Below are 70,643 nucleotides of genomic sequence, written 5' to 3'. Positions count from 1 at the left end.
TAACTAAACTTGAGCATCAAGCCTCTCGAATGAAACATACAAAAGACTTTAGCACACCAATTGGTTCAGCTTGTCGTGGCCATAATCGGGAGAGTGGCATAAGCTCCCGAACAGCTTGTGACAACCCTATCCTAGAGATCCTCCAAGATGATACACTACAAAAAAACCGGATTTTTGCCACGAAAATTTGCCAACGAAAAAATTTTCGTCGCAAATTTGCGACAAATTTTCCAACGAAAAGTAAAATTCGTTGGAAATTTCCAACGAAACACCTTTCGTCGCAAAATTCGTTGGAAATTTCCAACAAAAAATCTTTCGTCGCAAAATTCGTTGGTAATTACCAACGAAAAATTTTTCGTTGGAAATTTCCAACGAATTTTGCGACGAATTCAAAAAAACCCGGTATTAGTCGGCATTTTTTATATTCGTTGGAAAATTCGTTGGAAATTTAGCCACGAGTTTAGCCACGAGTTTGTAATTTTCCAACGAAGTTTGTAATTCAAAAATTTTGTAATTTTTCCAACGAATTTAGCCACGAGTTTTCCAATGAAAAATTTTTCGTCGCAAACTTCGTTGGAAATTTCCAACGAATTTTGCGACGAATTTCAATTTTCCGGGGAATTTTTTCGGTGTGTACTATTTTCGTTGGAAAATTCGTTGGAAATTTCCAACGAATTTTCCAACGAATTCAAAAAAATCGGTCTTGTTCGGCATTTTTATATTCGTTGGAAAATTCGTTGAAATTTCAACAATTTTCCAACGAATTTCAATTTGCCGGGAATTTTTTTCGGTGTGTACTATTTTCGTTGGAAATTTCCAACAAATTTTTTTCGTTGGAAATTTCCAACGAATTTACGACGAATTCAAAAAAAATCGGTCTTGTTCGGCATTTTTTATATTCGTTGGAAAATTCGTTGGAAATTTCCAACGAATTTTCCAACGAATTTCAATTTTCCGGGGAATTTTTTCAGTGTGTATTATTTTCGTTGGAAAATTCGTTGGAAATTTCCAACCAATTTTTTTTCGTTGGAAATTTCCAACAAATTTTCCAACGAATTCAAAAAAAATCGATCTTGTTCGGCATTTTTTATATTCGTTGGAAAATTCGTTGGAAATTTCCAACGAATTTTAATTTTCCGGGGAATTTTTTCAGTGTGTACTATTTTCGTTGGAAAATTCGTTAGAAATTTCCAACGAATTTTTCAACGAAAATTATACGCACTGAAAAATTAGTAATATTAGCGGGATTTTGAATTTGAATCTCGTGACAGAGACTCTCTCTCTCCTCTCTCTTCTATCGTCGCGTCCCTCACCTTCTTCACCACACAAGTACACACGCGAGAGACGGAGAGAAGCGAAGCGAAGAGCGAGAGAAGCGGCCCGGGGAAGATGGCGACCACTCGCGCAGGGCATCCTCCACGAAGCTCCTCCCGGTCCATGAACTCCTCCAACGCTGCGTCGCCGGCGACCACCGCTCCGCCCTCCTCTAGGTCGTCGGCATTGTCCCCGCCCTCGCCGCCCCCGATGACCTCTGGCCCAACCATGGCTTCTTCCTCCACCTCTCCGACTCCCTCCACTCCACCTACGTCTCCCTCTCCGACCGCGACGCCGACCTCATCCTCTCCAACCACCTCCAGCTCGGCCACTTCGTCCACCTCGACCGCCTCCTCCTTGCCCCCGACTCCCCCGTCCCTCGCACCTCCGGCCTCCGCCCCCTCCCCCTCCCCGGCCGCCACCCCTTCCTCGGCTCCCCCGAGCCCCTCGTCGCCCGCCTCTCCCCCTCCTTTTCTCGACCGTCTCCTCGTCGCCAGTTCGCGACGAGGCTGGGCCTCGCCGGCGACGAGCTCGGCCCTCGCTGGCGACGAGGCTGGCCCTCACCGGCCATGGCGAGGGCGATTTTTCGAAAAAAAAAAAAATTTCGTTGGAAAAAAAATTTCCACGATTTTTCGACCAAAAAAAAAATTGTAATTTTTCCAACGAAAAATTTTTCGTTGGAAAAAAAATTTCCACGATTTTTCGACCAAAAAAAAAATTATAATTTTTCCAACGAAAAATTTTTCGTTGGAAAAAAAATTTCCACGATTTTCGACCAAAAAAAAAAATTTTGTAATTTTTCCAACGAATTTACCCACAAGTTTTCCAACGAAATAAAATTCATTGCAAATTTCCAACGAAAATTGCAATTTTTCGTTGGAAAAATTTCCGACGACCTATTACCAACAAATTTTTTGTCGTTGGAAAATTCGTTGGAAATTCGTTTTCCAACGAATTTTTCCAAACTTTTCGTTGGAAATTTTGTCGGAAAAAATCAGTTTTTTTGTAGTGATATTTTTCCCATCCCTAAATCCTAGCACAAACTCCATTCCCACAATCCAGTTGTGTCAACCCTTGTTGACACCTAAATTTTCACCATCAAGACTTCACATTTCATGAGTAGACTAAGGTGATTTTGATTAATTAAGTGTGGCAAAGAGATAATATGGCCGCCATTCAAGGGTAGAGAAACAATTTCATCACTCATTCAGCACATGTGCAATTGAAAGAAGGGAAAAGCCACAAAAAATCTCAAATTATGTTCTCCGTGACACATTTACCTTATTTTTTTTGTGACACAAAAAATCCCAAACCGGTACTTGGATAACACATTTACTCTCCGTCAAGTTTTCGTTAATGGGCACTATAAAAAAATCTACCTACATGGACGACGAAATGCAAATGATGTTGACATGGTGCCCGCGTGACTTAAGTGAAATAAAAACGATTTCATTTTGGTTGGAAAATCATCTGACAGAACTTTAACATAAGGTAAATGTGTTATTCGGATACAAGTTTAGAGTTTTTGATGTCGCAAGAAATTTTTTTTGGTAGATGTGTTACAATGAACATAGTATAGAGTTTTTGATGTCGCAAATAAAAGTTCAGGATAAGTGTATCACAGTAGATATAGTTTGGAGTTTTTAGTGGCTTTTTCCTTTAAAAAAATCAATAATCTCAATAGATATTTGGCCAATCATTTCCAAGATAGGGGCCTATGAATTTGACTTATAATATGGAAAAAGGAAAAGTCGAATTGTGCACGTGGGATTTGGAAAAAAGAGGGAATATGCTTATTTCTTAGAGAAAATACCACCAAATATCCCAAACTATGCCACTTGTGACAAATTTACCTTGAACTTTTTTTGGTGACACGAAAAATCTCAAATTATGCTACTTGTGATACATTTACCTCACAATACTTTGACCAAAGGGCATTTTTGTCTTTTTCTTTTCTATTTTTTTCCTTTCTTCTCTCTTCCCTTTGCCGGCCATGGCGGAGGGAAGCCGACGAGGGCAGTCCTCGCCGACGTTGGGGTTGGGCGAGGGCTGCCCTCGTCGGATCTGGTGAGGGCGACCCTCGCCGGAGTTCGACTCAGGCAAGGGTCGCCCGACTCAGCCGAGGGCTACCCTCGCCGGCGTCGGGCGGCCCTCGCCGGCGTCGGGCGGCCCTCGCCGGCTTCCCTTCGCCATGGCTGGCGGAGGGAAAAGAGAAGAAAGGAAAAAAAAAACAGAAAAAGGAAAAAGATGAAAATGCCCTTAGATCAAAGTATTGTGGGGTAAATGTATCATAAGTGGCATAGTTTTGAGTTTTTCGTGTTCCAAAAAAAAGTTCAGGTTAAATTTGTCACAAGTGGTATAGTTTGAGATTTTTCGTGTCACAAAAAAAAGTTCATGGTAAATTTATCACAAGTGACATAGTTTTGGGTTTTTTTATGGTATTCTCCCTATTCCTTAATATGAGGCGATAATCCCAAAAAAGGAAAGGGAATCATCCTTTCTTCCTCCACCGGCGTCACTTGTGTGGCTGTGCCTCGTCCGTCCATCTGCTCTGTGTCATAATGTTTTGTTATATATTTTGGTCATGCCCTAGGAAATTCATTAGGAGTGTGCAAAACGAACCGCCCAAATCAGGAACTGCCGGACCGAATCGAACTGGCTAGTTTGGTCCGGTTCGAAGGAGTGTCGGTCCGATTCTCAGTTCCTAAAAGTAGAACTAGTGTCTGGGCAGTCCGGTTCCCGGTTCCAAAGAGAACTGGATCAGACCGGACTAGACGAACTACATATACAATTTTTTTTTATTTTTTCACAAAAATTAGTAATATGTGAACTAAACCCTAAGTGAAGCATGCTTTTTTATTTGTCTTTTCAATTTGAGGATCATTACATATATATCACTTAATTCAACATGAAAAGATGGCATCAAGTAGTGAAAAAAAAAGTGACTAGTTCCATTGGATCGGACCGAAACTGGGCGGTCCGGTCTAGTTCTTGGTTCTAGGACCAACCGGTTCGATCCTCGGTTCCTAATTTTGGAAACCGATCCTTCCGGTCCGGTTTCTAGTTCCACTTTCGGACCGGGAACCAATCACCCCCGATATTCACGACTCCCTTAGAATGACCACGCAGCATGCACTACATATTTCATGCATGAGGAGTCGGACGTTTAAGCCAAAAGTTCGGACCCTCAATCATCATATTGTTCATGCATTACATATAGTTATATCTGATGTAGCTAGCAAGGATCACCTAGAGGGGGGTGAATAGGTGATCTAAAACAATTTTTAGTAATTTATGCGGAAACAAAATAAATCACAGAAGAGTCTGAATAAAATTCAGATTCAAGACAGATTATATAGATCGTGCTCTTGATGTGCGAGAATGTAAAGTAAGAGATAAGGGATAGAGAATCGCACACAAGTTTATAGTGGTTCGACTTATAGCAAGCCTACGTCCACTCTCCCACGCTTACGACCCTCTTGTTTGGATTTCACTATGTAATCAAAAGGAGTTACAACTTCTGAGTGTTTACACTCTTGTGTATGATAGGACTCTCTATCTCACACAATCACTCTTACAAAGTGTTCCTCAAGATCTTAATATTTGGCTCAGAATGACAAGAGAAAAATGATTGGATTAAGCTCAGACTTTGGACTTGTTGATTCTTGATTCTGTACTACCTTCTGCTGCTCGTTGATCTCCTTAAATACTCCTCTGCTTCCAAACTAGCCGTTGGACAGCTTTCGGAGGATCATCTTCCAATCTTTACCTTGACAGATTTGTATAGTAAGGATTGAGTAGCCGTTGGTTGGCGATTCCGAATCCCGCCGATTCCGGTCGCCCATACAATCGAATCTTGGTTTCCATAAGTAGAACTTTGTCCGTTGTAATGCATTCTTGTCATGATGTTTGATTGTCAATCGGTTTGATTCGATTGAGACAATCGAGAACATTCCTTCCGTGAAATCCATGCCGGATCACTAGCTTGTTGTGTTACGTTACAATTGCAACGTGCAAGATATTCTCGCGTGCGCATCGAAGAACTCCCTGCGTCTCGCGTCGAAGAATTTCTGCGTCGACGAATTTCTTCGTCTGAATAATTTCTTCGTCTGCATCTGCATCTGAATAACTTCTGCATCTGCATCTGAATAACTTCTGCTTCTGAATCTCAGAACTGCGATTATGTGGGTCTTCAGAAATATACTTGACAGATTGTAAAGTCTGAATAACTTTCTTCTGAGCTTCCAGAATATACAGACCTGGAATAGTTCAGAATAAGTATCAGATTTACAATAACATAGAAGGTTTTGTCAACTTCAAAATTAATAGGAGTTTTCCTCAACAATCTCCCCCTTTTTGATGGTGACAAAACTTTCTTTGCAGATTGAATTATTTTAAACATATTAAGCTCAATAAACACAGATTGAAATAGCAAACTCTGTTGATATCTGTGTCTTTCTTCCTTTGAGAATAACCTGTAAATCTGCAATATGATTTCTCCCCCTTTTTGTCATCAACAAAAAGAATAGTAATAGATAGAATAATGCATTGATATTAAGTAATCAATCAGTCTAACAATAAGTATGAGAAATATTACAGACCAATTGAAAAAAAAAAAATTAGAGAGAAATGTTGAAAAACAGGCTATTTTTTAGGAGTACGAATCAGTTGAAAATTTTCCAATATTGAGACAGCCTCCTCAATCTTCGAACTGCATTGACCTATGGCTTTATCCATGCTGGATGAGCACATAGCAATGGCTCCTTCTAATTCCGCTTTGTCTGCTGCTGCTTGAAGTTGTTGAGCCTTGGTGTTTTCCTCAACAATTTTCTGTAGGTTCTGCAAATTTTGCTCTAGAGCAGCCTGCTTGTCCTTTATCTCGAGCAGAATCGAAAGGATGTTCTGATTTTCAGAATGCTGACCTTGGTCATTAGCTTTTTTCGGATCGATTGTACCTCGGCAATGATTCTGGTGGAATCTCCCCCAAGCAATGTGATTGTTCTTCAAGAACATGCTCTTCATGAATTGGTTACTCAAACATTTGGAACCCGGTTCAGGAACATGTTCTGTTCCGCAGTGTGACCCGATTCAAAGTGTCTTTTCGCTTCATCATTTTCATCATGCGTAAGAGTTTTTCTTTTCTTTTCGTACACCTTGATTGGGGTTGGAGAATCAGTTTGCTTGCTTGCTGAACTAGTTCTTTTCCTTTGCTCCTTTTCTTTCTGAACTTTCTTGCCAACAGATTTGGCCTCTGACTGTTGAGCCTCTTTCCTTTTTACTATGTCCCTGTCAAGATAGCCCAAATGAGCTTGATCTCTGATTTCGAAAGGTCAGTTTTTGAGGCATCCTTTGGCTTTAAACAGTTGATGATGATCTTATGCAGGATCACCGATCGTCTTGATAAGTCAGAATAGGAGAGATGTCTTTTTGATCCTTGAGCAAAATTTGGATTTTCAGAAACTAGCTGAGAAGCCTCTTCAAGACTTACTGCCAATGGTGTAAAAGTGGAGTGTGTGGCTCCAATTATCCTTGCCAACTCATGCGCCTTTAAATCAAATGAACCGATTTCTTTTCAGATGGAGTTGAAGCTTCTCCAACTTTTTCTTTGCCCTTTCTGGAAGAAGTTTCTTGTGGAGTAGTGCTGGTTGGAACTTGCCCTGATTTAGTGCAGTATTCAGAATAGATTTTCGCAAGGTGAGTTTCAGAGCGAAGATTGTTGTCTTTCAGACAAGCACGAAGAGCTGACTCAGAGGCATTATTCCTTTTCAGCCTTTGATAATTCTCCCACACACGTTTAATGTTTATGAACCGAAAATAAGTTTTACCAGACGATTTCGGTGGAGACGAACGCTGAGGGGTTGACGCTTCAGAAGGGTTGACATGATGATCGGATTCTGAGTCTGAAACTTCTAAAAATTCCGCATGCGGTAGATTTTGAGTCTTGATTAAGAATACGAGAAGATCTTCCGTGGGCCACCATCTTGACCGGCATTATGATCACCTTTGAAGACGAAAGTTTCGATCTTTTGGAAGAAGAAGAGGAGAGTCTCTGTATATCGGAAGGTTTTTGAGAGAAAAAGATCGTACTGATAGGGTTTGGAAAAAGAGAAGGACGGGCTTAAAAAGGAAGTTGATAACCTTTTGGAAGGAGAAAAGTACTTTTAGAAATTAAGAGATATCCCAAAACAAGTAGGAAGAAAATATTCTCTCTAAAACTTAACCAAACATATAAATAAATTAGGCAGATTTTAGCAGATAAAGTAGAATGCATACCTGATTTGCTTCCAAGTATAACGAATTATACAAGTATCCTGCCAAAAATGTCAATTTTATACCCGCCAAAATTTGAATAAGGAACGTACCTGTTTTCGTGAGTCTGAAAAATGTTCAGACTGAGAATACTTGAGTCTGAACAATTTCCTGTCTATCAAAACACTTCAAGAAAATGGATAAGTAATGCACAGTTTTTCTCTGATGAATTCAAATGAAGATTTATCAAGAGGTTTTGTAAATATATCAGCTAATTGATTCTTAGAATCAATAAATTGAATATTTACATCACCATTTTGAACATGATCTCGAATAAAGTGATGCTTGATTTCAATATGCTTAGCACGAGAATGAAGAATTGGGTTCTTTGTCAAATTGATTGCACTTGTGTTGTCACATTTGATTGCAACACTTGATTCTTCAATATCAAAGTCTTGTAATTGCTTCGCTTCATCCACGAATCATGCACAAAGAACTTCCCAATGCTACATATTCTGCTTCTGCTGTAGAAAGTGCAACTGTACTCTGCTTCTTTGAGTACCAAGATACCAACATATTCCCAAACAGTTGACATGTACCGGAAGTACTTTTCCTGTCCACTTTACATCCAGCTAAATCAGCATCAGAATATCCAGTAAGAGTAAAATCTGAATCTTTGGAATACCAAAGACCTAACATTGGATATGTTCCAATGTATTTGATTATTCTTTTTACTGCAGAGAAATGAGATTCCCTTGGGTCTGATTGAAATCTTGCACACATACAGACACTAAAAAGAATGTCAGGTCTAGATGCAGTTAGATATAATAAAGAGCCTATCATGCTTCTATATACCTTCTGATCAACCTTTTTACCATTTTCATCTTTGTCCAGTTTGGATGAATGAGACATGGGAATGTCTGTCTTCTTGCAATTCTGTAATCCAAATTTCTTGATAATCTCCTTTGCATACTTCTCTTGGCAAATGAATGTACCATCTTTGGTTTGTTTCACTTGAAGGCCAAGAAAGAATGATAATTCTCCCATCATACTCATCTCGAATTCATTCTGCATATTCTTTGAGAATTCCTTGCATAGCAATTCGTTAGAAGATCCAAAGATTATATCATCAACATAAATTTGAACAATTAAGAAATCCTTACCCTTTTTCTTAACAAATAAAGTTGTATCAACTTTACCTTTGGTAAAACCATTTTGCAGAAGGAAGTTACTTAACCTTTCATACCAAGCTCTTGGTGCTTGTTTCAGACCGTAAAGAGCCTTCTTGAGTCTGTAGACATGATCACTCTTTCTTGGTTCTTCGAAACCAGGTGGTTGTTCCACATATACTTCTTCTTTGATATATCCATTCAGAAAGGCACTTTTCACGTCCATCTGAAATAATTTAAAGTTATGGAAACAAGCATAAGCTAGTAGTAGCCGAATGGCTTCTAACCTTGCAACTGGTGCATATGTTTCATCATAGTCTATGCCTTCTTCTTGAGAATAGCCTTTTGCAACCAGTCTTGCTTTGTTTCTTGTAACTTTCCCTTTGTCATCCAGTTTGTTTCTGAATACCCATTTTGTTCCAATTACTGGATGATTTTTGGGTCTTGGCACAAGCTCCCATACTTTATTGATTATGAACTGCTGAAGTTCCTCCTGCATAGCATCGATCCAGCTTTCATCTGATAAAGCTTCACCAACTTCTTTTGGCTCTATTTCTGATATCAAAGCCAAGTTGCTGATGTTCTCTTTGTGTTTGGATCTTGTCTTGATACCATCTTCTATTTCTCCAATAACGAGGTTCTTCGGATGACTGGATTTATGTTTCCAATTTTTGTCATATTTTTCCTTCTGAAATTCTGCAGACTCTGAACTTTCTGTTTGAGTCTGTATTATATCTTCTTTGCCTTCTGATGCTTCTGATGATTCTTGAATATTGGGAGATGGTTCAGATTCATCTCTGTGAGTCTGAATGTTTTCTTCAAACCTCACATTCATTGATTCTTCAACATACTGAGAGTTCTTGTTGTAGACTCTGTATGCTTTACTTGAAGTTGAGTATCCAAGGAAAAATCCTTCATCTGCTTTCTCATCAAACTTTCCAGTGCGGTCATTTGGATTTTTCAGGATATAGCATTTACAACCAAACACTCTAAAATATGAAATGTTGGGCTTTCTACCTTTGTAAAGCTCATAGGGGGTTTTCTCAAGAATGGGTCCGAGAAAAGCTCACAATGATATAGCATCTTTGTAAAACGCATCCGCCTTAAATAAAAAGGAATTTTGCTTTCAATCAGCAAAGTTCTTGCCATTTCTTGCAAAGAGCGATTTTTCCTTTCCACAACACCATTTTGTTCTGGTGTGTAAGGAGTAGAAAAATTGTGTTGAAAGCCATTTTCCTCACAAAAATCTGAAAAACTTTGATTTTCAAATTCTCCCCCATGATCAGTTTTAATGCAGGAAATGGAATAGCCCATTTCATTCTGAACTCTTTTTGCAAATTTTGAAAAATATGAAAATGCTTCATTTTTATGAGCAAGAAAGAACACCCAAGTAAATCTTGTGAAGTCATCAACAATGACTAAACAATATTTCTTACCACCAATACTTTGTGTTCTGGTTGGTCCAAATAGGTCCATATGAAGAAGCTGCAAAGCACGATCAGTGGAAACATGATGTATAGACTTGAAAGAACTTCTTACTTGTTTTCCTAGAGTGCAGGCATTGCATAACTCTGTTTTCTTGTATTTCAAATCGGTAGACCTCGAACCGCTTTCTTGTTTGAGATCTTTGAGATTTGTTTCATACTGATATGCCCCGTCTTCTATGCCATAGATCTTCATCCTCTTTGATTGAGATCAAGCAATGAGTGGATTTTGGATTGACATCTAGAAGATAGATATTGCCATGTCTTCTCCCTGTAAATGTTTGAGAAGAATCTTTGCTTGTCCCTGAGCATGTATCTTCTTGAAAGTTGATTCTGAAACCTGTGTCACATAGTTGGCTTATGCTTATCAAGTTGTAGTTGAGTCCTTTTACCAACGAGACATCATTGATTGTAAGTCCTCCAATTTCAACTGTTCCTTTGCCAACGATTTTTCCTTTGGTATTTCCTCCAAAGGATACTTTTCCACCATTCAGATTGTGTAGATCAACGAATATACTTGGATCTCCTGTCATATGTCTAGAGCATCCACCTGTCTAGGTACCACTTCCTTTTTCTTTTGTGGTAACTCGCAAAGAACACACATCTCAAGTTTTCTTTGGTACCCAAATTTGTTTGGGTCCTTGAACATTAGTATAGGTCGTCTTAACAAAATCTCTTCTAACGTGTCTCCGGACCTTAGGACATTCATTCTCAAAATGTTGTGGATCTCCACATTTTGAGCACTTGAGTGCACTTCGACCAACAGGTTTTACAAAATTCCTTTTGAAATGATTTTTATAAGCTTGTCGAGGAGGTCTTTGTTTTAATCTCTCCTTGACCTTTGGAAAATCAATCAAGCTATCACTTTCCTTCACAAATCCGAGACTGATTTGTTGTAGTAAGGAATTTGGATAGAAAGGATATGCTTCAAGGTTTCGATCCCTTTGAAAATTTGGAAGTAATTTACAAACTTGCTTTTTCAAAACTGCATTTTCTTTGGAAAGAAAATCTCGACTTTCCTTGACTTGATGAAATTCTTTTTGAAGGAAATCGATTTTTTCTTTTTGTGAAACATCCTGTTGCCTCGGTGATGAATTTTCCTTTTTCAAAGAAGAGATGCATTTAAGAGCGATCTTGAATTCAAAGCATAATTCATCAATGTAATTTGATACCTCAATAGGCATGTCGAATGTTTTACCTCAATTTCCACTTTGGGATCGGAATGTCAGATCGAGTCAGTCCGACTTAGCCATTAGACAAAATCTTCATCACTTGTCTTCACATTCTGTGTCACTCCGTTTTGCTTTTAAGGCCTTCTTTGCTTTCTCAAACTTGGTCTTTTTTTTTTGAAGTGGACAATTTGGCTTGAAATGTCCACGTTTCTTACGATGAAAGCATATAACATCCTTCGATCTTTACGTCTCATCGAAAGATTTCTTCTTTTCAAAAGGCTTCTTTCCCACGAGGTTTCTTCCTTTGATCTTCATTTTCTTATACTTCTTTATAAATAGAGCTAGTTCTTCATCATCAACGTCTTCATCTTGAGAATCGCATCGGAATCAATGTTAGTCTTCAACGCAATTGATTTATTACCTTTGGATTCAATCTCCTCATTTCGTTTCTCGATCTCATATGATTGAAGAGTTCCAATTAACTCATTCACCGATAGAGGCTTGATCCTTTGTGTCTCTCGAAGAGATGTTTTGATGTTGTCCCACCGATTTGTCGATCCTCCTCGAAGTTTGTTGACTTTCGGTGCATCCGGGCCCGGTTGTCCTTGATAAGCAAGACCGTTTACTATATCGGTAAACCTGTCATATAAATCAGCAATTGATTCTCCAGGGCTTCATTTTGAAAGATTCATATTGACCAAGCGAGAAGATTAATTTGAGTTTCCTTGGCTCGATCGTTCCTTCATAAGTAATAAGAAGAGTATCCCGATTTCCTTAGCTGATTCACAAGCACAATTTTTTATATTCAATAGGTGATAAGGCACAATAAAGAGAATAAATAGCTTTGGAGTCTAAGGTTTCTCTTTTGGATATCTCAGTTTGAGATAATGGAGGATCTGCTGCTTTGCTTGCATCTGCCTTTTCTTTTGAATCAGAAAACTTTGGATTGACACCTCTGATGATGACATCCCATTGCATGTGGTCAATTGACTTTATGAATGCCTTCATCTTATTCTTCCGGACACTATATTCCTTGCCATCGAAATATGGTGGTCATTTGTTGCTCTGTCCTTCAATGAGCCACGGAGCACCATAGCTAGCCATATAGATCGTTAGCTCGAAGTAAAACACTTCAATAACCGAGCAACCCGCTCTGATACCAATTGATGTAGCTAGCAAGGATCACCTAGAGGGGGGTGAATAGGTGATCTAAAACAATTTTTAGTAATTTATGCGGAAACAAAATAAATCACGAAGAGTCTAATAAAATTCGATTCAAGACAGATTATATAGACTGTGCTCTTGATGTGCGAGAATGTAAAGTAAGAGATAAGGGATAGAGAATCTGCACACAAGTTTATAGTGGTTCGGCTTATAGCAAGCCTACGTCCACTCTCCCACGCTTACGACCTCTTGGTGGATTTCACTATGTAATCAAAAGGAGTTACAACTTCGAGTGTTTACACTCTTGTGTATGATAGGACTCTCTATCTCACACAATCACTCTTACAAAGTGTTCCTCAAGATCTTAATATTTGGCTCGGAATGACAAGAGAAAAATGATTGGATTAAGCTCGGACTTTGGACTTGTTGATTCTTGATTACGTACTACCTTCACGCTCGTTGATCTCCTTAAATACTCCTCTGCTTCCAAACTAGCCGTTGGACGGCTTTCGAGGATCATCTTCCAATCTTTACCTTGGACAGATTTGTATAGTAAGGATTGAGTAGCCGTTGGTTGACAAGTCGAATCCCGCCGATTCCGGTCGCCCATACAATCGAATCTTGGTTTCCATAAGTAGAACTTTGTCCGTTGTAATGCATTCTTGTCATGATGTTTGATTGTCAATCGAGTTTGATTCAGATTGAGACAATCGTAACATTCCTTCAGTGAAATCCATGCCGGATCACTAGCTGTTGTGTTACGTTACGGGTGCACGTGCATCGGAAGAACTCCTGCGTCAACGTCGAAGAATTTCTGCGTCGACGAATTTCTTCGTCTGAATAATTTCTTCGTGCATCTGCATCCCGAATAACCTCGCTTACGAATCTCGTAAGCTGCGATTATGTGGGTCTTGAAATATACTTGACAGATTGTAAAGTCCGAATAACTTTCTTCCGAGCTTCCGGAATATACAGACACGGAATAGTTCGAATAAGTATCGATTTACAATAACATAGAAGGTTTTGTCAACTTCAAAATTAATAGGAGTTTTCCTCAGCAATATCAAGAATGCACCTTAGCAGTCTTCGTTGCTCTTGCATGTTCTTGGCATTTCTTGATCGTTATTACATGTTTTGAAGCATTCTTGGATATTCACGATAGTGCTTTGCATAATAGGAATTATCCAAATAATTTTCATTGCATCTAGGTTAGAAATAATAATCAAGATTGCATTTTCTTAAAATTGTTAGTAGTAATCATGTAGCACCTTAGTTTAACCACAATAGATTAAGTTTTTGCATATCTAGGATTTGATGCATGACATATCCTTAGGGTTAGTTTCATTCATGCGTGTTAATGAGATTAAGCAAAACTTAAAAAAAAAAGGAATTAGAATCATATATAGATTGTATTTAATTATAAGATTAACTCATGTCTAATTCTATTTGATAAAATAATGTTCGTGTCATTTAGTAATGTATGTTGCACGTCATTTAGGAGGTGATATGTATTTATAATCTAATTTTTATTTTTTGTGAATTGTGTTACACATAGGTTGCACCTCGAGCATATTCATGTTTAATTCAACCCCATATAGAATAGTATTCATAACACTTGTCATTTAGTAATTCAATTAATACATGCATATATAGTTTCGGCCATGAAGCATTTTAAGAGATAATTTTGAATTCATTATGTTAGTCATGAATGTAGCATTACAAGATTAATTCATGTCATTTAGTACGCATGTCATTTATTGATTTAAATTTTGCATGCATCAATCTTGTTCACGTAGTTTTAATTTCGAGTTGATTATATTAATTAAATGAAGGAAAAACCAAAAGCATTAGATTAAGGTGCATGTCAGTTAGTTTTTCATTGTAGCATAAGTAAGTCATAGTTTGATGGTCCATGCATAATCATGCATAGCCATTCTATTTTAGACATCGTATGTAAGTAATGCCATTACATAGGGGTAGTATGGTTCTGAGGTAGAACACAAAACTTGAGAACTGGACCGGTAGGAACCTGTCCGGTTCAAAATTTTAAGTTCCAAGGTATGTAGGGTAGGTTTTAGGTTTCAAAAAATTAGGAACTTGTTTCAACGAGTAAGTTCTAGGTGAAACCTGTAGGGAATCTAGAACCGTTCACCCCTGCCATTATGGCATTGCATCTTTATCTTTTCATTCGTAGTCCACAGAGCCTTGAGGCTTTGCTCCAGCTTGCTTGTTGTATTTTAGGTTCTTCACTTGTTCCTTGTAATTTAGTTACTGTTTTGATTACCGAGTGTTTTCTTTATTGTTCACGCACCATGCATGGTCACTTCATGTGTTAGAGGTTTAGGGATAATACAATTTGATGAAGATTGCATGCAAAATGTTTTCATAAAGAGAAAAGTTACTGAAAGAGCATTAGAGTAATTAAATGTAATCAAATCCGCATATTCAGAATATCTAGTATGCACAATTAGATGGTCTCCCGAATCGTACTTGGGTTTCTAATTGGCCCGTAATTGGTTAGTGGTAGCTCCAAAGTTAACCAAATTGCATTATTGAATTGATTAATCAAGTTGCGATCGATAGGGCTTAGGATGGCCCGTGCTAGGCGAAAGCATTCTTTCGAGAGAGGGATCACCCACCCGCTTAGTAATTCATTTGCTTTCTCTTGGTGGTTCACCTTAGGAGGGGACAAACTTTATGTACCCCTCGCACTCTATGCCGACGCCACGAAATTCTGTTTTTCAGCCCAATGGGTATGGAAGAAATCAGACGGTGACATTTTGGCCCAACCAATTCCACAACGTCCTCCTTACAGACTATTCTGTCACTTCCTTGCATTCTTCAACCATCATCCCCACTTGACTGGGACTTAAATGAATGATAAACACTTGCCCAAGAGAGCATGCCACTCCACTCCATCTTTTGCTTCCCTCGATCAAAGCTGTCCATAAGTCTCCGGTCATTTGTACTCTCTCTAACAAGTATGACACTCTTAATCAACAGAACGCCCTTTTCTTTCGCGTTCTATGATTTTCTTGGTCTCAACAAATCAACGGAGGTTTTCTCTTTTGGTTGAAAATGTTGCGGTGGATCTTCTAATAACATCTGTCCATGGGAAACCTCCAAGACTTGGTTGACGACAAGCTCATGCAACGCTTGATGGGTTAGAACACCGGACTAGCCTTTTCTTAATAGATCGTTCCTAACGACCGTATGGCAAATCACATTATTACTTATCATACATCACCTAATTTAGTTGGGATCCTCTAGTCTTTCAAATAGGACATATAAATCATTTAAGCACAATAACTGATTTCAGCTTGTCGTGGCCAGCATTAGAAGAGCAACATTAGCTCCAGACTAGTTTACGTATGGGAGTTCAACCCTACCTTCAGAGATCTTCCAAGAGAATAATCATCCTATCCCCAAATTCCTAACACAAACACCTTGGTGGGTCAAGACTTCCCTGGCGGAGGATAAACCTGCACGGCGCCTAATGAGTCGGAATATCAGGCCAACCTTACCTCAAAAGATTATTAACAAGAATAGTATGGCGAATCGCATCATCATCACAAACTGTATTGCGCCCATTTAGGTTGTGTATCTACTTTTCGAGTGAGACATATAGATCATTTCAGCATAACAACTTATTTTAGTCTTACGTGGCCAGGATTAGGAGGCGGCATCAATTTCAGACCAACTTGCACGTGGAAGGCCAACCCACTTTGAGAGATCCTTTAAGATGATAATCATCCCATTTTCGAATTACTAACACAAATATCACTACACCACTCGCACAATATAGCTGTATCAACCCTTTCTCGTTTCACACGCTTCATCGCGATGCCACGAAACTGCACTTTTCAACCGACGTGACATGTACTCCATTCAATGCTTAAAAGAAAAAGGGAAATCCAATCGAAAGGGATTCATGTCCACTTTTGACAAACGATTTGAATTAATTTGAAGAACATGGCATCGTGCCTTATGGAATGCCCTTTAAAAGAGGAAAATTAGAGCATACGCCACCAATGTGAATAAAATTTTAAGCAAGCAATGTTGTCTACCCTTAATTTGAGGATAAGTGAGAGAGTGAGTTGTTAAAACTCTCAAATAAATGATAAATAAAATTGTTCGCGTAGCATTTTTTTGTTACTCTATGGTATAATTTCTATAAAAAATGAAATTTACCCTCTTAATGAATGGGTGACCCAAGATTATACGACAAAAGCTATATCAACTGCTTTTCCATTGGCAACAAAGCTTCCGAGCAATAACTTGTGATGATTTTGCTAATATCAATTAGGACAAATACTACTGACCAATTTAGTCCTCTCAATAGATAATTCTTAAGAACAGTACGGTGAATCACATTATCATCACTGACTGAACAACTCGCCATTTAGCCCGTGAATCTAGTCTCTTTAGTAAGATATAGATCACTACTCTACAATAATTGATTAATGCCTACCATGGCCATCCTCAGAGAGCCACATTAACTTCTGACCAATTTTTGTATAGGAGGCTAGCCCACTTTTAGAGATCGTCCAAGATGATAGATCCTACCCTTAGGTTTCTGGCACAAATACCCTAGTGGCACTCCACGATCCAGATACTTCAACCCTTTCCCGTTTCTCACGCTTCACCTAATGCTACGTAATCCCACTTTCCAACTCCCGTCGGTATGCCGTATGCGAGATATTGAACTGTGGCATGTACTCCATTCAATACTTAAAACTAAAGGAAAATCCAATTGAAAGGGGTGCAATTCCACTTTTGACAGGGGATTTGAATAAAAACTGAAATGCCTGGGATTGTGCCTATGGAATGCCTATCATTAAAAGAAAAATTAGAGCATACGTCGCCAGTGTAAAAACATATTTTACACGAGTTATCCTGTTCGCCCTTAATTCCAGGATTGTGAAAGAGTAGGGTGGTTAAAACTCTCAAATCAATAGTGAATAAGATTGCTCGTGGATATCTATTTACTGACAGTATAATTTCTTGAAAAAAAATCACAATTTGCCCTCTTAACTGATAGGTGATCTGAGGTCATACGACAAAACATACTTCAACTATTTTTCCATCTGCAATGATGGCTTTCTAGCAACAATTTCTGATGATTTTGCTAATACTAATTTGGAACTAGATAGGTAAACGTGAAGAAACGGGAGGATAAAAGCGAAACGAATCCCAAATTTCATGGGACAAACTGCAATTGATATATAAAGGCAAAAGTACACCACAAGTGCCATAACTTGTGTACGGCGATCACTTTGGTGCCATAACTTTTTTTTGGATCACTTTGGTGCCAAGTCGGAGGAAAAGAGATCACTTTGGTGCCAATTTGGCCGGAAATCCGACGTGGCATTTTTTATTCATTTTTTACGTCAACGTGGCTCGCCGGAGGCTGAGTCAGCGTGTACAGTCAGCATTTTTTATCTTAAATAATTTTTTTAGCGTGTACAGTCAGCATTTTTAATTTTAAATATTTTTTCCTTTTTTTTTTCTTTCCTATTTCTTTTCTTTTCATTTTTTTCTTTTCTCCCCTCGCCGGCCGGTTGCCGGTGGCCGGCCGGCCACCGGCGAAGCCCGGGAAGGGCTGGGTGAAGGCGGCCTTGCCCATGGCCGGCGAGGGGCGGCCGACCCTCACCGGCGACAGGCGAGGCCGGCTCTAGCTGGCCCGGGGAGGTCGCCCTCGCGGATCCGGCGAGGCGACCCTCCCGGCGTCCGGGCGAGGGAAGCCCTCGCTGGGCGGGCGAGGGTCGCCTCACCTGAGTCGGCGTGGGCCACCCTCGCCGGCGTCGGGCGAGGAAGCCCTCGCCGGGCGGGCGAGGGTCGCCCTCGCCCGAGTCGGCGTGGGCCACCTCGCCCGACGCCGGCGAGGTCACCTCGCCAGATCCGGCGAGGTCGCCTCGCCCGGATCCGGCGAGGGCGACCCTCGTAGGCGTCGGGCGAGGAAGCCCTCGCTGGGCGGGCGAGGTCGCCCTTGCCTGAGTCGGGCGTGGGCGACCCTCGCCCGGCGCCGGCGAGGCGGCCTCGCTGGGCCGGCGAGGGCCGGCCTCGCTGTCGCCGGCGAGGGTCGGCCGCCCCTCGCCGGCGAGGGTCGGCCGCCCCTCGCCGGCCATGGGCAAGGCCGCCCTCGCCCAGCCCTTCCCGGGCTTCACCGGTGGCCGGCCGGCCACCGGCAACCGGCCGGCGAGGGGAGAAAAGAAAAAAAAGAAAAGAAAAGAAAAAGGAAAGAAAAAAAAAAGAAAAAAATATTAAAAATTAAAAATGCTGACTGTACACGCTAAAAAATTTATTTAAAGTAAAAAATGCTGACTGTACACGCTGACTCAGCCTCCGGTGAGCCACGTCGGCGTAAAAAATGAATAAAAAATGCCACGTCGGATTTCCGGCCAAATTGGCACCAAAGTGATCTCTTTCCTCCGACTCGCACCAGCGATCCGAAAAAAGTTATGCACCAAAGCGATCGCCGCACACAAGTTATGGCACTTGTGGTGTACTTTTGCCGATATATAAAACTTAGGGAAAAACCACCAAAAACCCCAAACTATGCCACTTGTGACAAATTTACCCTGAACTTTTTTTTGTGACACGAAAAACCCCAAACTATGTCACTTGTGACATATTTACCCCATAATACTTTGGTCCACGAGTATTTTCGTCTTTTTCCTTTTTCTATTTTTTTTCCTTTTCTTCTCCAGTGAGGGCAGCCTTCGCCGGCGTTGGGCGAGGGCTACCCTCACCGGATCTAGCGAGGGCAACCCTCGCCTTACATCGGCGAGGGCAGCCCTCGCCTGAGTCGGGCAAAGTCGCCCTCGCCAGATCCGGCGTCAGGCGACTTCGCCCGACTTAGGCAAGGGCTGCCCTCGCCCGCCCTCGGCGAGGGTCGCCCAATGCCAGATTCAGCAAGGACAGCCCTCGCCCGACGCCGGCGAGGGTTGCCCTTGCCAGAGAAGAAAAGAAAAAAAAATAGAAAAAGGAAAAGACGAATATGCCCATGGGCCAAAATATTATGGGGTAAATGTGTCACAAGTGGTATAGTTTGGGGTTTTTAATGTCACAAAAAAAGTTCAGGCTAAATTTGTCACAAGTGGCATAGTTTGGAGTTTTTCGTATTACAAAAAAAAAATTAGGGTAAATTTATCACAAGTGACATAGTTTGGGATTTTTTGTGGTATTTTCCCTAAAACTTATGTCATGTCGATGTCCACGACACGGAGCATGAAATTTTTATTACCTATTCACCTAATTTTCTAAAGTAACAAGAGCAGCATCAGCAGGCGTCCGTGCGTTTAACATGATGGATAAGCGAATGGTTCAAGAGGGTATTGCGAGTATTAATCATTAATCACCACTTTAATGACGAAACTGCGCATTACGTGTCCCCCATCTTCAATCACAACGAACTAGCCACTTCTTTTCCCTACCTCTCATTCATGATTTATGTAGTAATTAGGTAAGATTAGGTAAAGAGGAAGAAATGGCGGAGGATCCACTTAAAAATTCTTAATTGGGCCAAACCCTCATCATTCTTATATTAAATAGGCACCAAAAAAGCTAGCTACACAGAGAGCTGAAAACGACAGCAGAATGTACCAAGGAAAAAACGTGCGAGCTAACAAAATTAGAACTTAATTTGGACAAGGAAGCCATTTTATTTATTTGATGAATGTTCCCATCCATAAGTTAATTGTTTCATATCGTAAAGAAAACCCTAAAATAATTTATATCGCGAAAATCTTTGCTTAATGAAAAAAAGTAAAAAAGAAGAAGACTATAATAAGAAGTTGATGCGGTTCTGTAAGCGACTTGTAGGGTGCATTTGTTTTACGGAAGATCAATGATTTAAAAAAAAATCTAAAAATGATCACTTGTGTCGCTTACAAAAATAAATAGACGAAATATAAAAGGTTTAGATATAAATTGTTATCGATAATGAAAATGTCTTTTATTAACTAATTATTTCAAGCGATACAAACGATCATATTTAGGAAAATATTTTTTAGATTATCCATTTTTCGCAAAACAAACAAAGTGCGTTCAATCAAGTAAACCATAAATTGAGGAGAAAAAAAGATTTGCATTGTTCCAAAGAAAAAAAAAAGAATTGGTGGGTTATGTTCTCACCTGATTTGAGATAAGAGACCTGATCATGTATGTAGAATCGGTTTCCAAGTTTAAAGCACATCAGATGAGACCTAATTATTTAACTATTCGAAAGACGTGTTCCTTATGGGTGGGCAAACACGTGACTATGATTTCCTACCAACGACAGATTATAGATCAACGGGAATTTAATGGGGGCCCCAAAGAATTTGAACCTAAGGTCTTGTTGATTTGATACCTTATTTAGAATTTGTGCGACCATCTCGACCCATCTAGAAGTTCGTGCTAATAGACAGAGGAGTGCATAATTACTTTGAATATCTCGATAGAAATGAGGATGATGGCATCGTAAGTTCCTTAACTTTTCCACAATGTGATCTTCCGTTGAGTGGAACACCATGTCAAATGTATTTCGCTCATGTGGGGTGCCAAACATAATGACATGAATTGTCACGTCATTTATTTATTTTTTTAGCTCAGCATATTTACATTTCTTCTTATTTTACTTCCTAGGAATGCAACTCGTCATGCCGCTCTCTTTAATCACCACGACCAACCCACCCATAGATCATATCTCTCTTGCGGGCTCGATTTGTCATTGATAGAGGTCGTTCGCCCGCATTTGAGGCTACATGGCCACAATTCTAGATCAAGCAACCAAGATTGGAGGTCGTGCGACTTAGATTCGGGTTAGTGAGCTGGGATCCCAAGGTCACAACACAAGATTTGGGGCATAACAGACATTTGAAGGAGGAGAAATTGGCTTCAAAGACCAAGAACTACGAGATCACCCCTTTCATTCTGGAGTGACAGAGGGATCGTATCATTTGAGCTTTTTTTTTATGCTTTTTCTGGAGGTTTGGAGAAAGTTACAATTTATAGTATTTTGCTAATTCTCCTTTCTTGAAAGGAAAAACGTGAAATTCTTTTTCATTTCAGGGGACCAAGAGATTGGATCTAACCGTAAAAAGAATGCTTGGATGATAAATAACTCATTTTTCGGTCTTCGACCCCGTCACTACGAACATTCCCAATCAATGCAATGGAGTGTGTCTATTTATCTATCCCTTGACTTAAAATGGGAAGATGTGCTCCTTATGCGTAGGCAGACATTTGACTATGATTTCTATAGAATGACAGATTATAAATCAACGGGAATTAAGTGAGGGCCCCAAAAAAATTAACCTAAAGTCCTGTTGATTTGATACGATATGAAGAATTTGTGCAACCGTCTCGACCCATTTAGAAGTTCGTGCGAGTAGACAGAGGAGTCCATAATTACTTTGAATATCTCGGTAGAAATTAGAAAAATGGCACCCCGTAAGTCCCTTTTAACTTTTTCACAATGTGATCTTCCGTAAGTGGAGCTCCATGCCAAATGTATTTTGCTTATGTGAGTTGTCAAATGTAATGATATGAATTGTCACGTCGTTTATTTTTTGTTCTAACTCCGCATTTTCCTTTTCTTCTTATTTTTCTTCCTTTGGAATGCTACTCGTCATGCTGCTCTCTCTTGATCATATCTCTCTCTCGCCCTATTCGTCATTGATGGAGGCCGCTGGATCACATTGGAGGCTACATGGCCACAATTTAAGATCAAGCAACCAAGATTGGAGGTCGTGTGACTCGGATTCGGGTTAGCGACCTCCGATCCCAAGGTTGCAACACAAGATTTGAGGCATTACAAACATTTGAAGGAGAAGAAATTGGCTTCACAGATAAAGAATTACGAGATCGCCCCTTTCATTATGGGGTGACGGAGAGATCGTACCATTCAAACCCTTTTTTTTCATGTTTTTCTCGGAGGTCTGGAGAAAACTGCAATCAATATTATTTTCCTAATCCTCCCTTCCTGAAAGGAAAAATTCTACATATGATATCAAATCAACAAGACCTTAGGTCAATTTTTTCGTTTTTGCAAGGATCAGGAAATTGGATCTTGCGGTAGAAAGAATGCTTGGATGATAAATAACTCACTTCTTGATCTTTGACCCTCTTAGTCACTACAAACATTCCCGATCAGTGCAATGAGACACGTCTCTTGATCTATCTCTTGACTCGAAATGAAAAGATGTGCTCCTTATGGGTGGGCAGACATTTGACTATGATTTCAAAACAACGACAAATTATAAATCAACGGGAATTAAGTGAGGTCCCAAAAAAATTGACCTAAAGTCTTGTTGATTTGATACCATATGTAGAATTTGTGCGATCATCTCGACCCATCTCGAAGTTCATGCTAGCACATGGAGGAGTGCATAATTACTTTGATTATATCGATAGAAATAAGAATAATGGCATCGTAAGTCCCTTAACTTTTTCACAACGTGATCTTCCATAAAGTGGAACACCATGTCAAATGTATTGCGCTCATGTGGGATGCCAAACGTAATGATATGAATTGTCACATCGTTTATGTTTTTTTCTAGCTCAGCATTTTCCTTTTTCTTCTTATTTTTCTTCCTATGGAATGCAACTCATCATGCTGTTCTCTCTTTAATCACCACCACCACCCCAACCATCGATCATATCTCTCTCTCTCGTTCGATTCGTCATTGATGGAGGTCGCTCGACCGCATTTGAGGCTACATGGCCACAATTCAAGATCAAGCGACCAAGATTGGAGGTCGTGCGACTCAGAATTCGGGATAGCGACCTCGAATCCCAAGGTCGCAACGCTAGATTTGAGGCATGACCGGAGTTTGAAGGAGGAGAAATTGGCTTCTTGCGGTGGCGATGCTGCTGATTGTGGTTACTATCCGGTTGGTGGTGGTTGGGATTGTGAGGCGGCGGTGAATGCGTTCGAAGGTGGTGTTAGCACCGATTGCGCGCGGCAGTGTAAATTCCGAAATTTACTTTGTAATTATTCTATAGCTATCAATCTTATGCAAAAGTCACATCATTCGATAGGTTATGGATCCATCGAATCGATAACTATGCATTGAGCCATATATTCACCAGTGAATCAATAGATACGTTCTCGACTCTAGAGGTCATCAATTCATTCAATACATACTCGTAGCTTTCCCCTTGGATCGAATCTAATCACAAGATAGAAGTCGATGATCGACCGACCTGATAACCATGCCTAGGATCCCAGAAATGAAATGAAAACACCCTCCTCGGCTTCCTCACACGTTCGTCCGATCGACTTCTAGCGTCAACATCTCGTCGTTTGTGTCTCCACATGAAAAAGGTTTTGAACCTGGACATCACCAAGGATTTGAAAGCGACAATTCGCAGCATAAAGAAAAAAACAGAGACGGGTTGTTTTGTGTCATCTCAGTGACGATCTTAGGTCGCCATCGAATCGCGTTCCGGGTTTCTTTTGTGGACTTTTCCATCTTCTGTCGTTGTTTTCTTTCGTCACCTTTACCTACCTCAATGGCGACGGCCACCATTGGCATGCGTAAACGATGCTGATCATATAATTCCTTTTCGGTTTAATCGTGTGATTAGCGTTAATCTTGGTTTTCTTTAATAAAATAGTAAGAAGTAAAAGTCATCCGAAAACACCGTCTAAAGGCCGGGTAGTTTCGCTAATCAAGTGAATCGAGAAAAATATTACTGTACCCGAGGAATCACGACACGTAAACACACACAATATCCGAAGCCGTTAAAGTCTCTTGAAAACGTCCGACCAAAAATAAAAGTTTCTTAAAAACAAAATATGACAATGATAGAAAGTTTAACTCAAAAAACGAACAGGTTGAATGCACTCACCGGAAATAAAGCAAGACAGAAAGCGGCTCCAATACTACGTTAGAAAGGCAAACTCAAAAACTCTAACCAATAAATGGAGGGAGACTACGTGTATATAGAGAGTATATAAACTTCATAATCAAGTGATGAATGAAATTTCAAAAGACATCGCATTCTTTATGGATTTGAAGAACACCTAGCACCCTTTTAACTTTAAGTTGATCTAGTTTTGTTGAATAGGGATAATGACACAAACGGTCCCTAAACTTTGGCTCCATGTGCAATTTGATCTCTAAACTTTTAATTTATTCAATGTAGTCCCTGAACTTTAGCCTAATATTCAATGTGGTCCATGAATTTTTAATTTGTTCCATGTGGTCCTTAAATTTTTGGTACATGTTCAATTTAGTCTTGGAACTATATGAAAATGTACAATATAGTCCCTAAATTTAAATTATTGGAAGGACTACATTGAATATTTTTATAAAGTTTAGGGACTATATTGAACATGTACCAAAAGTTCAGGGATCACATTGAACATTGTGTTAAAGTTTAGGGATTATATTGAACAAATTAAAAGTTTATGGACCAAATTACACATGGAGTCATAGTTTTGAGACTGTTTGTGTCATTTTCCCTATTGAATATTCAGTTGAAATGATTTGAGACGCCATGCACGTGCGACTCATTATAGTCACGGTGCATGGTTGGGGCCTTATTATTGAGAATTTATGTCGATGGATTATATTTTTAGAGATAAACAAGACTTTTTTAGAAGATGATTAAGTTGTCATGTCGATCAGAACCATGTATGAATATAGAAACATGAACTTTATGCCTGCCCATAAAAGTTCCTCACATTTCATCAAATTTCTAGAGAACTTTCCACTATAGCTAGTATACTATTACTTGTCCATGCTTCACTTTGGTTTATGTATTTTAGGAAATTTATATTGATTGAAAATGCTTTTCTACTCTTGCACATTCAACTATATAAAAAATGGAAATATCACTTAAAAACAAAGCATATCATTTGGTAGATAACTCAACATTATGAGTTCATTTGCTTAATAAATAAATTCACTTTAAAATTATAATATCCCACAAAAAAAAACACCTTAGGATGAATTATTTAGCCCAGAACACAGCATTCCTTAAAGTTGTCCCTAAAAGGAGCCTGTGTTCTAGATATCCATGCCAAAAATCCCGGGTTTCTTGGTTTTTTCCAATTTCAAGTGTTGTCTAAGAAATCAATCCCGAAATCACGGTGAGGGGATTCGATAGCAATAGCTGGGGGATCTCATGGAAAAGCTTCCACTAGGAGCTTGCATTTGCTGCACCCATGAATGTGCGTGCGTGCTCTTCAATTCCTGTGGGGAGTGGGACTAAGAGAATTCAACGAATCGTCTCTTGCGCGAAGACTTTAGAAATCTCTCTACGCTTTACAGTTATCAAACACATGCTGACATCGTTTTCTTACAAAACATAAATTTAACATTTTCTTTCAAGTAATCGATCGTTACTTTTTAAGTAACATTAACTCGGACATTGTATTTTACTATATGATGTATTGGATGGAATCGAAAAATAGGTTTAGTCTTTATGATATAATATATTGGAAGGAGACGAAATCAATTTTTCTCGTAATATTATTAGATGTCATATTTACAAGGATGCTTATATTCTAAAAAAGCTCCTTTTAAAATTTCTTTGATAGTAATTTTACCATTTTTATAGAGTTAGTTGTAATACTTATTATGAAGAGATTTTCCTCTGAGCCCTTAAATATTACTTATTATAATATAATAAATAAAATTTATCAATAAATAGAATTTATCTAATTTAATTAATATTTTTGTATAAATTAATTTTTATATAGTTTAAAGAATTCTAAATAATTAGACTTATATTCTATTTATAAAATAATATGAAATGATTATCATACGCAAAAAAAAAATATGAACTGACTACTTATGGAAACGATTTGTTGCTGTTATTATAAATGATGTACAATACAACCTCTCTTTTTTTTATAGATATAGAAGGTCCATTCTACTCTAAAGAAAGGACAAGATAAGAGGAAAAATGAAAGATACAATACATTCTTGACAAAACTCTTAGGTTGCGTTTGGTTGTATGAGGTTTTTTATCGAATAGGATAGGGTCAAATAGGATGTAGGTCGGATAAATAAAGATAGAATTTCTAGTATCTTATATAATATTTGGTAAATATACGAATATCCAAGCTAGATTAAATGTCAACCTTTCATAAGAATTGAATGTCAACATAATGGATCTCGTCACCGCAATTCCCACCTTACTCTACTCGTCACTCTCTACCTCCTCTCCTCTCTATCCATGCCAGATTGAATGTCGATAGTTGAGATCTCTGAGCCCTCGCGGACGTCCAAATTACCTGAACACCACCATCGCGCAAAAACTTAAGCCACCACCGATCCCTTCTCAATATTCATCGCCGTGGCCTGCAATCTTTAGCAACCATTAGTGTAGTCGCCGCCTCTACCCTTGCCCCGACATTGAGGTCGAGGCCCAACGAAGGAAGGTGCAAGGGATGGAGGTGCAGTTGCCCGTGTGACAAAGGTGCATGAGACATAGGAGAACGGTGACAGTTGTTCCGCCATGGAGGAGAACAAGGACTAGTGCTCCAAATTTGGCCATGGAGCTCCTCCGTGGCCGAGGTCTAATCGAGCTTCATCGAGTTGAGCTCAGTCATGGAGGACCTTCGGATCTGGCCATGGAGCTCTTTTGTGGTGGATAAGATTATTTGCGTAAGATATTTTTTACCGTATGGCATAATTTCTTGAAAAGTGACAATTTGCCCTCTTAATTAATAGGTGATGCGAGGTCATACGACAAAAGGTATCTCAACGACTTCTCCATCAGCAATAAAGGTTTCGAGCCATAAACTTGTGATGATTTTGCCAATACTAATTAGAGACTTAGAAACTCTAGCTACAGCTGGAGCTGAAAACGAAACCATAAAATACAAAGAAAATACGTAGGAGCTAATTAACTAATTAGAAACTTTATATGGACAAGGAAGCAATTTTTATTTATTTATTTAATGAATGTTGCCATCTATAACTTAGTTTATTTAAAGCGTGTAGAAAAACCCTACCATAATTTATTACATGAAAATCCCTGCTTAACAAAAAGGAAAAAAAAGAAGAAGAAGAAGACCGTAATAAGAAACTAAATGCGTGTTCCGTAAGCGATTCCTAGAAGATCAAGTCAATCGTATATTGAGAAAAAAAAACACGGTTTTACATCGATTCCGAAAAAGAAAAATCGAAGATATAATTCCTAGGTTATGTTTTCACCCGATTTAAAAATAGAGACCTAATTTAAGTATGTAGAATCAGTTTCCACGTTTAAAGCACATAGATGAGACCTAATTATTTAATTTATCGAACGACTTGCTACTCATGCATAGGCTGACATTTGACTATGATTTCTTAAGGACTTGCTCCTTCTTCGACGTGGTCTTTGAATGTTATCATTTAATTCGATATCGACTTTACGAATATCGGCTCGATATGTTTCTTAAATTAAGGGGAGCACCACGTCGCACACGTTTCGTTGAAGAACCTTTTAACCTACATTTGCATCTTCCCAAAGGTTTTTCACCAAAAACCAAACCAAATGCGCCCTAACTATCTGAGGCTACATGGCCTACAATCCAGGATCACCCGACCTAGATCGAAGGTGGTGTTCCGCTCAGAATTGGGATAGCAATTAGGGTTATTGTTGTGTTGGTGGCGATGTTGCCGATTGTGGTTATTGTTGTGTTGGCGGTGACCGGGATCTAGAGGGGCGTTGGTCATGTTTCACGGTGGTGTTAAGACCGTTTGCGATGACAGTGCAAATTTCAAATTTAACTTCTTTAACTATTCTACAGCCACCAATCTTTTACATCATCGGATAGGTAAAAACATATAAGAAATCACGGGTCGATTGAATCAAAGGATACGCTTGTGATCCTAGATGTTACTGGCTCATCTAATAGACCTCGAATCTAATCTAATCAGAAGACAGAGGTCGACAATCGATCCGACCCTCATAACTATGCCCGAGGTGGCGGAAAAGGAAATCGAAACACCCTCCTTGGTTTCCTCAGTGTACTTTGGTCAAGTTTAACATCTTGTCGTGTGGGTCTCCCCCCATGGAAAAAGATTGGAAGGAACAGTTAGCAGCACAAAGAGGGAAACACAAGATGCTAAGGAACAAATTTGTTCCTTAGGTGGCCATCAAATCCATCCGTTTCTTTCTATCTTATCTACGTGTGATCTTTGGTGAACTTTTGGATCATTTGTCCTTGCTTCTTGGATGGACTAACGGTGGACTTTCGATCGCTTGTCCTTGTCTCTTGCGTGGACTTTTCCTTCCTTCCCTTCAATGGCGGCGACCACACAAAAGGCACGCCAAAATGCAAGCTAATCATTTGTCTCGTGTTACTTTGTTTTCCCGACAGATAATTGACCAAAAATACTTAAACTTAAACTTATTATACGACTATCAATTCAATTCTAAATTTTTCAAATTGATTAATCTAGTCTTAAATATTTTGACGATTTGGTAACACAGTCTTTCCGGTCAATTGTGGTTGAAAATCGATGACGTTGATGCATCATGTCTTATGATCGGCGTTGATGTAGTTAATTTTTGTAATATTCTTGAAGTTTTTTGAATTTTGATAAATTTTTTTGATTTTTTTCCTTTTCTTTCTTTACTTTTTCTTTTTATCACTGTTCATCTTCCTAGAAGGGTCGGTAGGGGTTGCCAGGGCCTTAGCGATGGTCGCGAAGCCCATGCCAGGCACTATGCAAAAAGCCGTCACCCCTCATTTTTCTTTAGAAGAAAACAATAAAAAAAAGGAAAATGAAAAGAAAAAAACCAAAAAATCAAGAAGTTTAAAAATTTGTGAAAATTGCATGTGAGTGCCGCCCATGTATGTTGGACTGTCATCTTAGTGATTTCCAATCAAAGTTGATCAAAAGGATTACATTGACAAATTATCAAAAGGTTTAAAATTGAATTGACCAGATTAAAAAGTTCATTACTGAATTGACCACAAATTTAGGACTTTGCAGACGATTTCCCTTTTCCCTAAGAGTTCTTTAAAAGGATTATTACTATTTTAGGGATTGGTGCATTTTCATAGAATTGGCAAGACTTTTTTTTATCTTCTTTTCCTCTTCCTCGCCAAGCAACACGTAATGCTCATTTAATAACAAAAACTGATCGGTTCATAACTGAATTTCGGAAAAATAAATAATAATTATGCAATAAAAACTTACATATCAATAATGTACATACACAGCATATGCCCCGACGATCCGATAAGTGGTCTCGACTCTCGAGCCCCACACAAGACGTCATTGGTGCATTTTCATAGAATTGGCAAGACTTTTTTTTTTATCTTCTTTTCCTCTTCCTCGCCAAGCAACACGTAATGCTCATTTAATAACAAAAACTGATCGGTTCATAACTGAATTTCGGAAAAAAAAAATAATAATTATGCAATAAAAACTTACATATCAATAATGTACATACACAGCATATGCCCCCGACGAATCTGATAAGTGGTCTCGACTCTCAAGCCCCACAAAAGACGTCGTTTTTTCCCCGGGGTAGCCGTTGAATATAAGAGATATGACGTGGCAAATCATTAAAATAATTAGTTTATTCAAAAGGGCCATCTGCAAGCAACTCAATAAAATTTAAAAAAAGTAACAAAAAAAAAAAACCAGAAAAGTCGCAAATCGAATTGGACAATGTGCTTTCGTGTTATATAAAGACGACGACGACGACGCCGTGTCCAGATCACATATAATAACAACCGTCTCCGTCTCCATCTCTCCATCTCTGCGCGCAACGCGGCGTCGCATGACGGAGCTCCGGCGAGCCTGTCCGCCTCCGGTAAGGGTACCTCCGCCTCCCGGTGCTGCGCCGGCCGGCATGCGCCCGGCGCGGTTTTGATTTGCTTCGCTCTCGGTCTCGGTTTCTTCCTTCGAGCTTTTTCCTTGCGAGGACGAAATCGAGCTTCTGATGAGTAGTTGCTTTCGGAAACCGTTTGCTCCGGTTGCTTTTGCTTTTTTGCATTTGCGCTATCTTCGTGTTCTCAGCTTGCTTGAGCTCGGAAGCAATCGCGTGCGATTTGCCGGAAAACGAGCGATCGCTCATCGGTTTTTCGCTTCGTCAATGCGATTTCTGGTTTTTTTTTTCCGGCGTCATGATGGATCGGCGGTCGTCGCTGCTTAGAATATGTTTAACTTTGTTAAGTTTTGTTTTCTACGTAAAGTTCGGGGGCTCTGCTGCATCGGAGGTTCTATTGTGATTGACAGATTGGTTGATATTGCAATTTTCGAGTGTAGATGCGATTTGCAGTGTCTTGTTTCCGCTGAGGAGCGAGCGAGTTGTGATTGCGGGTGCTGCTGGTTACAGGAGAATGAGCTGAGTGCCTATCGAAGATGGTGACAACGAGGAAGGTCGGGAAGTATCAAGTCGGGCGGACGATTGGCGAAGGGACTTTCGCCAAGGTCAAGTTCGCGCAGAACCTGGAAACTGGGGAGAGCGTGGCCATAAAGATTATGGCCAAAAGCACCATTCTTAAGCACAGAATGGTCGATCAGGTACTTACCTTTCGGCTTTCTTCCCTAAGAAGGACTTTTCATTCAGTCAAATTACATTCACATACGTATCCGGAATCTCTTCGACTGTTGATTGTCGATGCAGCAATTTCTAGGCTGATAGTAGTCTAAACTTCAATCTTTGGTGTTGGCAACAGCTCAAGTTCATTGTTTTTAGATATAAAATGTTTTGCCTCCCATGCCACTTCATAGTTTCATGATTGATGTCACTTAAGACAGAGTTAACAATAACTTAACTAAGGAGCGAGAAAGTTATCAGAGGCAATGGACAGCTGTTCTCTTCCTGAGGCTGTGGTCCATTTTAAAGAGGCAGAATTTCATTGTAACAATAGGAGAAAAAGAGATGAACTTGATAAATTTAGCTTGCCCACTGGCTATCTGAAACTTGCATAGCACCTAATTGAAGTCTGACCACGACTTTGGTGCTTTTTCAAGAAATGCAGTCAGAGCAATGACATGGTTAAATTACTAAACTCGAAAGGATGAAATTGAGGACTTTGGTCCGGCTCGTGTGAGAAGGAAGACTTGCATTTGTTTGATGTCCAATTTTTACAGTTTTGGGGATTTTTGGGAACTGTTTTACTTTAGAGCTACATCTCTCAATCCGGGTTGTTCAGCTTGTCCAAAAATGTACATACAATTTGGATTGTAATACTAACATTTACTTTGCTCTTAGTATTTGAGATTGTAAGTTGCCGTAAGCACTAACAGTCCGTGCAGTAGATAATGTAACGCAGGGCATTATTCTTGCCCATGTTACTTGTAATCAGTTGCTATTCCAGGACAACCAGGTCAACTGATATCCAGCAAGATTAAGTAATCATCATTCGCGAGCTTGTTAACTCTTCTTCTTAGCTTGTCAATAGTATTGTCTCTCTCTAACAATCTTTCTTCTTTATTGCAGATCAGAAGGGAGATATCCATAATGAAGATAGTCAGGCATCCTAACATAGTTAGGCTGCATGAGGTATCTGATAATCTCCTCTTCTTAATGATCCTCGTGGCTTTTTTCATGATCTCTAAGAATTCGATTCAATTGTGCTTCTTCTTCATGACTCTTACTTAATTAACGTAAGCTTCACCTCGTTACTTGAATGCTGCAGGTTTTAGCAAGCCGGACAAAGATATATATCATCCTTGAGTTTGTGACTGGCGGTGAATTATTTGATAAAATTGTAAGAACTACGATTGCCTTTGTATGCATTTTATCCTGGTTGGAGAATGATTGAGTGGGTTTTGCAGGTTCCAACTTTTACAGCATGCATATTTTATTTACTTGTGTGGTAACATGATCTTGTTACATTGGAAATTAAGCTAAAAATAATTCAGTTCAATTTTTTTCTCTTTGCATGTCGAAGATATATCTTCGCAACCATAGAAACAAGGTTATAAAATGGGGACTCTACTTAAGATTGATGGAGGTGTTTCAGAGATCAGATCGAGAATCTTAAGATTCTAGAAATTGTCGAAATAATTTGTATTTATAATGTACATATACTAGTGAAAGTAAGTAATCGTGTCTTTTGTAAGATAAGAATTTACATAAGCAGAATTGAGATGCAATTGAACGCTAGCAAAGTCTTTAAATCTTAATGTCAAAACCTCAAAAAGGTGACACTAAGTTTTGGTGTAGCAAATCTATAAGAGAATCGAATTGTTAAGATTGGAAAAATAGCGTTGATTTTATGATTTTATCAATCAATATCGGAAATTTCAAACAATTTTAACAGAACCAAATTCTACTAAAGATCGGGGTTGTTCTTAAGTTTTTTATCGCAAAATAGTTATATTTGAAAGTTTAGATCGTGAACAATCATGAAATTCTGATGCCTGATTTGTTTATGTTTGGATTCACAGGTTCACCAAGGAAAACTTTCTGAAAACTTGTGTCGGAAATATTTCCAGCAGCTTATAGATGCAGTTGCTCATTGTCATAGCAAGGGTGTCTATCATAGAGATCTGAAGGTACTGAGCTGTACCTTGAATGTATTATATCTCATGTTATGTGTTCATTTGGCACAATGTATTGACTGATTAGTTTTTCCTTGCTGTTTGGTTAAAGCCTGAGAATCTTCTTCTTGACTTTCATGGAAACTTAAAAGTTTCTGACTTTGGATTGAGTGCTCTGCCCCAGCCGGTAAGCATTATGATGTTCACTTCAGGATCATCAAGATTTTATGTGATTATAATTCTTCATTCTTCCGTTCCCATCTGTATTCTCTTCTGAATATGCTTCTAATTGTATACAGGGGGTTGGACTCCTTCACACAACATGTGGAACACCAAATTATGTTGCTCCCGAGGTACTAATGTAGTCACCTTCTATTTAGTAAAATTAACATTTTGATGTGCTCTTTCATCCTCATTTTGGTTGTGTTTCACCTTAGGTGTATTATTGATTGCCAGTTATATATTTTGGGCCAAATGATTGGACAACAACTCCAACATGCATAATTCTTATGAATTCTATTTATTGGAAATGTATTTTTCAGTTGGTAAACTACATTGTCATCACTGTTAAAAATTTTGATCTGATTTTACATTTGTTTAGCACCTAGTTTCCTTTTCCTTTAGTGGGCTTTGCCTACAAGAACAGATGATCATTAAATATCACAATATCTGATCCAGACAGTGGCTTTGTTTCACTAGGTATTGGTTTTCCTTTGCCATTAGTAAAGAAGCTTCAGTACTGTTTTTCTTTACCTTAGTTGATTGTTATGGGAGTTAAATGCTATATAAGATTGGCAATCCTGTAGAAGTAACCTTCTATGCGTACTCCGGTCTGTGGAAGCTGACATGAACACCAGCCACCTCTCCTCACCCTGTGTGAAGATGTCGTATATAAAGCCATTGGAGACGCTTAAAAAATCTCAAAAGGTTCATTTGTGATATTATGACCTGTGAAAAGTTATTGAATGCCGGCAGTTGCTTTTAAGAAGTAGGTAATAAAAGGATAAAAGAAAAAAGACTATCTGAGAGGTTGAAAGCTCTTAAAGCATTTGTTCCCTTCATTGCTTTCTTGCCTGATGGTTGCTAGCATGCTATATCAAATGGTGGATACTCTTCATATTGCTTATTTGTATGGTAAATGGCCATCTTTGAACCCGCTTTGTTGGTTGTGGCTATAGTAGCTCACTTGAATTCCTTTTGGGCTTATGTTGTTTCTACGTTCTACCTCTCAATTTGCCATATTTTTTAATGCTAAAAAATGCCTCAGGTGCTTGGGCAGCATGGATATGATGGTGCAGCAGCTGATATATGGTCATGTGGAGTTATTCTCTTTGTTATAATGGCTGGATATCTCCCGTTTGATGAGACGGACCTTCCAAGTCTTTTTAAAAAGGTCATGTTCTTACCTTGATTTTTTCCAAATTAAATATGGGTAGACCTAGACTCCTTGTTGATCCGTGGTAATAATTTTTACCTCTCCTGTTCCCTTTTAAGTAGAGTCAAGAGTGTATGAGAAAAAGTATTGGCAAACGTGGCGAGCATAAAATATCTGCCATTGTTTATTTACGGATATTGTCATTATAAGGGAGCTATCAGCTTAGAGTTTGTTGTCATTTGGACTTGGAAGACGTGTCAGTGCTTGGAGTAGATGGTGTGTGGACAGCAAATGCTAGTAGAGGTTGACTAATTGTAATAATAATTCCTTATCCTTTTCACATTGCTCCTCTTGATCGGGGATTGGTGTGTAAAAAAAGTAGTCGAACATATAATAGTCTGCTCAATTCTAATACGCCAGAAGTTGGTCCATTTTACTGCATAACTGACTGAATGGGATCTTGGAATGAATGGCTGCTTGTTATCCTTTCTTTTCTTGTCCCCTCTGTTTTTTTTTTCCTATGTCCCATCTGTTTTGATCCTTTCTTCATGGTGCTTTTCCTGGATTGTATTGAACTTTAGATCAGCAACCTTCATCATTTCAATTCATCGCATGCGATCTCTTTGTCCTTTGTTATATAAGTGAATAGTTATCTACTTTTATGATTTGAAAGTCCTCACTTCTCTGGTTTATGTATAGATAAATGCTGCCGAATTTTCTTGCCCCTTCTGGTTTTCTGCGGGTGCAAAGTCCTTGATCCAAAAGACTCTTGATCCCAATCCCAAGACAGTAAGTTGTTCAATTTGACACCCTATACTTTTATGCTAATAAATTGCCTCGTAAACTTCATTTGACGCATTTGGTGGGTTGACTTAATTTTTTCTTAGCCTGGTTGACGTTGTAGCATGATTGAATGTATCTCTTCCATGCATGTAGTGATAATCTCACTTGAACTTTATGCATTATGTTGTCCAAGTATTTGATGGGGTGTTAATTCATAATGTCAGATTTCATTATTAGTCAACTAATATTCTTAAGTGATTTTGCGAGATTTATCTTATTGCAAGTCTGTCATATTACTAAACAATAGTACATCACTGTTTTGCATACTTCTTGAGCTTGCATTAGCATTTATTTTTAATGCTGATGCATAACTTTGTGGATATTTCTTAAAACAGCGCATTGATATTGACACTATCAGGAAGCATCCATGGTTTCGTAAAAACTATGTGCCTATCAAACATAGAGAACTTGAAGATGTGGATCTGGATGATGTGCATGCGGTTTTTGATGATATCGAGGTTTGCTTCAGTCCACTGTTCTCTGATTTAATTCCAGAGAGCTGTCTTCTTTCTGGTATTACTTCATGATTAAAATTGTTCAATAGAAGCTGTCTCGTGGCATTTTTATTAAAGCCCTAAAAGTTCAATGATCTTTGTTGTATTTGCTTAAATTATTTAAGAAGTCGTGGGTAATTTGCAGGAAAAGTATGTAGCTGAGAACTCAGACTCTATAGAAGGGAGCCCTCTAATGATGAATGCGTTTGAGATGATAACTCTATCTCAAGGGCTGAATCTGTCAGCTCTTTTTGACAGGGGTCTGGTAATGCATTTGAATTCATCATTCTCTGCAATTAGTATGTCCCAAAAAGTAATTCTAGCCATTTGCTACTGCAGTTTATCAAATTTAACCTGTAGCAGACTTATTACTATCAACAAATTAGGGATTGTTAAACTCTGAAGTAATTTGGTTTGTCCATATGATTTAGCTCACCTTTTAAGGTCCATATTAGGTGAGTCTCGGGAATGGGAATGAAAAAGTAAAACAAATCTGTCATATTATTCATTGGCCAGTTTACTTCGATCAACTTATACATTTACACATCTAGATTTAAATAAAAAAAGTAGCCATTTCGGAGAACCTCTCCCCCCCCCCCCCTTCTCTCTCTCTCTCTCTCTCTCTCTCTCTCTCTCTCTCTCTCTCTCATATCATTGTCTATCTGCGGCAGGATCATGTAAAGCGGCAAACTCGTTTTGTTTCCCGAAAACCAGCTCAAGTTGTGATTTCATCGATTGAAGCTGTTGGAATATCAATGGGTCTCAAAGTCCATACACGTAATTTCAAGGTATCTGTCTATCGCATGACACAATTCAAAGTCAGACAGCATTCATTTCCTGACCATCTTGAAGTACTGTAAAATCAAATGCGTGTAGACCTATATTTGACTCCGGACTCATCTATATATTTAGGCGTGGCAAACACATAAGCGTATACTCTCTTAGAATGCAACATGTGCTAGAATTGTTTTGGTTTTATGGGACATCTAGTGATTGTGCTTCGTTTTTGCCATTTATACTGTGCGCGCTTAGTACAACTGTAAATTTGCAACAGGACATGATTATGGTTTGTGTAACTGTTGAGACTCGAGTTTTGAGCTGCAGTGTTCCTAAGTCAACATCCATGCTAAAATCATATCTCATTCTGTCAACATCCATACATGAGTAAATAATGTCAATAGAAGAATGCTGTGCGCCACTCATTCTGTCAAGCTAGACCGTTGGTTCATGACTTTCATTTTCCCCTAGCAGTTTCCGCCAAGGATCAATATTTGATTAGAGTATCAGTTATATTGCATGTTGTGTTTTCCATCACTTAGGAACATCTACCAAGAATATGCCCAATTTCAGCTAGAAACATATTATAACGTGTGGAATAGCTAGATTATTCACTGATGCACGAGGGTTTGAGAAGTGGACGAGATGTCCACTCTACTAACCTTACTCTTAGAGGATCGTATTGAAGATGGTAGAAAGAAAGAGTAGTAATATTTATCCTTGGCCATCAATCTTTTCGTTTCTCATAGGGATCTTTGTTTGTTTTATGGTTTGAATTACTTAACATGCCTGAGATGGCATAATTAGAAATTCTCAGTTCAAACATTCTTTGGTTGAGCATGCATTTTCAGTTGAAGGTTTAAATTTACTTAGGCTTCGCTTGTTTCCTGGTGAATGATTTGGAAAATATTTTCCTAAAAGTAATTGCTTGTATCGCTCAATATAATTAGTCAATGAGAAATGTTTTCATTATCGATAACAATTTATATCTAAATATTTTCGTGAACGATGAAAATACTTTTCGTTCATTCGTTTTTGTAAGCGATATAGGCGAACATTTTTAATATTTTCCAAATCATCCATTTTTTCGCAAAACAAACGCACCCTTAGTTTTAATGATCCTTTTCTATTCATTCTCATGCTTTCGGTGTACTATCAATGTGTTAAAGAAGTTCAGTTTCAGTAAATAACATTCGGTTTTGTATTCTGACATTTTGTTCATACCTTTGTCCTTGAAGACGAGAATTGAAGGAATATCTGCAAACAAGGCTGGTCAATTCGCAGTCGTCTTGGAGGTAACTCTTATAAGTTTTGCATTAACTTCAGACTATCTTCGGCGATACAAACTTGGCTTCTGGATCCTTGTCATTCATAACGTGATCGAGTAATTCTTCCTTAGGTGTATGAAGTGGCACCATCTCTGTTCATGGTTGATGTTAGAAAGGCCGCTGGGGATACACTCGAGTATCATAAGGTAAGCTCTTAATATGTCATTCGATTCAGAAACTTCCACCTGGTAATCCCTGTTTGGATCTAACACAATGCCAGGCGGCTCGAGCTCGACTCGACTCATAAATTCAGAGCTCGAAACTTGATTCAAGCTCGATTTATAAATTCAAAACTTTTCTTCCCGCTCTAACTCGACCAGACTCGAAATAAAACTCGACATACTCGACTTTTCTAGCTCGATTGAACTCGACTTGGCTCGAAATACTTGCACTCTGCCTTTCTGTTTGTGTTTAAAATTACATTAAAAGGTGAAAGTGTAACTACAAACTAAAGAAGTACTATTATAAGTCCATTATCTGTTACAAAATTAACAAAACCTGCATAACAAATGAGATAACTTGATTAGGCTCGTGAGCTGATCAAGTCAAGTATCTTAGGCTCGGACCTGAGTCGAGCTTGAAAAAATTCTAGCCTATCTCGAGTAGGTAGCGGGTCGATAACAACTGCACAAGTAGCTCACGTAGCTTGACTGGCTTGCACTCCTATTAATGGCCAAGAAATTGCAAAAGAATCCTTGCAGGCCATTTGATAGTAAAATTTGCACTTGTGAACTTGCCCTTCCAGTAATACCCCAGTACCTTTGCATTGTGTTTCAGCAAGTTCATTCAATGATCTCACTTCGTCTATGCAATTTGACCGATTTATCTCGGTACATGTAAGTTCGTAAGTAATGTATCAATTACATCAGATTTGCATCGCTGAAGCCGAGTATTTAATCTTCATCTTTATCAAAGCCTTGGGAAAGGTATTACTAATTGAGGTCAACTGATATTCTAGTGCACTTCCATTGAATTTTCCTAGCACCAATGAAGTCTAGTTGAACCACTCACATTCTTTTGGTCAAGTCGATCTACTGGTTCGAGGTGCTCGATCGTGTCTGTTCGAGTGGAACGACTCCACCCAGGATGCGATTTGAAGTCTACAAGCGTCTCATTGTCCCTTTCAGACTATACTGTATCATGAATCTAACCCGGTTTCGCTAAACTTCTGTGTTGTCTTGTCTATGGCAGTTCTACAAGAACCTCTGCGCTAAACTGGACCACATCATCTTGAAACCGGCCGAGGGTTTGGCGAACGCCAGTCTGCTTAGAACAATGACTTGCTGATCCAGTGTAGTGGGCGTGAGGCAAATCACTGCGCAGACTGCTCCGAGACATGCTGTTCCTTCCCCGAGATGATCGACCCCTTGAAAATACGGCAGTTTCGGGGTGATATACCTAAAAAAAAACTAATAAAAAAGAAAACCTGTATATGTTTGGCTCTGTAGATTATGGTAGTCCTGATGATCATGAAATCGTTGCGAAGTATCTTATAGCTTTTATCCAGAGATGTTACCACTTGTATTCTTTGATTTAGGGATTTCTCGGCAATGTAGAACCATACTTGTTTCTTGATAAAAAATAGACTTGCTTGAAGTAATTAAATAAAAAAGAAAAATGTTAAAGAGTATACTCTTAAATTACAGAGTCGTGAGTCGTGCTTTGAAAATCGAAATATTTCTATTCGAAACATGTCGCTTTTGCGAAATATCTTGTTTTTCATTTCCCAAATTTTGTTAATATGCATTATTACTATCGAAATTCGCAAGAGATTAAATCGTCAATTCGATGTGTTGAAAAAGTCATGATTTATTAGGTCTTGAGAATGAGATTGGAGAAAGAAAGTTGCTTAATCGACCGAATCGGCGATTACAACATTTGAGAACTGTTAAGAAGGAAGATTTGTTTCCAAAGACACCACACCACCGTCCGCAATGCAATGTCATCCTTGTTGAGTATACCGGCACCGACGTACCATAGCATTAACTCCTCTATGAGAAACCGAATGGCTCTGCTGATTTTTGAAAGCAAGTTTCTGCGACAGGTTTTTTTTCCCCCCTGAAAGCTTCAGGATTGTCGGTAGCATCATCGAAGCCTTTTGCGGCGTTCCCAAATCGTACGCCTATGACCCACTGCAACTTAATCAAAATTCACAAACATTGCTTCACTAGCCATTACCATCTCGGAACGACGACAACATCTGCTTTCCAATCTAGATAGTTGATACAGCACCCGTCAAGCGTTTTGATCATATTAGATCGCCTGCCGCGCACACTAAGTGAAAGAATCCAGGGTAATGTACAACAGCCAACAAGCTTAATCTGTACATATCAGATCAGATATACAACAGAACATGATCAGCCTACTGCACAGAGAGCATATAAGTTCAAGCGGACCGGGGCAGAATCACAGCGGATGTTAGAACTGAGATACAGACCTTTCTTCACATCATCAGCTGTTTCTTGGGTTTCATTGATATTCTCAAGCTCTATACAAATGCCTCTTGGTTAACATTAAAGAGGCAGAGTAAGATCACAAATCAATGCAGGCTACACATGTGGAACTTCTCGGCGACGTACTTCCTTAGTCATACATCCCCTCCTGCTCCCAGGCTTCAACCAGAAATTCTATCATTTCCTGTGAATGCAGCAAAAGAAGAAATCACGGGTTGTAGTTAGCAAGTATGCAGTAGTTGCTGGTACAAATAGTATAAATGTCACTACGGTGAAATATATAACTCTGGCGTACTTACCGATAAAGGGACGGGCCTGGCGAAAGGAGTTCTCCTAGCGAGTATGCTTTCATAAGTGGTATTCCAACTGCATAGATTTAGAAAGTATAATCAGAAATGGAAGAATGAATATATGTGTCTGTAAGTGTATAACTATATACATGTTCTGTGAATGTGAAAGACCAAATGAAGGTGAGGATATGTACATATAGCACTGCCTGCTATAGCATAAGCTTACCACACAATATATTCCACTTGATTCCAAAAGCATATGATGAATAAATGCTTTATATTGCTAGAAAACATAAGATCAAGTGATTTTTGAAGCAACATATCTTAATACCGAGACGCTGACAGCTTGACAGTGTGCAATAAACAGCATGACATTATAGGCCATGAACTTATTAATGAGATGATGAATAGCTTCATGAAGTGCAATGTACATCAAGTATTTGAATACATGGAATCTGAGGATCGGACAAGTTGATTAGAGGATTGACAGGTCTCACACTCTATAGTATCCATTTGGTTGACCCATGCTGAATTGTGTGAGCTAAACCAGGCCTCTCCAGGTACTTCCTCATATTATTATTTTCTTAAATCTTCTTTACAAGTGAGCCGAATCTTTGTTTTATTTCACTTTTTCATTCTCATTGGGTGAGGTAGGCAAGGGGAAGGGGGTTTATGAGACTGAAGCTCTAATCTGATCTCTGGATAACGAAGGCCTCTAGCAACCGAGCCAATTTGATTTCCAGATCTCAAATCAGGTTTAAATGATGGCATAACTCTTTGAACTTTAGTAATTACTTCCACATAATAGTAATTGGGTTAATTGACTTGCTAACGTCAGTTGAAACCTAAATGCACCGAAGAGAATGGAGAGAAAGTAGCAACGAGCAAGATTGTGCACACAAAGAGGATATGGCTAGAGTACGCACCTCAATGTACGTCCACGCTTCTGTTTAGATTGATTCCTGGAGCTCCCATTTCCAATCCATTGCAGCCTGCTCTCATTCCATAGGATAAGACCTGCAACAATAAAGCTGCAACATTACATATGGTGACAAGAGTAACAGCACACAAAACACTTTAAAGTGGGCATAAAAATTCATTCGAAGCATTAAGCTCATCAGCAGCAGAAACCGTCACGACGACGGAGCACTTCTCCCCGTACCAGAACAAGCAACATGGAGTCGAAAACGCACCGTGATTTACAAACTCAGAATCGTTGCTCTGATTAAGAGTCGACGTGCTGATAGACGACATGCTTCTCTGAGATTGAAAAGCGCCATTATCCACATCAAAAGTGCTACTGCTCCAGAAATCATCGGAAAAGCTGGGCTTCTTCACAGTCTGCCCTTGAATACGCAGCCCCTTGGCCGGTTCATCCACAGCTATGATTGGTGTGGGCTTCGAATAGCATCCAAAGCAACCGCTGCCACGTCATAGACCGTGTAAATCACATAAGCAAGAGTTACCAGCAGCGAGGAACACACTATCGGACCTGATCAAGAAACACCGTTATCGAACCCCCTGGGCTTAGTCTCAACATTAGGCATCACAAATCCATTCCTACTCTTTTTAACGATAAAATTCTCAAGAAGCGCTCTCTGTTCTATCCCATCCATCACTTCTTGAACAATTTCTGAAGGAGAAACTTTTCCACTTTCACTTTCAATAAACTGGAGCAGTCGAGCAATATAGATAAATCCAAGAACCCATCTAAAATCAACCCCACAAATTAACAAATTTCAACTCAACCCAAATCTTAAACCAAACATTAAGCAGAGAACAACACACGAAACAGACTCAGACAAGCCAAGAATCGTTACATGTTCAAGACAAGGAATTTCTCCCAGAAATCAGCCAACAAAACTTCCAGAGAACCCAAACAAATCAGAAAGAACGAATCGAGGGCTTACCCCATGCAAGCAAGAATGTGGCGGATCCAAACTGTACTCGAGCTACTGAGCAACACCATGTTACTGTCACGACCCAAATCAAGAAACTGGCGACACCCAGAGACGGGATTTCCTTTCCTAATTAATAATCATAAACCTACACTCACTGTAACGCACGTTTCAGCCAGAAGTTGGAGTTGCAATAACGTTAAACACTGTCGCCCCCAGATCGAAAGTAAACAGAAAAACCCATCAGACGAAAAAAGAAGCTGATCCTCGGTCGTCGCGGCCAAAAAAGACAGCCGCTATTTCGTCTCGTTGGGTGCAGTAATTACCTCCAATTTCCCCAATCCTCGTTGACCCAGCGCGCCGATGATTGCCGAGAGCCCTTACCGACGACGACGATGATGTCCCGGGCTCGAGCCCAAGACCGGTTCTTGCTCGGCCCAAGAAACGGACCGACAAGTCTGACACAACTCGGCCAAGAAAAGGTTTGAAAAGAAAGAAAGAAAGAAAACGATGATGGGTCGAGTTTTTGGAGAGATTAAGGTGGGATCCCAACTGTAAATCAGTTTTGTCGAATGGTTCAGCTCGTTTCGGCGATGAGATGCCACCGACCGTCGAATCTCTTCCATTGACATCCGAACTTAAATTTGGATAAGGCCATGGAAGATCTGTTTTCATGATATATAGGTCCGATTGCTTTGGGGTTTTTTTTAAAACTTATTTTTTGGGATAAACGGGAGTGATCTTAACCGTCGATCACCTGGGTCTCGCGTGGATCCCCTACACGTGGGGTCCCCGCGATCGATGGTTGAGATGAATCCGGCCTAGTTGTCGTGAGTCCGGACAGAAAGCCCGCGCTGTCCATAGCAAGGCCGAAGCAATTGTCTTTAATAGTAGTGAACACGAATGCAAAAACTTACTTATAAACTTGGGAAACCACCAAAACAACTCCATCGTGACCATTTATTCGAGCTTTTTGGACACCAAAACCTCGAACTCTTTTTTGACACATTTACCCCAATGTATTTAATCCATGAGCATTTTCGTCTTTTTGCTTTTCTTTTTTTTTTCTTTTTTTCCTTTCCTACGAGGGCCTCGCCGCGCCGGGGCGGCGGCTCGCCGGCCGGCGAGGTCAACCTCGCGCGTCGGGCGAGGGTTGACCTCGCCCGAGCCTCGAAGGGCCGCCTCGCCGGACTCGCGAGGGCCGCCTCGCTGCGCCGGCGAGGGCCCCCTCGCGGATCCGGCGAGGCCCTCGCCGACGCCGGCGAGGCCCTCGCCGGAAAGGAAAAAGAAAAAAAAAGAAAAGCAAAAAGACGAAAATGCCCATGGACTAAATACATTGGGATAAATGTGTCACAAAAACAAAGTTCAGGATTTTGGCGTCACAAAAAAGTTCGGGAAATGTGTCACGATGCAAAGTGGTTTTTTGTAATTTTTCCCTATAAACTTACTTAAAGAGTGAGTCGATGGCAAAATCCCTTTCATCGGTTGAGGGTCAGTTGAATTGTCGAGCACTTGGTTCGGGTACGATAGATCTCGATTCAATATCACACTCTACCCTACTAGCCCACTCAAAATAATTCTGGGCTGATGCAGGCTGGACTACTTATGAAGCTTCATTCTCAAATTTGCTTGTATCAGTAGAAACCAATCGAGTCAACGGTCCGAATAATCCCGTGTTACAAAGAAGTAAAAAAAAGAAAACCCACTTTCGCCCTTTTGATTCTTAAATCTTAGCATGCTCAAATTATGTCGTGCCATGGAAATGATGAGAGCTCTCTCGTCACCACCCACTTTGCCCTACCAAAAATGTTAGATGAGGTCATGCGCCGGATCTAACTTACATGAACGAATCTAGTAATGTTCCATTGTACCACGAAACCCTCTTTTTTAATTTTTAATTTTATACTTAGGTGATCTCACACTAAACAATGAGGTAAAATCAGGATAACCCTTGTTTTAGCTTCTCTTAAGTCCTATTGGTCGATCAGCCGCCATAGCTAACAAAAGTAAGTTCGTTACTTCTCTTTCGTACTAAGAATGGGAGATGCCTTTGGAAGAAGGGTGAGAAAAAAAATGAAGAGCCGTCGCTACTTCATTTTTCTTTCCTTACAAAATAAAAAAAATTCATCCACATGATAAGGGCATTATCTTAGTAGACGTCAGTCACACAATAAAAGATTATAAAAAAGGAAAAATGACTCAAACAGTCTCTAAATTTTGGCATTTTCCTGAACTTTTAATTTATTCAATGTAGTCGTTAAACTTTTGGTACATGTTCAATTTAGTCTTTGAACTATATGAAAATATTCAATGTAATCCCTGAACTTGAATTAATGGAAGGACTACATTGAGCACTTTCATATAGTTCGTAAACTAAATTGAACATGTACCAAAAGTTCAACGACTACATTGAACAAATTAAAAGTTCGTGGACCACATTGAACATTAAGCTAAAGTTCAGAGACTACATTAAACAAATTAAAAGTTTAGGGACTAAATTGCACATTGGGCTAAAGTTCATGAACTGTTTGTGTCATTATTCCTATAAAAAAAAAGGTTGCTGAGTTATCTGGTTAATAACTTCAGCTTGTAGAGTAATTGATGGGGAAATTACCAAAAAAAGAAATTATTGCACTTGTACTGATTCAATCTTAAACCTTTTAATTGATCAATTTTTTTATCGAAATAATTTGACCAATTTAGTCCTAAACCTTTTGACGATTTGCCAATGTTGTCCTTTCAGCCAATTTTAACTGAAAATCACCAACGTGAGCACCAACCATCTTATGTGGCACGGTTGAGGCTAACCTAAACAATTTTGTAATTTAAAAAAAAATTGAAATTTTTTTGAATTAAATATTTTTCTTTCATTTTTCTTTTCTTTTTTTTCTTTTCTTCTTCTTTCGTCAATCGCCATGCCTCGACAATCTGGTGACCGGCCACAGACGAGGGCCGACCGATCCGGTGAGGTGACCTTGATAGGCCGCACGGCGAGGTCGAGCCTTGCTAGAGGCCGGCAAGGGTCGGCTTCACCAACTTTGGGTGAGGCTTGACCTCGACGGCCTATAGCAAGGTGTCTAGCAAGTTCGCCCATTGCTGGATCCAGCGGTGAGGTGACCTTGCTTGAAGCTGGGAGGTTGCCCCTTGCTGGCCTTTGGCAAGGCTCAAGGTTAGTGAGGTTGCTCCTCGCCAAATCCAGTGGCAAGGTGACCTGGCCAGCCTCGCAGGCAAGCCCAGCTCGAGGCCAGCGAGGGAAAGCCTTGCTCGAGGTAAGTAAGGGTGACCCTCGCCTGTGGCTAGTCACCACCATCTATTTCTTGCTCACGACATTATATGTTGACCCACTAATATGCGGATTTTACTCAAAATAACTGTATTTTCCATGGAAATCATTATCATGTTGCTTAAAAACACTTCCATAATCCATCTTGATTTGCTTTGATAACATATTCCCCGGCACTCAAAACACTTGTTTGGGTAGTTCTCTCGTTTATTTGATAAACTCAATATGTACAAAATGATTTTCAATAAACTAAAATCAAGCTTAAATGCAGTGAAAAACAACTTATCCGGAAGTTCTGCGTTGTCTCTAGCTACTCAATTGATTAACCTTCCATATAGCATGACATCCAAATCAAGTTTCTGTGACATGTGAGTGGCACGGAGGAATTCTTAGATAGTACATGAGATTATCACTAACTACAATTTACATAAATGGAACAACCAATCAAAATATTTTACTTGAGAAAAACCATCCTCCTTCCACACATATTCATCAGATATACACATTTTGAGCCCACATACCAATCTCCATAGGCTCCTTACACTTCCTTGCTTAGTGACAAGGTAGAACCGAAAAAAGGAAAAAGAAAAACGAGAGCTATAGAACAAAAAGGGACAAAAAGAAAAGAACATAGAGAATATTTATCGGAAAATACTAATGGCCGACGATGTAGACATTATATAAGACAGGATATTTTTCTATATTTTCCTTTTTTTTCACGTGAAAATAAAAGTTCTTTATCAATAACAACTGGCCAATCTGTGACGGTTGCGATCCCTGAGAATTGCTTCGTAAAGTGCTGCTCTGTTCGCTGGGATTTCTCCGAACTTGGACGAGCTTTTGTACTTCGTGGACGACGAAGGATAATGATCATCATCTTTAGCATCCTCTTCGAAAGGAACTCTCTTTCTTGCTTTCTCTCTCTTGATCTTCTTCTTCTTGTTGGTTGCACCTGCGCGAGGTCAGGCTCGATCGGTTAACGAAGTTCTTGCTACACAGATTAGGTTATACACGTAGTCGAATAGGTAAGCGTACCAGAGATCGTGCAAGATGCTATGTCCGGTTCCGAGAATTCAGCGATGTGGTCAACTATGATGCGGGTGGTCGAGTATGACTTTTGGAAGCCTATGGCGAAGAGGATTAACGTGCCCGAGACCGCCATGGCCGTGGCCAACGATGCCCCATCCGAGCTCGGGATGAGAGTCATGCTTGTTGCTTGGTTTGGTCGAAGAGGGAAATGAGCAAGAGCGAAGGGTGAGTTGATGAGATGATGAGGGAAGAGAGTGAAGGCTTATATAGTGCTGAATCCAGGGAGAGAATATATTCATTAAGTCCGGAAGCACCTTCTACGTAAGCATTTGGCTCATTTTTTTTTCCTTAAATGATTTATCAACTTTTCTCTGAGTGAGTTATCAACTAGGTCTGGACTACCGACTTTAATTTAAGTTATCCAAGTTTATTTGATTTTTCTTTTAATTTACCGACTTTTTAATTAGGTATTTTTGTTGAGAAAAAAGTCAGTTACTGACTCAAATAAACGGTCGATGATGTCATATAATAGTCGTTGATGGATCCTCTTAATGTATATCAGTATTCAAAGGAATTGTTGACCGATAGGCCCTCCCAATGTACATTGGTATCTGGGTTTTATAAGAAATCTCATATATTACCGATGTTGTGGAGGGAGAATCGCCACCACGGTTTGGTCTCGGAAAAGACCATGGCCAAAGGAGCCCATCAATACCTGCTGGAGATTCGTGTTGAGATCTAGGGGTGCAGAAGAAATGCTCAGCAACTAATTAGCAAGCCATAATATCCAGTTAGCGTATAACTCATTGATTCAGCCTTTCGAGCAATCGTAGCTCTTCTCCAACGTTGCTATCGCAACCGAATGAGTAGCCGTCCAAAAAGCGACAAAGAAAACTGGGGTTCGTGTTTTTCCAAGCGGAGTTTAGTGTGTCTTATCGTGATGGAACATCTGATTAGTTTAATCTAACAACGCAAGAAAAACACTTCATGTGATCCAATCACTAGTTGCTAAGTCTTATGTTGGTGTTCTACACGGCAGTGCCAAGAAAAGAGTGGGTCTTGGATGATGTCAATTTCTTGTTTGCGTGAGGCAGAAGTTGCCCAATCATAAGCTCCATAAGTGCTGCCTAACCCTATAATAATAGTGCAATTTGATTATCTAATTGATTTTTCTTTTTTGGCCAACACTGTATGGTTTGATTAGCAGTGAACTTTCTACTTCTAATCGAGTAATTTAATGCACTTTGATGTCCTTGGCTGAGGCTGCAGTGGGTGCTTGACGAGTAGATATCTTGGTGTCGTCAGCAATAAAAAGCTATTAATTATTGATAACGAAATATTATTAGTTTTTTATGAAAGGAAAGTGGTTTTTTCGAGACAGTTTTCTTCTCGTGCTAAAAGTTAATAAATAAATGATTAGAAATTATTATCTTTCTCTCATGAAAGCATAACGATTTTTTCGAGACAGTTGCGGTACTAAAAGTTATTAGAAATTAATTTTTATCATATTAAAGCGGGACGATTTTTCCAGGACCTATATGGTGCTGAAGGTTGTTAATTAAGTGACTAAGTATATGGTGCTAAAGGTTATTAATTAAGTGACTAAGTAATTTCTTCTGGGGTCATAAAGTTTATAAGTAATTTAAAGATGGAAAAATGTTACAATTTTTTTGCAGCAACCAAAGAGTTTCAAAGTATCCCTAACTAGATCACTCATTGAAATTCAACCCTTGACTTCTTAATGTAATGCCTCCATTTCTTGCTCTCATGAAGTGCTACCAAATGTTATACTAGAGTAGTTTAATTGTTTTCGAAAGAATTAGCATCACAAAATCACTCCCAAACACCACATATTCCATAGCTTAATGTACTAATAAAAACGACAGTTATTAATTTGCTTCGTGTGGCGTAGGTGTCATCACAAATGCATCATTAATCTTAAAAATCACTCATTTTCTATATTTATCTTTAAAAAAACTACTCTTTTTCTATTATATATATTTATAATATATATTCATATTCAAACTCTGCTTCTAGAATGATATCATTTAAATTACGTAAGGAGGCATTATTAATTTACCAATTTTACTTTGCTTGTCGTGAGAGCTTATGTAGGCAATCGTCATTTGCCACCTAGAAAAAGTACGTGGTATCAAACTTAAATTAATGATTAAGATCGCTAATTCTTATCGTTGGATGTCTCTCTTTTCACCACTTCATTGGCCAAGAATTTCCAATACCAAGAGCGGTAGAAGGGGCTTCCACGTCACCCATCTCATCTTCCACACCTAACTTGTTAGATGAGATCATGCACGTGGGCTTTGTTGTTCCTCCTAATAAAGTGATTAAGAGAAGATTCAGTATAATGGAGATTAGCAAAGAGTGATATGATTGGGCTTTGATTTTTTCGAGACAGTTGGGGTACTAAAAGTACATAACATGTGTGACTCATTTTTTTCATGAAAAAATTGACACAAATAGTCTCTTAACTTTAATCCAATATGTAATTTGGTCTCTAAACTTTAACTTAATTTGTAACATAGTCATCCCTGAATTTTTTGTACATATTCAAATTAGTCCATTAATTGTATAAAAATATTCAATGTAATCCTTTCATTTATTCAAGATCAGAGACAACATTAAACATTTTTATATAATTTAAAGACTACATTGAGCATGTATTAAAAGTCTAGGGACCACATTGAACAGTAGGCTAAAGTTTATGGACTACATTGAATAAATTAAAAGTTCATGGACCACATTGTAATTTGAGTCAAAGTTTAAGAGTCATTTGTGTAATTATCCCTTTTTTTATATTGACCACATTCATTATCACTGATTCAGATAGTCAAATGTTTAAACCATAATTACCGTATTAATGTTGATGGAGGTGGGCTGTGAATCGATGACTTGCATATATTGTGTACTGTATAAAAATCCCAAAAAAATATGATTTAACGAAAATTTTGTACTTTCTTAGAATAAAAAAAGAAGCCTACGTCCCTTCAACTCCACCGTCTATGACTACTAACATTTGTCAAACTATATATATGACGAAGGGGCCAATATAATCTATAGCGATCCAGCCCAATATGCTCTTAATTATATTATGAAAACCCTCTTCCAAATAAATCGATTATACGATTTGATTGAGTTTTAATGCCTCAAATTAGTCTTATAATCAAGGTCACAATTTGACCAAACCCAACCAAGCACCATGCTTTCACGAAACTCTAACTTTCCTTTTTCTCCTTTTGAAGTTGACATAGCTACTATCCTCTCTGACCATGAACTGCAACATAGCTCGTCCTTTCTTATCATAAATTCCACTCCTTCAAGCAATTAGTAGCCATTTACGGACCACAACGTAATTTCCACAACTTAGACAATGTTTGCAACGAGAGCTCGAGGACAGATTGGTGTTGAGGTCATTGAGATAACTATTCTTATCTATGACCATTTTCATGTCATGGACACAACAGGATTAACCTCGTACAACAGGGAGATTCATATAGAAACACATGTTTTCCACTAACATCAAAATATCATAATGTACGGAAAGAAACGAAGCAATCTTTTCTAAGAACAAGTACAAATTGAATGATTCTGTGGCTGGTGAACAGTTATTGTGCACTGAATTTTATGTCTAAGTAGTGAGGAGTGATGGTAGGACATGTGATTTGGACCCAAGAACTTTAGCCTTTGTATCTGGAAAAAACTCCATGCCAGGTTGCTCTGCAACCTTTCCATCCTCAGCAATTGCAATTGGGTACTTCAGCAACTGACCCGGCAAGTCTCGATCGGGTTTCTCCGAGCAGTATAGCCTCCAGTTGCGATCAGCGATCTGGTTGACCATCTGGACGCACTCCAAACTCTCAGGGTGATCGAAGGAGCGGTGGCGCTCGCGCAGGTGCTCATGCCACAAGGACATCCGAAAACCGTAGATCTGGCCTCTGGCTCGGTGTGGTTTGTCGTCTAGATGATGCGGCTGGTAAGCTCCCATCGCGATCTCGGTGTCCCTGGCACCGTCCATCGACCTCTCATTGATGTTGGCCGATCCCACGATTATGTATTCGTCGTCGACTTAATAGCACAAGAATTATTAGTCTATCTGTTTAATAGCAAACTCTAACTTACCCAATTCAAGCAAGTGAACTGATAATACAAAGATTTCGTACCGATTATTGTCTTGGCATGCACGTAAATCATGAATCGCCTCGAACGCTGAGCCCTTCGGTAATCGGTATCGTGTTCTAGCTGCTCCGCAGGTACGTATTCTCCATATTTTTCAGTCTCTCTATTTCCCAAGCAGAAGAATGTCAAGTAGTCCGTGGGGTCTGCGTCGAGCCCGTTGTTGCGGATAGCCCGCGCTACATCCTTGTACATCATCTCCATTGTCTGGTGCTGCCAATGCAATATAGCTTGAACTGATGGACTCTCTGGAACGCCCTCCGGCCACATTGGGATGACCATATACACTGCGAATCTCTCCCCTGCTTCGATCTTGCTAACGATCTTTAGCGACAACTCTTTGGGGATCAGATGAAGAGCGCCGGCCTCCTGGACTTTGGCGTCGCTTGACTCCCACGAGAACGAGCTTCCTAGGAAGTACTGGTTTTCGATGTAAATGAAATTCTTCGCCCGTCGAATCGCGTTGATATAAGCATCTTGGATGCTTCTCTCAATGGGGTATTCTTTGCCCCTAATGATGCCGTGCTTTGCTGCATAGCCTGGGGTGTCTGGCAATCCAAGAGCTGCCCCGCCGTCGATGGAGCGAAACAATTGAACGTTCCACGTTTCACTATCATCGAGCAAAACTTCTTCAGATGGTTGCATGAATACTTCAGCACTTACGTTGACAAGCAAGTTGTTGCCATGTCCTTGCTTTCTCCATCTTTGCTCAAAGTTGAGCAACACGTCTCTGGAGACCGGGCCTTCGAGCCGGCAATGCACATCGTGCCAAGGCTCCCTCGGTCCACCTTTCTTGATCGACGCGCCACCGAAATTCGGCTGGTGGAAATCGTTGTGATGAACCGAGTCCAATGTCCTGAACAGGGGATGGGAAGGAGTATCGTATCTCCCGTCACAAAGATCGATTCCACCGATGAAGCTAACAATCTTTCTCTTCCCGGATTCTCCACCCGAAGCCTCGCTATCAGCCACCACAATCTTCTGGTGATGTGCGAATATGGTAGCAATCTCCATGCCTTGAACAAGGCCTCGGCCATTGTCTGGATTCCGAGGGCATAGGACACAATGAACTCTAGTCCCATGGAAGAAACTCCTAGTGTCTTCGTCATGAGTAGCCATCACTCCATCTTTCTTAAGATCTCTAACCGAGGTTTTGTCATCCCAAATGAGCATTAGGACCACGACGCCCTCGTCAGCTTTCATCTTCAGGAGGTCGCCGAGGGTCATGTCTCCTCCCGGTTTTTGCCTCTTTAGGTCCCTGATCAAGGTGATCTTCGTGTACACCGACCATCCAGCTATATAAACAAATTGCTTGGCATTTGAAATTGCATCGAAAATATCCTCCCAACAGCGATGAGGTTCGTAGTGCTTGCCACCGGCGAGATGGATCTTCGGGGTAAAGCCGTCTTCGACATGAGCATCTTGATAAAGAGTGACTTTACAACCTTTTCTTTGTTCGAAGAATGTGTGAGGCACTCCCAGAAAGTCAGGACTCCGAATCCCTTTACACCAGTGCGGGTCTTCAGCGGCGCTATCAAATTTCAACTTGACATGGATCTTCGAACCATGGTGGAGGGATGTGTGCTCTCCCCTGGATATCTCGAGCCACCTGTCGACTTCTTGCCCCTTCACGATTTCACTAATGGGAAGCAAAGCCGTTCCGATCACAGTTGCTCCAATAGGATCAGCTTGCTTGATGGAGAACGTAATTTGAGAAGTCGCGTGGGCGCAGTATATGTGGAAGGACTCGTTCCATATTGGGTTGCAGGGACCACTTTCCGTTAGTCTCGTTCGCGAAACTCGAGTTTTGCCTATATCGACTGTAGTATAGAGTTTGAACGTGGGTCTTCCGCACGCAATACATTTCCCAATTTCCTTTGTTAGCTGCGTAAAGTTGTTAAGACATATTAGAAGTTCAGACACAGGATCTAACATCAACATTAGCTCACAGAATACAGAGAACGGAGAATGTTCTGAAACCCGGAGAAGCTAGACGAGCTTGTACTGTTAAGCATTTCAATGGAAATTTTTAAAGAGAACGAGATCAATTTTCAAGCATACTAATTCTCCTCTTCAGAAATTTTTTTGAATCGGAATCATGATCGACTTTGCTTAGATTGACGCTAATACTAGAGAATTATTTCCTACTTTCCTCTCTGCTTTTCTTCATGTCAAAAGACAGAAACGAATTACGGAAAAGATGATTATAAAAGAAGAGAGTTAACTTGATACATTTGATTCAAAAGGGCATTAACGTTTTCGGTAGGAGATTGTGTACCTTATGAAAGAAAGCAGCAGATTTTCCTCCAGAAATTCCATCAACTTCGAATATCGTCAAGTGAAGCGTTCCATGCAGAAGCACATCCTCCATAACCATCGCCTGTCATTTCATCAGAGGAAAGGTCAAAAGGAAACTGATATTTATTTGCAAAATCCAAATATTCTCGAAGAATTCGCTGTCTTACCAAGTCTGATCAAACAGAGGTTCTAGGGTTCAAGGTCAATGCAGTTCTCTCGAGGTGCCTTGCAGATTAGTCCGATGAGTAGATAGAAATCAGCTAACTTTGATTGCAAGTTCACCGGTAAATTTGAAAACAAGCTAACCCATCTTGCTTGCGGTTTGAAGTTTATATCGATTTCAAGCATTTCATGGGACATCAAGTGTAGCTTCTTGGAAGGTTTCTGAATTCTTAAGGTTGTCCTGATGACCAGTTGGTGTGCTGGACGTAGAAAGAAAGAATAGTAGATGCATCCACTAAACAATTCATATTAATTGCATAAATCCTCAAGTAACTAATTTTAAGGGACTCTACAATAAGGAATCTTTTTCGGGTCGGCTGGAATCATTAACATGAGAAGTTGTGATGGATTTAAGACATTGACTTCTCAAAAGTCTCCTGAGAGTGGAACAAAATCGAATTAGTTGCGTCAATTCCTTCTGCATGAAGGCACCTTTCTTTATCTGCAACTGGCGTGCAAAATCCTGGATATCAGGCCCGGTTGGCAATCAGCGGTCGCGACTTCGAAAGGTTTTTGCCTCGATTTGGAGAAGTCATAACGATCACAAAACATTCAAGATGTTTTCTGGGTTTAATCATATTTTATCTTCTCGACTTAGACATAAAAAAATGAGTGCCACCATGATTTTTTATAACGAGAAATTTGATTTGCTTTTTAATTTTAAAACTGGCTGCCTGTATGGACATGAACCAGCTCACGCAGACTTAAAGAGGAAGACAGGAAGAACAAGAAAATCTCAGTTTGAACTCAACTCGGTCTGTCGTGAGTTACTCTTCCAGAAATATAAGAAAGTCAGAGGATGACGGCTTACAGCTAAATTCAATTAACGTAAGACAGCTGCAATTTTGTTTCTTTATCTTAGACTGTCGGCCGTGAGCCTCCACACCATCTAACATCGGACATTTTTATTAGGTGACCAACTCCATGTTCTATAATAAAAAATTTTGGTCAAGGGGTTTTCCCACATGAGCTTTCAACAACTCAGATCAGATGTCTCTGATTCAAGATCAAGAAAGGACTTGGCTGCACGGCCATCATTTGTGACTTTGAGGCCAAAATTAATACCTAAAAGTATTTAGGTCGAGTGCAAAATGTGGATAGAAAGAAGGGTCGGACCAATCTATATCACACGTTTTTTAGGGTCTATAACATGGAATGGAACCTTTGTTCGTAAAATTCTGCACGTGTCAACGAACGTGTTGACAAGAATATAATGACGGTAAGAGTATCGTCCCACGAGAGATTGATGATAATAAACCAATTAAATATTAAAAATGGACTAATTCTAAAATTTATCTAACTGATCAAAATATAATTGAGAACAAATAAAAATTGACAATTTTTAAAAACGAAATTTTTAAACTAAAGGCAATATAATCAATCGGGTAAATTATGTTAGAGCATCCAATTTCACCATAACCACTAGATATGAATTTCGGATCATTATGCATACAAGAACAATATCAAACATGTGATAGCGGAATTTCCTAGTCTATTTACTATCCTATCTCTAGATATAGAACCTACTCGCTTTATCAATTCACTATATTTCTATGTGAATTTAAATAAACATAAGCGCATTAAAATCTGTGAATATTCCCGGTTTACAATGAATCTTTTGACCACCTTATCACCGAAAGCTACACAAATAACATGGTATATTTCTATCCACATTTAATGCATGGTTATATATTATAAGGAGCAATTGCATATTATTACTTCTCGCCTCAAACATGCACATCCGATCATTCAAGTGGTGGCCAATCACCTAAACGCATTAAGCACAATAATATATAACTCACATAAATGAAATTACTTGCAAAGCATAAAAAGCATGAAATTCATATCATCATGGTTAGGCTACATCGTAGCTCTAACAAAGAAAATTAGAATATAATAGAAAAAAAAACGAAAATATAAATTAAACCAAACATCTTGAATCAAAGAACAAGAATTCTGTCACCACTTTTGTCTTCTCTTCAAAATACTTGAAAAACTCTCGAACACCGAAACAAAACGATCTAAAAAACTCCATGTTCCCCCAAGTTATCATATTTATATGATAACATCCAAGACTCCTCTCACAAGCGCAATTGCTTCTTTTCGTATAAAATTAGGAATAAATCGCAGAATTCCCAATGTGATATCCACCTTCTAACTCTTCTCGGGTTGCATATTCCTTTCCTTCTTTTTGCCATATTTTCCTTATTTTCTCCATATCTCAATATTCTGCATAAATAAGGAAAAATTAAGTAAATAAAAGGAAATCCAAATATATTCTAACAAATATTGCATTATTTATTGCCTAGAGTAGATAAAATAACTCTATTTTTATAGAGTTATCAAACCCCCAAATTTAACATTTTGCTAGTCCTCGAGCAAAAGCAAGATATAAGACATATTTAAGCTAACAACCCCCTCCATGACTTCCTTCCATAATTGCTCGAAATCACAATTCAAAGACAAACAAAAATTTCATCCAAACATTGAAATAGATTCATAAGTTAAAACCAATTCTAACTATGTGATCCAAGTGTGTGTGTGAGTCCTCATCTTTTCGAATTATATGCAATCCAGCTTAAGTTCACATTGGTATGCAACCTCTCAAAACTCTTTATAATTATAACCAAATCTCATAGGTTTGCTTTTCATTCCTCTCTCCACTAATGTAAGCTAATCATCCAGCCAAAAATCAATAGGACTTTTCTCAGGTTGTAATGTAAGGCTGGGCTAACGGTGAGATAATGGTAAATTTAAGCTCAAATCACCCATGAACACATTGATTTCTAGGATCTAATTGGAGCATATGCCACTATCCCCAATTTTACATCTTCAAAATAATCTTTCTGCCACCACGTATCATCATGCTTTTTCCTTTTTTTTTTTCCTTTTTTTTTCTCTCTTTTTTTTTCATTGCTTTATGGTGGAGTTCCTCCCTAAGTCCCTCCTAATATAACATGAACATTCCCAACCCATTGAGTATCCGAAAAGCTCACTCAATTGAAAGTTGGATAGGGAACCATAAAAGCAATTTTTTTTTCTTTTTTTTTTTCAAACAACCATAGCAATCAAATTATTTCCATGCTCCACCCTTCCTTCCAAATAAACTTTTATCCTAAAAAATTAACATGTTCATGGGGCGTGGGACAATGATATAATTTGGCAAAAGGTAAGCTAAAAATGCAGGTGCCAATAAAAGATTGGATAATAATTAAGGCTCAACGGGATGACTATGGATAAATAAACAGGGTTGGCTTGAAAGGCTCAATCAATCCAAAAATTGCCTAAATCATTTTCTCAGTTAGATGTAGCCTAGGATTTCGCCTCAAGAGAAAATCAAACAAATTCTAAGATTTGGGTGAGATCCAAGAAAAGCACATACTTCACGTGAATGTTCTCTAGATGTACACACTACTCAAAAATTAAGGACTTCTAGTGCTCGGTAAGTGGATCGACATCATCGAATCAAAATTAACTCACATATCATTCTCAAGTTTGAACAAAATTTAAATTTTCCTAAGAATCGCAAAATTCACAACAAGGAATGCAAAAAAAAAAAAAACAAATTCAGATTTAGCAAAAAAATTTGAGCAAAAATTTTGTCTCCCCCAAACTTGAATGAAGCATTGTCCTCAATGTGAAATACAAAAGAAACAAAAGAAAAATAGGAACAAGAAAACTCCCCTTGTCAGTCGGATGTGTCCATGGATGGTCTTGATGACTAAACTCCAAAAGGTGATCCTTCAAAAGAAAATTAACCTGGATAAAAAATATTAATCATGTTTTTTTTTTTTTTGAAAAAATTGAACGTAAAAATTAATGAAGAAACATAATAAAAATGCTTGGGTTGCCTCCCAAGAAGCGCTTGCTTTATAGTTTTCAGCCGAACTATCTCAGATGTCGTTATTCTGGAGGATGAAGTTCAATAGTGGTCTTAGCTTGTTGTAACAACCTTCGAAGTAGGGCTTCAAACGTTGACCGTTCACCTTAAATGTGCCTTCGGTGTCATGTGCAACTTCAACCGCTCCGTATGGAAATACCTGATTTACCGTATAAGGACCGGACCATCGAGAACGTAACTTTCCGGAAAAGTTTAAGACGAGAGTTATAAAGTAAAACTTTTTGGCCAATTTCGAACTCTCTTCGAATATGTGTTTATCATGCCATCTTTTAGTACGCTCCTTGTACATCTTAGCATTTTCATAGGCCTCATTGCGAAATTCCTCCAATTCATTTAGTTGCAACAATCTTCTTTCACCTGCAGACTGCATGTCAAAATTCAGAAATTTCAATGCCCAATATACTTTGTGCTCTAATTCCACCGGTAGATGACAAGCCTTCCCAAACACTAGCCTAAAAGGAGACATCCCAATAGGGGTTTTGAATGCTGTCCTATAGGCCCAAAGTGCATCATCAAGTTTCATTGACCAATCTTTCCTAGAGGCATTCACTGTTTTTTCTAAAATTCTCTTGATTTCCCTATTTGAAACCTCTACTTGACCACTAGTCTGAGGATGATAAGGGGTTGCAACCTTATGTGTGACTCCATACTTACTCAAAAGTGCTTCAAACTGTTTGTTGCAAAAGTGTGTCCCCCTATCACTTATGATTGCCCTAGGAGTGCCAAACCGCGTAAAAATATTTTTCTTCAAGAATTTGACAACAGCCTTAGCATCATTTTTTGGCAATGCTACAGCTTCTACCCACTTAGACACATACTCCACAGCCACTAAAATGTATAAATTACCATAAGAAGATGTAAAGGATCCCATGAAATCAATACCCCAAACATCAAATAATTCACACACAATAATGTTGTTTAAAGGCATCTCATTTTTTCTAGAAATATTTCCAGTTCTCTGACATCGGTCACATGAAGCTACAAAGGAGTAAGCATCTTTAAAAAGTGTGGGGCAATAAAATCCAGATTGTAAAACCTTAGCTGCAGTCTTGGAGGCACCGAAGTGACCACCTGCCAAGAAATTAACATAATCAGCATACCAAGGGGTTTCGGTTTTGACAGAGAAAAATGCCTCATCAGGAAATTCATCTAGGATTGGTCTTTCTTCCACAGGGGCATTCGGCAATCTAGAGAGATGGTCGGCCACTAAGTTTTCTTTCCCTTTCTTGTCTTTGATTTCCAAGTCAAACTCTTGCAGCAGTAAGATCCACCTAATCAACCTAGGTTTTGAATCTTTCTTTTCAAGCAAATACTTAAGAGCAAGAGTGGTCGATAAACAATAACTTTGGAACCAATCAAATAAGAGCGAAATTTATCAAAAGCAAACACTACCGCCAAAAGCTCCTTTTCGTTGTGGCATAATTCAATTGAGCTCCAGACAGTGCGGCTTGCATAGTATATGGTTCGAAAAATTCCATCCTTTCTTTGTCCAAGTACGGCTCCAACAGCGAGTCACTAGCGTCACACATCAACTCGAAAGGCAAATCCCAAGTAGGCGCAGTCATGATAGGGGCCAAAATTAACTTCTCCTTCAATGTGTTGAATGCCCGCAAACAATCATCGAGAAGTCAAATTTAGAATCTTTTTCCAACAATTTAGAAAGGGGTCTAGTAATCTTAGAAAAATCTTTAATGAAACGCCTATAAAATCCTGCATGTCCTAAAAATCCTCGAACAAGCTTCACGAGGTAGGAGGCGGCGCTTTGAAATAACTTCAATCTTAGCTCGGTCCACCTCAATTCCTCTTATAGAGATCTTATGGCCTAGCACAATCCCTTCCTGCACCATAAAGTGACACTTCTCCCAATTCAAGACAAGGTTAGTCTCCTCACATCTTTGTAACACCAAAGCTAAATTATTCAAGCATGAATCAAAAGATGAGCCAAAAACAGAAAAATCATCCATAAATATCTCAATATATTTTTCCATCATGTCAGAAAAAATAGCCATCATGCATCTTTGAAAAGTAGCATGCGCATTACAAAGACCAAAAGGCATCCTCCTATAGGCAAAAGTGCCATAGGGACAAGTAAAAGTAGTTTTTTCTTGATCCTCAGGTGCAATAGAGATTTGATTATAACCAGAATATCCATCTAAAAAGCAGTAAAACTCATGCCCTACAAGTCTCTCCAATAATTGATCAATAAAAGGCAAAGGAAAGTGATCTTTACGGGTGGCATCATTCAATTTTCTATAATCCATGCAAACACGACATCCAGTAACTGTTCTAGTAGGAATCAATTCATTATCATCATTAGGTTGAACAGTCATACCTCCTTTTTTTGGAACAACTTACACAGGACTTACCCAAGCACTGTCAGAGATAGGATAGATGATCCCCGCATCAAGTAGCTTAATTACCTCACCTTCACCACCTCCCGCATTTTTGGATTGAGCCTCCTTTGGGGTTGGATGATCGGTTTGAATTGCTCTTCCATCAATATTTTATGCATGCATATCGAGGGCTTATTCCTTTAATATCTCGCAATGGTCCATCCTATTGCTCCTTTATGATCTCTCGGGACTCGGAGTAACTTTTCCTCCATCACACTGTCAAAGAAGAAGAAATAATTACTTGGAAGAGAGGACACTCCATCAAGAAAAGCATATTTAAGATGAGATGGTAAAGATTTGAGTTCTAGAATTGGTAGTTCTTCAATAGAGGGTTTCGGTTTCTTCAAATTCGATCTCAATTCTTCGAATTTCGGTGGTCTAAATCTCGGAAAAGGTGGATTTGCTTCCAAAAATTTCGTGTACTGCTCGACCTCTATAGCTTTGGCTTCTTCTTTGCTTGGCCAAACCAAGCATGCCTCCAACGAGTCTTCAATTGTGGCTTTACTAAAAATTGATTCCACAAGCCTATCAACCGCATCGACTCTCAAACATTCATTCGGCTCAACAGATATTTCATGGCTTTGAACACATCAAAGGTGACTCGGTCATCTTGAACTCTAAGAATTAATTTTCCTTGTTGCACATCAATTAGAGCTCTCCCTGTTGCTAGAAAAGGTCGGCCTAGGATGATCGAGACCTCGAAATCCTCCTCTATCTCTAAGACAATGAAATCTGCAGGAAAAATAAACTTGTCAACCTTAACTAGAACATCCTCCACTATGCCTCTTGGGTATTTGATCGATCGATCGGCTAACTGAAGAGATACGGTGGTAGCTTTTGCTTCCCCCAAACCTAATTTCCTAAAAACAGAATAAGGCATTAGATTAATACTTGCACCTAAATCACACAATGCCTTATCAAAATAAGAATTACCAATAGTACAAGGAATAGTAAAACTCCCTGGATCTTTCAACTTTGGTGGTAACTTATTCTATAAAATAGCTGAACATTCCTCATTAAGCTTCACAGTCTCATAATCTTCCAATTTCTGTTTGTTTGCCAAAATTTCCTTCAAAAATTTCGCATAACTAGGCATCTGGGCTAAGGCATCTGCAAAAGGAATATTAATGTGTAATTTCTTAAAAACATCAAGGAATTTAGAGAACTGCTTATCTATTTTGTGTTGCTGAAGTCTTTCCGGGTATGGAACTGGCGGCACATATGGCTTTGGATTGTCCGGAAATAACTTGCTTCGAGGTGGATCAGCTTTGGAGGGTTCAATTTCCGGTGCGTCGGCTCCGGGTGGTTCGATTTCTTTCTTCTTTCTTGTGCTTTCATTAGACAAATTTCTGCTAACTTCTTTTCCACTCCTCAAGGTGATTGCTTTTGCATTCTCAACCTGGATTCTTCTCATGTTGCTCGGAAGGGTACCATACGGTCTTTCGGACAAATGGTTAGCTAACCGGCCAACCTCGCTTCTCCGATTTCGAATGGATGCCTCCCGATTTTGGAACCTCACATCAGCACTTTTAATGAAGTCTTGAGTTGTTTGAGCTAGCTTAGTAACCATCTCCTCAAGGTGATTGTGTTGTTTCTCCTCAGGCGGCCTAAATGATGGTGGTGGTGGTCTCGGCCCTTGCTGATTTTGGTTGCTCCAGGAGAAATTCGGGTGGTTTCGCCATCCAGGATTATAGGTGTTTGAATATGGATTGTTCGGGAGGCCGCTAAAATTTCCAACAAAGTTAGTATTTTCGGGAGGATGTGTGAAAGGATTACCTACCCGACATTCGGTGCTAGCATGGCTTCCATTGCAAAATTCACAAGTCGGGCCTTGAATCTTCAACACCGAGTCGATCTTTTTGTTTAAAGCAAAGAAACTCTGCGGCAATGGTAGTATTGACACCGACTTCATGAATTCCACTCAACTTTCTAGCAGATAGCCTCTCAATCGGCCATTGGTAGCTATTAGCCGCCATCTCCTCCAAAAGATCAAAGGCTTCCTCAGGCGATTTATTGTTCAATGTCCCTCCAGCTGCGGCATCAATGGTAGACCTCAAATTCGGCATCACTCCATTATAGAATGTATGCGCTGCATCCAAACCGGTAGGCCATGATGCGGACAACGCCTTCGTAGTTCTTTAAACCTCTCCCCAAGCTTCGTACGAGATTCACCATCCATCTGTACAAAAGAAGTAATATCGTTACGCATCTTGCGAGACTTAGCAGGAGGAAAGTACTTACTAAGGAATTTTTGAGCCATGTCATTCCAAGTCGTGATAGATCCTGCAGGAAGAGAAGTTAACCACGTCTTAGCTTTATCACACAAGGAAAAAGGAAATAATCTCAATCTAATGGCATCATCAATAACGCCATTATATTTTATAGTGTCACAAATTTCAAGAAAAGCATCTAAATGGATATTAGGATCATCATTCGGCAATCCACCGAATTGGACCTGCGTTTTGAAGCATCCGAATTAGGAAGGCTTAATTTCGAAATTGTTAGCTTGTATGGTTGGCCTCCTAATGCTTGATGTTGATCCTTGGACCGTAGGTGCAGCATAATCCTTCAAAGTCCTCCTTGGATTTTCTTCTCCCTGTTGGTTTTCAGCCATGGTGTTGTTGTTTTGCTCTTGCCGTCGCCTTAGAAAAGTGCGCTCAATTTCAGGATCAAACTTCTCAAGTTCTCCCTATTGGCTTCGAGTCATGCAATATTCCACCCAATTCTTGTACAGAGTCGAATTCCTCTTTCTTCTTTTTTTTTCTGTAAAATCAAACTAATAAAATTAAAATAAAAAAAAATAAAAAAATAATGTTAGACTAAACCATGAATTGCTCGGTATTAATAGTAATTGATAATTATCAAATCAATCCCCGGCAACGGCGCCAAAAACTTGTTCGTAAAATTCTGCACGTGTCAACGAACGTGTTGAACAAGTAATATAATAATGAGAAGAGTATCGTCCCACAGAGATTGATGATAATAAACCAATTAAATATTAAAAATGGACTAATTCTAAAATTTATCTAACTGATCAAAATATAATTGAGAACAAATAAAAATTGACAATTTTTAAAAACGAAATTTTTTAAACTAAAGGCAGATAATCAATCAGGTAAAATATGTTAGAGCATCCAATTTTACCATAACCACTAGATATGAATTTCGGATCACTATGCATACAAGAACAATATCAAACATGTGATAGCGGAATTTCCTAGTCTATTTACTATCCTATCTCTAGGTATAGCAAACCTACTCAGTTTATCAATTCACTATATTTCTATGTGAATTTAAATAAACATAAGCGCATTAAAATCTGTGAATATTCCCGGTTTACAATGAATCTTTTGGACCACCTTATCACCGAAAGCTACACAAATAACATGGTATATTTCTATCCACATTTAATGCATGGTTATATATTATAAGGAGCAATTGCATATTATTACTTCTCGCCTCAAACATGCACATCCGATCATTCAAGTGGTGGCCAATCACCTAAACGCATTAAGCACAATAATATATAACTCACATAAATGAAATTACTTGCAAAGCATAAAAAGCATGAAATTCATATCATCATGGTTAGGCTACATCGTAGCTCTAACAAAGAAAATTAGAATATAATAGAAAAAAAACGAAAATATAAATTAAACCAAACATCTTGAATCAAAGAACAAGAATTCTGTCACCACTTTTGTCTTCTCTTCAAAATACTTGAAAAACTCTCGAACACTGAAAACAAAAACGATCTAAAAAACTCCATGTTCCCCAAGTTATCATATTTATATGATAACATCCAAGACTCCTCTCACAAGGCAATTGCTTCTTTTTCGTATAAAATTAGGGAATAAATCGCAGAATTCCCAATGTGATATCCACCTTCTAACTCTTCTCTGAATTGCATATTCCTTTCCTTCTTCTTGCCATATTTTCCTTATTTTCTCCATATCTCAATATTCTGCATAAACAAGGAAAAATTAAGTAAATAAAAGGAAATCCAAGTATATTCTAACAAATATTGCATTATTTATTGCCTAGAGTAGATAAAATAACTCTATTTTTATAGAGTTATCAACCTTCTTCCTTGATCCCTGGACTTTGGCCTAACCTCGCATCTTAATGAACTTGGTCGATCACGACCTACATAACAAACCATGAAATTTCACTTTCGAACTTTTTATCGTTTATATTTTTAGCTTGGGTCATCTACAAGCAGCAGAGCCTTCGAATACACGGGCTTCTCAAGGGGTCAGCGTGATCTTGGTTTAGGGAAGAATACTTCTCTACTTCATCTGGTCTGGGTGGCGTTTGCTTCACTTCTGGTAAACTTGTTTGGACTTTGGAGTGCTTTACAATAAAAAAGTTGCTGGGAAGATTACATAGCTGATAAAGCATGCAAAAATTTGTTGGCATAGAGTAATTTGGTTGCATAGATGACCCAGTTTGTACTCTTCGCTGTGAATGCTCAGTATCAAGAAATCACTTTTATTCAGCAGCATGACAAAGCGAGGGTCTTGGCTTCGATTCCGGCTCTACGACCCAACACGACCTCTTCGGGATAGGCATCTGGGGAGTTAATTCGTCAGGAACGCCCTGGTCCCTGCATCTGTTGTTGGCCTTTGAGGGAAAAGATCAATTTTCGCCACCTATGACTGAAAGTCATATTCCTGAGTGTCCCAATTGTTGAGAAAAGAAGAATAAACTGAAGTTATGCAAACTCTGAGCACAATCAGTTCTGTTCATGATAAGTTGCAAGATATATGCTCATTTCAGTTGTGAGTTCTTTTCCTGGATGACATGATTTTGCAAGAAAATTTTGAATATCCAACTAGTTCTAGCAATCCATCCCTCTCCCGAAGGAAAATTGATGGATGAACTCAAGACTCTGCAGCTCATATTTCCAATTCAAGAGTTTTTTGGCCTTCCTTACCTCAATTGTTGGGACTATCATCCTGAATATTGGCATCGTGCTCAGCGGATTTAATGGGAAAATTACCAAAGAAGTCTTAAACCTATTGAAATTGTGCCATTTTAGCCCTAAACCTTTTTTTTTTTTTGGCCAATTGAGTCTTAAATCTTTTGTATTTGTACCAATTTAATCCATCCGGTCAATTTTGGCCGGTCGACGCTAACATGGACACCAGCCGTCCTACGTGGTGCCAATTTTGACCGGACCTCAACAATTGGCCAAGGCTAGGGTCGATGAGGGACCTCGCTAGCCAGAGGAAGAAGGAAAGAAAAAAAAAGAAAGAGAAAGAAAAGAATAAAAGAATAAATAATAAATAAATAAAAATTTGAAAAAATATTAAAATATTATTATAAATTGTCCATGTAGCACCGGCCGCGCCATGTAGGACGCTCGGCGTCCATGTTAGCCCTAGCCAATCAAAATTCGCCAAATGGACTGTATTGGCACAAATGTAAAAGGTTTATGACTCAATTGGCCAAAAAAAAAATTAGAACTGAATTGACACAATTGCAATAGGTTTAAGACTTTTATGGTAAATTTCCCCGGATTTAACATCATCATCAATAGACAACTTCCCTTCATGAGTCATCAAATTCCTAGCTCTCAATAAATGACAAACTGATGCGCTCCGAGCAATCTTCCAGATAAAATCGACAGATGAAGGTGTGAAATTTTGAGTAATTTGATAGATCGATAGAAAATTTACTGCTTGTGAAATTTGTGGGACCACTGTCAACTGATCTAAAAGTTTAAGCTGATAGATAAATACGTAATTTAATATTTAAATATTCCAACACTACTAAAATAAACTCAAAACTTAAAATTTATATTTCGATGACCACATTTATTACGGATTTAATAAAAGAAAGAAGAGTCGCAATGGCATCGAGGGAAAATGTATTGGTAGTCCCTGAATTTTTCCATATTGTTTAATTAGATCCTTGAACATTTTTTTTTGTGTAAATTGGGTTTTTAAAGCACATGTTTTTGTTCGAGTCGGCTAGGAGAGGTGCCTGGCTTTCCAGCCTTCGGTAGGATCGAAGGACCCCAAGCAATGAATGGTCGGGGTCTCACGACCTCGCGAGGGCTAGATTTGGCTTGGCTTGCACGACTCAATCCAAATCTGACCTCAAATTGTGCAACCCTGTATGGGTGATGCTTGGGGTCGCGTGACCCCAATCGTCAATGTCGGGGTTGGGCGACCCCGGCAATGGCCAGATCTGGTCTAGGTCGTGCGATTCCACTAAGCGTCGCCAAGGCCACTGACCTACGGTCGGATTCGACTTGGGCCTGATCTGTTTTTTTTTTTTCTTTTTATTTACCCCTCAAGTGTGCTTTCTATTTTTAATGCTTCTTTAATCCTCTTAATGTGCATACTTCTAAATCTTTTTGTGCTTACTGACGTGTCAGAATCAAGTTTGGTTACGGAACAAGATTTTACATGGGAAAGGAAAAGCCTTTGAAGATCAATCCGCAATCAGGTTTTAAGTTCGAGAAGTATTACTTGCTGCGTGGGAAGAGGGCGCCCTCCCGCTTCTTTGGCGGAGGACCCAATCCTCCGCCGCTAGACGACTCAGACTCGGGCCGAACACCGGTGTTGACAAGGCCGGTGATGACGTCGCTTTCGGCGGTTGGGATTGTTTTGCTTTGGAGGAGAAGCCCATGAAGTCTCAAGGTCTTGTGGTCTGAAGTTTGAGAGTTGTGCTGGGAAATACAGAGAGTACTCCTTTCATGCCTGCAGTTCATATTTCCAATCATTTACACGAGTCCCTCGTTTAGGCCAATGAAAATAATTTAGAAGTGCTTGAAACACTTCCTGCAAGACTCACTGGCTATTTTATCTGCCTCTTGTTTTGTAAGCTTGGCCGCGAAACCATTACAGCTCCTCTTGTAACTTGTAATCAAGAAACTCTTCACAAGACTGTGCTTTGTATGTCACACAGAGAGAGAGAGAGAGAGAGAGTTCAGAATTGGCCATTAGCAATACCACGCTCTAGCATATGAATGTTACCTTTCATCCGTAACTTGTCCGATCATGTTGAAATGCTAGGACGACGGCGAATACCCTTCCTCTGGAAGCGAACCCTTATACACAATGTATACCCGTTAATGATAAACAAGGTTAGAATGTATATCTAATCAATAATCTCGCAAAAGAAGATCAACTCGATCAGGTACAGCAATTAACTGTAGTGATTATTTTTTACGGTCTTGACAAGGATAGTCAGACACCATTGCATGTGTATACCAAAATCATCGAGTCAGTAACAATAGTTTTCCAACTACTTATAAAGGATGGTGCTTGCATGGTCCCGTGATGGACAGTACCAGAGTAAACAAAATGCGAGGAACCACACAGAAATTACCCTTACCCATTGTCAGTTCACTGCAACTCATGAAATCAAAAAGCTGTTTTAAAGCGGGACTTAGTAGTAGGAATGACTTAAGCCTCTTCCTTTGGAAATACAGTACACTTCAGGAAGTACGAAGAGATAACAAACACATTAATTCATGCCAAGAACTGAGCAACTGATCTGATTTTCCAATATGCATGTGGATTGGTATTTAATATGCATAAGTACATGGAAAATTTGTTTCTTTCTGAGTCATGCCGGAGGGGCTCTGCTAGTAAAACATCCCACTTTTTCCCACTTTTTCGTAAAGTACACGTTTGTAGGTGATTTTTAACGACATTCCGTAGGCCAGTCGGCATTCACGCTAGTGATTTCCAGCCAAAAATGGCCTGAAAGATTACATTGGTAAATCATCAAAAGGTTCATGATTAAATTGACAAAGTGTCAAAAGGTTTACTGGCACAATTAAAAGGTTTAGGACTAAATTAGCAAATCGTCAAATTGTTTAGGACTAAATTGGCACAATCCGAAGATTTAGGACTGAATTGGCCACCGTACGATTGATTTAGGACTTTATGGACAACTTTCCCCGTTCCATTGTCAAGAACACAGACTTTCTTTCATCTACTTTTAAGAAAAATGACAATATCAAATGCTGTCCGTATCCCTTACAGCATAATTGCCACCCCTTACATTAGCATCAGAGGCGGAGGTTCTAAACTTTTTAACTGAGAATTATAATATCAAATGACATGACAATATCCTGCTGGCACCAAAACTTAGATCGAGTTGGCATAATGGACAACCTGGGCTCGATGATCTGGAAAATATGCCAATCAAGAGGTGACTGGTGTTCTAGTAGGAAGGTTGGCATATATCTTAATGGAGCTCAAAGATCGTGCCAAAGGGACATGGTGATTAACCAAACGTGCGGGGGCGTTACCAGTTTTCATTTACAGAGATATGATGTCTCTCGTTATCTGGCCTTCACATTTAGGTATGCAAGTTAGCACATCTTGATGATTACTAGCCGTCATTTTGATGGTATTCTGTTGTTTTAGAAGCGCCTTTTCATTAACCAAGTTTTCCATCAATGTCTCCGTCGAACTCTCGATCTAACTCGTGTCTTATTTCTCTCTTAGGTCACAAATTGAGGTTTCAATTTTTCGTTCTCCTCTTTCGTTGATTGCTGTCAAGGGTAGCTTACGAGGAATTTTATTTAAGAATACCATTGTCAATTCTTTCTAGAACAAGCAGTCATAAAACATCGAGTTAGTAATGGAAACTGCATTCAACCCTAGTTACTTGCAGAAGATCTCTTTTATATCGCCAGTAGACTAAGCAAAAGTCCAAAATTACAAGCAGAATCCTCTTGTTAACCCTTAATAACATTTTGTACCCTCTGGTTTCGATACATTAACTTTGCATCCCGTCGTCTCAAACCTATTATTTTGCACACTAATTCACGCAATCGAAGAAAGAAAAAGGATCGTAGGGATCATCAGTGTCGCCATCTCTTTGTCCTGAATCGGGTCGACGGAGGTTCCCGGTTGCATGTACTGTGCTCATGCAACTTTTTTCCCTTTCCTTTTCACTCACCAGCTATGTTTGAATTTAATGAAGCCGCGTACCCTCCTCTGGTCTTAAATGTTCCTTGAAAAGGTCGCACTGCATGTGAGCTTGCTCTTTCCAGCAATGGTGTATTGAATTCGAGAAACCCAAAACCGTGCTGCAATTATTCAACACAGTACCGGGAGAAAATTTAAAAGAAGCACCTTCCGGGGCATGCATCCATGTGGTCGATGAAGTTCCTGAGATTTCATTGGGTTAGCTTCCAAATCAAAGTAGATGGGATTTTTAATGTTCTACTATGAGTACTCTCTCATGATGACTGATTACCTGATGATCCTCTCTTTTCAGGTTGCTTTCCAGTATATGTACGAAGAGAAAGCTTCCTCTCAACCGAAGAGATGCTTAGTACGTGGAGCACACGGAATTAGGGTTTCGCATCATTTCCCTTGACAACACGGAGTAACCCCGTGCCGTTGGCATCAATTAAACCCCGGCGATGTACATGAACCGTCATGTCCATAGATGTTGAGTAAGCTCCACCGGTATGATATTGCATGTTCGATTCCTTCCTACTCAAATAGAAATGGCGGTATAGAATAAGGAAAGTGATCCTCCATTGCAAATTGATCCTATTCAAGGATTAATAATTCCTTCCATTATGTTTTACGAGACATCGGCAACAACCTAATTGTTGCTTTAGAAGATACATTGTTAAATATCGGTTGCGATACATCATGGCGCAACTAAATGATAGCAAATAGTAGACTATTGGTATTGTATTTTTGGAACTAGCAAAGTTTATGCTTGGGCATCACTAGCTAGTTGAACCTGGTCATTGGACTTGTTGGGTAGGGATCGAGTTCAAGTTATATTGGAATGGATTCTGTTGAGATCTATTGAGACAATAATGGAGGCATTGGACGGGATAGAGGATTTTTGTTCGAAATATGACCCAACTGGATTGGCATCTATGACCTCTTTTATTTTAAATAATGAGGGCAAAGGTAGGAATTTATTATACTTGTGATTCCACATTACTGACAATTAGTGCATTTTCCACGAGCGTTCTTATTTTGGACTGAACTTGCAGCAATTATTATTCAAACACATGATTAAAATAAAGAAGCAATAATACCAATGTTAACATCAATGTTCATAAAAAAAGATGTACCAATATTAACATCTTGCCGTGAGTACACAGTAAAAAATATAAATCATATAGGAGTAAAACATCTTGCCACGATCGTCATTATTCAAATAATGTTCTACAAATGGCTGGAAATCCTCTCATTTTTTTAGAGACTAAATTTACCACATAAAGGAGGAACATCTACACACTTAGTTGGAACCACCGGCCGGCACACCACCGGCTGGCGCATCCACTGCTACAAGCCACCCCTTCATCGTCACTGCAGCCTCAAGCAAACCCCAAAGGCAAGCGATCTCCCTAGGCTCGGTTGAGAAATGGCTAAGGATGGTGGACGGTGATCGAAATGAGAGAGGGCAAGGGATGGTTGAGGTGATTGAGCAAAGGTGAATGTGGCCGAGCTAGCGACACCGAAAACACCAATAACGGCAGCGATGAAGCACCACCTCCATGCTCGAGGTCGGTAAAACTAGACATGATTTATATGCTTGACATGAGGTAAAACACGAATTACAGAAAGAAAATCCAAATTTGATAAGACAGCACACATTTATTTTTATATGTTGACACGAATTATCAATGCTTTTTTATAATAATTCAATTCTTTCGCCTATAGAATCAAAGTTAAGATGTTTTAGGCTAGCACAAACTATAAATACGACTACATTGTGCCAACATTGCTGACCCCTCGACGCAAGATAGAGTGGAGAGAGAGAGAGAGCCTTTGAGACGGCTTTGCACCATCATATCGATTATTCCGGAGTCCCTAATTATGAAAATACAATTTTCTTTTCAAACATATCCATCTCCATATTCTAAATTTTCTTATC

At 39.2% G+C, this 70,643-nt stretch overlaps 5 protein-coding genes, 1 long non-coding RNA gene and 1 other non-coding gene across 10 annotated transcripts; 3 read left to right on the top strand and 4 right to left on the bottom strand.

Annotated features, from left to right (window-relative positions):
* Positions 1-30,170: 30,170 nt before the first annotated feature.
* LOC115691227 (CBL-interacting serine/threonine-protein kinase 24-like) lies at positions 30,171-39,447 on the top strand. Of its 3 annotated transcripts, none has more exons than XM_030617813.2 (15): positions 30,171-30,309; positions 30,835-31,022; positions 31,945-32,007; positions 32,144-32,215; positions 32,898-33,005; positions 33,103-33,177; positions 33,290-33,343; positions 34,258-34,383; positions 35,065-35,154; positions 35,544-35,666; positions 35,848-35,967; positions 36,374-36,490; positions 37,718-37,774; positions 37,879-37,953; positions 38,999-39,447. In XM_030617813.2, the coding sequence occupies exons 2-15, from the start codon at positions 30,861-30,863 to the stop codon at positions 39,092-39,094; spliced, it is 1,338 nt and encodes a 445-aa protein (XP_030473673.1). In that variant the 5' UTR covers positions 30,171-30,309; positions 30,835-30,860; the 3' UTR covers positions 39,095-39,447. The 3 variants fall into 3 exon arrangements, with proteins under 3 accessions (XP_030473673.1, XP_056162224.1, XP_056162225.1); XM_056306249.1 differs by having other exon boundaries at positions 30,778-31,022; XM_056306250.1 differs by lacking the exon at positions 30,171-30,309 and adding an exon at positions 31,717-31,856 and having other exon boundaries at positions 30,891-31,022.
* Positions 39,448-39,946: 499 nt separating this feature from the next.
* On the bottom strand, positions 39,947-43,001 carry LOC115691229 (uncharacterized). Of its 2 annotated transcripts, XM_056306251.1 has the most exons (6): positions 42,775-43,001; positions 42,461-42,605; positions 41,744-41,973; positions 41,477-41,567; positions 40,560-40,626; positions 39,947-40,444 (listed from the first exon to the last, which is right to left on the bottom strand). In XM_056306251.1, the coding sequence occupies exons 2-6, from the start codon at positions 42,517-42,519 to the stop codon at positions 40,391-40,393; spliced, it is 501 nt and encodes a 166-aa protein (XP_056162226.1). In that variant the 5' UTR covers positions 42,520-42,605; positions 42,775-43,001; the 3' UTR covers positions 39,947-40,390. The 2 variants fall into 2 exon arrangements, with proteins under 2 accessions (XP_056162226.1, XP_030473675.1); XM_030617815.2 differs by lacking the exon at positions 42,775-43,001 and having other exon boundaries at positions 42,461-42,768.
* Positions 43,002-46,371: 3,370 nt separating this feature from the next.
* LOC115691230 (uncharacterized) lies at positions 46,372-46,998 on the bottom strand. Its single transcript, XM_030617816.2, has 2 exons — positions 46,767-46,998; positions 46,372-46,683 (listed from the first exon to the last, which is right to left on the bottom strand). The coding sequence occupies exons 1-2, from the start codon at positions 46,936-46,938 to the stop codon at positions 46,472-46,474; spliced, it is 384 nt and encodes a 127-aa protein (XP_030473676.1). The 5' UTR covers positions 46,939-46,998; the 3' UTR covers positions 46,372-46,471.
* A 3,246-nt stretch (positions 46,999-50,244) lies between these two features.
* On the bottom strand, positions 50,245-53,665 carry LOC115691226 (phospholipase D alpha 1-like). The gene is made up of 4 exons (XM_030617812.2): positions 53,417-53,665; positions 53,230-53,331; positions 50,939-52,835; positions 50,245-50,843 (listed from the first exon to the last, which is right to left on the bottom strand). Exons 2-4 carry the CDS (start codon positions 53,326-53,328, stop codon positions 50,407-50,409), a joined length of 2,433 nt encoding a protein of 810 aa, XP_030473672.2. The 5' UTR covers positions 53,329-53,331; positions 53,417-53,665; the 3' UTR covers positions 50,245-50,406.
* Positions 53,666-60,309: 6,644 nt separating this feature from the next.
* On the bottom strand, positions 60,310-61,831 carry LOC115663395 (uncharacterized). The gene is made up of 3 exons (XM_056306195.1): positions 61,673-61,831; positions 60,774-61,620; positions 60,310-60,662 (listed from the first exon to the last, which is right to left on the bottom strand). The coding sequence occupies exons 1-3, from the start codon at positions 61,829-61,831 to the stop codon at positions 60,310-60,312; spliced, it is 1,359 nt and encodes a 452-aa protein (XP_056162170.1).
* Positions 61,832-61,870: 39 nt separating this feature from the next.
* On the top strand, positions 61,871-61,974 carry LOC115666389 (small nucleolar RNA R71). Its single transcript, XR_004003899.2, has one exon. It is a non-coding gene; the product is annotated as a small nucleolar RNA R71 (small nucleolar RNA).
* A 1,959-nt stretch (positions 61,975-63,933) lies between these two features.
* On the top strand, positions 63,934-64,782 carry LOC130136159 (uncharacterized). The gene is made up of 2 exons (XR_008815190.1): positions 63,934-64,093; positions 64,187-64,782. It is a non-coding gene; the product is annotated as an uncharacterized LOC130136159 (long non-coding RNA).
* The last annotated feature ends 5,861 nt before the right edge of the window (positions 64,783-70,643 follow it).

Source organism: Syzygium oleosum, unplaced genomic scaffold (assembly GCF_021117445.2).
Source record: "Syzygium oleosum isolate NSW1041296 unplaced genomic scaffold, Sole_v2.1 Sole_v2.42, whole genome shotgun sequence".
Classification (NCBI taxonomy): domain Eukaryota; kingdom Viridiplantae; phylum Streptophyta; class Magnoliopsida; order Myrtales; family Myrtaceae; genus Syzygium; species Syzygium oleosum.
Note: the sequence above shows the minus strand (reverse complement) of the source record. Positions and strands in the feature narration are given on the sequence as shown.

Excerpts from the sequence above, each read along its gene's own strand:
- LOC115691229 (XM_056306251.1), bottom strand. The coding sequence starts at position 42,519 with ATGGTGTTGCTCAGTAGCTCGAGTACAGTTTGGATCCGCCACATTCTT. Across the intron at positions 41,568-41,743 it reads TTCTGAGTTTGTAAATCACG|GTCTTATCCTATGGAATGAG; the intron begins GTGCGTTTTCGA and ends TTATTGTTGCAG. Across the intron at positions 40,445-40,559 it reads CCAGGCCCGTCCCTTTATCG|GAAATGATAGAATTTCTGGT; the intron begins GTAAGTACGCCA and ends CTGCATTCACAG.
- LOC115691226 (XM_030617812.2), bottom strand. The coding sequence starts at position 53,328 with ATGGTTATGGAGGATGTGCTTCTGCATGGAACGCTTCACTTGACGATA. Across the intron at positions 52,836-53,229 it reads CTGCTGCTTTCTTTCATAAG|CTAACAAAGGAAATTGGGAA; the intron begins GTACACAATCTC and ends AACTTTACGCAG. Across the intron at positions 50,844-50,938 it reads GCATGCCAAGACAATAATCG|TCGACGACGAATACATAATC; the intron begins GTACGAAATCTT and ends TGTGCTATTAAG.
- LOC115691230 (XM_030617816.2), bottom strand. The coding sequence starts at position 46,938 with ATGACTCTCATCCCGAGCTCGGATGGGGCATCGTTGGCCACGGCCATG. Across the intron at positions 46,684-46,766 it reads AGCATCTTGCACGATCTCTG|GTGCAACCAACAAGAAGAAG; the intron begins GTACGCTTACCT and ends GACCTCGCGCAG.
- LOC115691227 (XM_030617813.2), top strand. The coding sequence starts at position 30,861 with ATGGTGACAACGAGGAAGGTCGGGAAGTATCAAGTCGGGCGGACGATT. Across the intron at positions 35,155-35,543 it reads TTGATCCCAATCCCAAGACA|CGCATTGATATTGACACTAT; the intron begins GTAAGTTGTTCA and ends TTCTTAAAACAG. Across the intron at positions 35,968-36,373 it reads CTCTTTTTGACAGGGGTCTG|GATCATGTAAAGCGGCAAAC; the intron begins GTAATGCATTTG and ends TATCTGCGGCAG.
- LOC115663395 (XM_056306195.1), bottom strand. The coding sequence starts at position 61,831 with ATGCCGAATTTGAGGTCTACCATTGATGCCGCAGCTGGAGGGACATTG. Across the intron at positions 61,621-61,672 it reads AGTTGAGTGGAATTCATGAA|ATCGACTCGGTGTTGAAGAT; the intron begins GTCGGTGTCAAT and ends TTAAACAAAAAG. Across the intron at positions 60,663-60,773 it reads TGTGAAGCTTAATGAGGAAT|GTGCAAGTATTAATCTAATG; the intron begins GTTCAGCTATTT and ends TGTGTGATTTAG.